Consider the following 72,089-nt stretch of genomic DNA (forward strand, 5'->3'; position numbering starts at 1 on the left):
TAAACTAATTTAATTTTACATTTGCCTTACCTTGCACTAGTAAACTGCAGATGTTCTTCTATTTGAGATAATACTCCAAACGCACTGTTTTGATAATCGAAATCTTTCAAAAAATTCTTTATTGGTGTATCTCTCAAAATAGCTTGTGTGTTTGACATGTCTTGGGATTCTTATAACCAAATTATCTACTTGATCTACTTCATTCAATTGATTTTCCATCTGATTGTACTCATCAAGACCAAATAAATCTTCCGCATCGAAATCCAAAACGCCCAGATCAAAGTCACACACTATATTCTATATATACACTATAAACTACTATACACTGGTGGAATTTACAACAAAAAATATAAAAATAAAAATCCTATCAACACAAAAACTTACTTCATACTTTTATATTATCGATTACTATACTACGATATTACGATATACTATACTATATATTAAATAAGAATATAAAAATTAAAAGTCAAATTAGACCGAAAAAATGCGAGTTAACCTAACATCGACGATCAAGAGAAGAAATTTAACCTCACTTATGTGTCAATATATGACAGAAGATGCATTTCAATGCATAGTCCAAGTTAAAATTTTTTCTTAAGTCGTCATAGTAGCTGACTTAAGCTTTATGTCAAGGTCGACCTTTCTCCCGGCAACGCGTTCAATTGCATTCCTCACCTCGTTTTCAGAGGTGAGCTCATCCATTCCCATCAGGAAAATGGTACGGGTCCGAATTCCTCCCCTTGCAACCGTCTTCACGGCCGCAGGCACGCACCACCTCCCTGACCCTTTCGGCCATCTTCATTCCTCTATTTAGGGACAAGGCTAGACCTTCTTTGGTCTGCCTCACCTTTGTCACCCTGATCTTCACATTCTCCCACAGTGGTTCTGACATCCTTTAAAAGTTCGGTGTAAGTCCGATTCGGCTCCGATTTTATTATGACCACCGCATCCTGTTTTTGGGCAGCGTGCCACACAACCCTTCACATTCCGCTTACCGTGCACTATAAAGCACACCCCACTCGCTCTGGCTACCAGCTCCAAGATCTTCCTGGACCATTCAAGCCCCAAGAATACCGGAGCTGCCAGCGAGACACACTCTCTCCTCTCTTCTTTCATACATTCGGACCGCGTTCGTGCCGCGTGCACGAACCTAGCCGCCCCACTCACCTGTAAGAGGGAACCACCTTGAAGATATACTTCTCAGTGGTATCCCTCCCAGGCACTCAAGTCGATAAAGCCATCCACCCGCACCTAACATCCTCCGTTCTCTCCTCCACTGGAAGAGACACCAGTTCTGGGTAGGCACCAAAAACCTCACCCCCGGTGTCTCCCCCGTTCGCCACAAACACGCTCAGGTCATTCGGCCTTCCAAGCGAGCTTTCTTTAGTCACCTCGGTCCTTTCAAAGACTGCCTCCGGCCAATCTTCGTTGGCGAGGTCTATGACCTCGTCAACTTCTAGGACCCTCCCCATTCTTTCTTTTAGGGCTGCCACTCTCTCTGCTTCTTTTCTGGCAGCCTCCAACTCATCCATATCTTCACTCCCGACCTGGATCCCCACACTCATCCCTTTCGGCCTTGCCTGAGGAGCGCTCGCAGCCGCCAGACCCGAGCGCACCTCCACCAACTCCTTTCGTACACTCATTAGACTTTCAGCCTGCTCGCTTGCTCTCTTGCTCACTCTACTTACACACCTCACGGTCTGGGTCGCGCAAGCTCTCGCCGCTTTCACACCCTTCTTTATGTCCGTCTGGGTATTTGGGTACAACATCGTCAGGCGGTGGATATCCTCGTTCGGAGCTCCTCCACCCGGCGATGAAGCACCTCCACCTCATTCTCTCCGGTCTCAGTTTCATGTTGGTCGGTCCTGGGCTTGGGGCTCCTTTTCTTCCTTTTTCCCCTCGTCTCCGTCCATTCCTTCCATTCCTCCGACGGCTCTTTTTCTGACTCCTCATTCTGCCCCCTTTTCCTCTTAGTTTGGTCCAGCGACTCCTCTTCGGCCGAAGACGAATCCAGGATACTATCCAGACCGACCCCGTACTTACCTTCCGTGTCTTTTTTTTTCTGGTTCTCCGCTGAGGGGAGCGTTTCATTTTTTCAAATCTTTTGAAGATCTTCTCTTAGGTATCTATCCTCGCCTTTCTTTCTGCTTTCTCTTTCCCCTCCGCATATGCACTTGATGTGCTGTCCCCAGTTAAGTTAACCTTAGAAAGGTGGACTATTATTTACTGACAGTTATGGTGGACTATCGTAATTTTTACGACATCTAACAAAAAATTGAAAAAAATATACAAATATAATTATAAACACTTTTATTACAATAAATTAGAAAAAATGTAAGTATTAGTAAGTGGTACACATATAAATAAAGTCGATGTACACTACTCGTTTGCACACATTGTACATATATTACCTCGGTGTTCGCCACATATAGCGTGATGGCATTGGTTGCAATATGTGGTAGTCATGCGCCTCTTTTTACTCGGACAATGGAAACATGCCTTGCGTTTCTTTTTTTCAGGTAACGGACGTTCAACTTCTTCGGAAATTTTGAGGACATCTTTAATATTTTGCTTAAGATTTCGACGTAAAGTTGGAATACACAATCGTTCTCTCAGCCAGGGTTCGGCGAGATGACGAGCCAATTCAACCATATATTCGTATCTGGATAAAACTGTTCTGTTTGCTTTTAATGTGTTTGTGGTGTAAATAACATACGAGTTAATACTTGCAATATGTATCATATTATAGAAGATACACAAAGGCCATCTCCTCGTTTTACGACCCGCATTCATATTCGAACACATTTGATCAAATGTATCCACTCCGCCTTTTGTTCCATTATAATCAGTTATTATAGTGGGTTTGCCATTTATTTTGGAAACATCAGCACCTTCGTGAAGTGTTGAAAGAAGTAAAACTACCTTATTTTTCTTTGGCATATATGATACCAATGTCTTTCTTTTATCAAAACAAAACATAGATGTATTGGGGACTCTGTTCTTTACATTTAACAATTCCTGTGGAATTTCTCTTTTATTTTTGCGAAGAGTTCCGATAATTGTCAGTTTGTACTGATCTTTTAATAACTCCTCTGCTAAGCTAACTGATGTAAACCAGTTGTCCATGGTAATATTTCTGTTACTACCATGAACTGATTTTGTAAGTTCCTTTACAAAATATGTACCCAACGGCAAACCATTTGTATTGGTTTTCTTGCCTAAATAAGGAATAGCATCGATCATATATTTCGAAGAGCTGTCACACATCATTACGATTTTGAGACCATACGAATTAGGTTTATCAGGTAAATACATTCGAAAAGGGCAACGTCCTCGAAATCCTACTAACTGTTCATCAATAGTCAAATAGGATGAAGGTGTATATGATTCTCTGCAGGTGGTAATAAAAATGTCCCATATTTCGCGTATATGCGCAAAAGGATCATCTTGCTGCCTTTCTTTTCGTGTTTCTTTTTCATCAAACCTAAGACAGTTTATGAGATATTTAAAACGCTGACCACTCATGCAAGCCTGATAAAATTTTCCTGATATATTACTGTCAAACATATATTTCACAGATAGATGACTGTCTTTATTTGCTGCAGACATTATCAAAATTGCCAATAAAGCTTGTAGCTCATTTTTACTCATGTCAGAAATATTAGGACGACTGGCATATTTTTTAGATTGTCTTGTAATTTCAGTATTTGAGTGTAACAGAGTACGACATAATATATCCTCTGAAAAAAAATGTAAGAAATATTCTTCAACTTTTGTGTAGTTTTTGGCATTTCCTTTGGGACCAGCTATAAAATGAATAATATTTCTAGCTGCCGTTCTTTTTGACAATGAAGGTATTTTGTTTGACCACTTATGCCCGTTTTTACCTTTTAGAGCCTTTCCCGGATTTACAATAAACTGAGAAACAGTGGAGTTCTCACCTGATGTTCCAGGTACTTCTTCTGTAGATTTTTCGCTTTCCACCACTATTGCTTTTATATCTGCATCCATTAAATTTACAGATGAACTGGATACACTGGATGGCTGGAAAATTTTGGAATTATCACTATTTTTAGAGTCATCTTCTTCATCTGAATCGTCCGATTCAAACTCCAAAGCATCTTCTTCTAACTCCCAGTCACTTCCACTATCTTCAAAAGGTTCCTGCTCACTATCTTCACCATTCATTATACGCTGTATTTCATCGTTTATTTCACTTGCCGTTAAAGGTTTTCGTGATGACATAGTGCTACAATTAAATAAAATAATATTTACTACAAATATAAAAAAGAATTAGATAATGACTTACCAAAAACGTCACCGGCGTCCAAATAAACTTGAGAGAAAAAAACTAACGTAGAAGGTGGACTTTCGTAAAATTGACGACGTGCCCTCAAAAAATCTAATACATAAATACAGTAGTGGAGAAACGCACTCACCGCCTGTTAAATCAAGACTAAAGAAACAGCTACTGAGAAGTGTATGGGCAGAGGTTACGCGACTGCACCCGAACTGCGGCGAAAACCGAGGAGCGTCGTCAAATTTACGATAGTCCACCTTTCTAGGGTTAATTACAATTTCTTTATCCATATGTGTTCCCACGAGTCGTGTTGAAATATACTTACAGGGGGGGGGGCAGTGCACCCTTACCCCACCCAGGCTAGTTACTCCGGGAGGTCGCCTGGTATCCCGGAGGAATCGTTTGCGGTGCGGTAACCCTTGCGCCTCGCATACCTTCGGCACGATGCCTTCCACCTTAGTAATGGGGATTTTTCGCTGCTAGTGAGGTTTACTCCTCCATAGTTTGTCACGGTTTTCGCCGGACGCAGTCTCGCTCTCCATACTTGGACCCATGTATCGCAAGATTTGGGCTGATACCAGGTCCTGCCTCCTGCGACACATCGGTCCCCGTATTCGTCGCTCAGAACACAGATCAGCTGCCTCCCCTAATCTGTGCTACCACATGATCCGCGGTGCCTATTCAGTGGAAGCCCACCTTATTCAGCAATCTTACCATCGAGTGTGCGAGGTGCGCCATGCTTTCCGACAATCCCGAAACTTCATGTCGCACCTCCCGTTCTCGATGGCTCACCCTATGAGCTATTGGGACGCGTCAGGTGGGTTGTGGTCCAACCCCCTGTCAGGCTGTTGCCCACAGAAGAAGGGCACTAGTCTCAACTCCTGAAAGCAACAGTCCGCGGCCGGTCATGATTAGAACTGACTTCTACTAAATCAATGTGGCTTTCTTCATCGTCCAAATTTTGCTCTTGCGTCTGTTCAAGTAACAAATCCTCTTGCTCCAATTCTTCATATATTTTTAACAGTCTGGTCTCTTCTTTAGGATCCATTACACAATAATATTTTAAAGTTATATGATTTAAAACGCAAAGTCAATAAAAAAACCCAACAAAAATTGCTCTGTAGCTTTCCAAAATCGTCACGTCGTTAGTCGCGGGTTTTACTTGGAATAGACTGACGGTTGCTCGATCACAATTCTGCGTAAAACATTCTATACACAATAGTAGTAGGAAGGATTACATGAGCGCAGTTGCCAATGTGAGTAAAATTGTGAAAAATGTTAAGAAAAAAGTAAAATGGTGAGCGTTGCGCTCACCATGCGACCAACGCAGGGTTAACACAAAAAACACGCATTTCTTACAAACAAAAAAGGATGAAAATAACAAAAGAGTTCGACGAATGTGTCTTTTGTTACGCCAAGATGAAAGAAGAAGGACGGAAAAAATAAATTTTTTGTTTTTACTGTAAATTCTGTTTATTAATTTATTTCAGCAGAAATCCAACCACAGTTGCTTTGTAGGAGGCCACACATGTAATGCCTAATGCTGTGTCACTCAAATATGAGCGACGCGGCGCTATATGATATACAAGAAAAATCGTGGTGTCGGACATATATGAGCGACGTAGCCTAATACACTATTGGTGTCGGCCATATATGTCCGAGGTGGCGATCAATGTGTTGTAAGTTCTTTCCAATCTTTTGTATTTTGAATTGCCCGTTCAATTACTAAATTGAGTGGGCAAAACTTAAGTTTTTTTTTTGTTACAAATATTTTACTTGATTTTCTGCTATATACCCAGCAGTATGCCTTTCATTCAATTCATACACTCCTAACATTATATATTTTAATTCATGGTCTTTCATATCAACATAATAAATTGTAAATCCTAAGTAGGTAGCTTAATGTTTGCTTGGTTTCTGTCCAAATATCTGATGTGATACAATATGCTTTTAACAGTTCTAATTTTCTCTTTACTGCTACAGATACAAAGTTATATTTTTGTTCAATTTCTTTTTTATTTGCTTTTTTTTACCGCATCAACCCCTAGGGTTATTAGCGGGGTGGTATATCTTTATTTCAGAAAAGTTACACTTAGTATATTATTAAATTTACATAACAGTTTTGTAAAATACAAACATTTTATGTTATGTTACAGTTTGTTATACAGTTTACAATTTTTGATAAAATTTATTGTATTACTGATGTCTTCTTTTAGAGTTTCTTTCAAATTGTGTAAATTGTGTTTTACTTTTGCTGTTGATCTTGCTGTTGAGTACACTGGACAGTCTATCATTATATGTTGCACTGAAACTGGTATTTAACAGGTATGGCAAATCGGCTGAGGGTCCTTGGAGATGATGTATCCATGTGTAAATTTTGTATGGCCTAGCCGCAGTCTGTTAATAACTACTTGGTCATGTCTTTTAGCTGGGACCGGTAGTAAAGCAGAAGTAACATCTGGTTTAATAATTTTTAATTTTGCTTCTGTTTGGTTCCATTTTACTTGCCAGGTTTTGTTAATGTAAGTTTTTATTAATGTTTTTTGGTCTGAAATTGGTATGTTTTGCATAATAGGAATTGTCATGTTATTGATAGTTTCTGTTGCTGCTTTATCAGCTGCTTCATTACCCTTTATCCCAACATGGGATGGTACCCTAAAAATGTTATGTTTTTACCACATGTTTGGGCGTTGTATAGCATGTCTTTTATTAATGCTAAATTGGCATGAGTAGGATACATTTGCTTGACACCATTTAAGGCACTTAGAGAATCTGATATAATTAAAAAGTTTGTATCAATGCTGGTACACTGGTTCAGTGCGTTGAAAGTTGCCTGCAGTTCTCCAGTATATATGCTACACTCCTTGGCTAGACGGGTGACAGAAGTGTTGTCTTCAAAAATAGCTGCAGCAGCTACACCATTACTGCTTTTAGAGGCATCAGTAAAAATTAGTTTGAAATCAGGGTATCTGGAGATGGTAGACCGGAAATGTTGTTTTATTTCAGAAGGATTGTGTGAATGTTTGGGATAGTTAAGTAAGGTAAAATCTACTTTTGGTATTTGAACTTGCCAGGGAGGAGACTGGCATCTGTTTGTAGAAGTGGCTCTCAATTGATGTATATCGAATTCAAATCGGTTTATTCGCTTATTGAAAGGTAAGTTTCTAGGGCAATAATTTGAGTACAGATTTGGAGAGTTGCTCCTTATTAGGCTTGTTATAAACGGGTTTTGAAAACACAACACTCAAAATCTCAAGCCTATATCTAAAGACCACCCTTCTAATTTATTTAGTGTATTTTGTAATATTGATGCAGCTGATTTTAGGTTTTTACTTCTCATATATATTACAAGATCATCGGCGTAAAGGTTTGCTTTTACTGGAAGCATAAAATGGTTAGATGCGCTGTTGATTGCTATTAAACATAGCAGGGGACTTAATACAGATCCTTGAGGGATAGCATTTTTCAGTGATTTCTTAGTTGACATAACACCGTTTGTTTTAACTTTTATACTTCTGTTCTCCAGGAAGTTTTTGGCGAAGGCTAAGTAAGGCTAATCTATTTTCCAACTTTTCATTGTTTTTAAGATGTGATATGTCCACGTGGTGTCAAATGCTTTTGTGATGTCAAAGAAAATTGTTGTTAATTTTTGTTTATGTATAAAAGCTTCGTGTATTTCAGATTCTAATGCTATAATATTATCTATTGTAGACCGTTTTGATCGGTACCCACTTTGGATGGATTTAAGGAGATTTTTCTTTTCCAAGTACCATTTTAATCTTTTGCTTAGAATTTTTTCCATTATTTTGCAGATGCTACAGGTAAAAGATATTGGTCGATACGAAGAAGATAAGTTTTTTCGTTTATTGTCTTTTAAAAATGGGATTATAATTGCTTCGCGCCAGAGAGACGGAAATATATGGGTCGATTAAATTTTATTGAAGATCTCTACTAAAGTAACCTTCGCGCTTATAGGTAGTTTGTCTATGAAAATTGATGGTATGTCATCAGGTCCAGGTGAGGTATTTTTGAGGTTATTAAGACTTTCATTTAATTCATCAAGTGTTATGGAAGTGTTTAGTGGATCAGCAGTATCTTCTATATTAATTTTTGATGCTTCTGTTCTTTCTTTGTGTTCTAAGAAATTTGGGTGGTACTGCTGATTGCTTGAATACAACTGATAGTGTTCTAATAAAATTTCTGAGATTTCGTGTTTGTCTGAAGTTGTTAGAACATTTGTAGTTATTGTGTCAATATGGTTAAATGTTTTTGAACCTTTTATTTTCCTTATTTTTTGCCATATATCCCTTATAGGCGTAGACGAGTCAATTGACGACACGTAATTGGTCCAGCTCTCTTTTTTTTGCTTGCTTTATTAAAAATCTAGATCTGGCCCTTAAAGATCTAAAATTGTTTAAGTTATTAGGTGTGTTATACTTCTTGTATATATTAAAAGCATGTTTAATCTAGTTGCGTCTATCAATATTTTTACCCCCACTACCTTTACATTCCCTCTCCTGTCTTTTTTGCTTGATGGTCTATCATAACATCCACCATGATGTCATGGGTGGACATGAGCCCACCCATTTTTTTATGAGTGTCACTCAAACGAATAATGACTCTGACGTCCATAGACGTGCTGTCCGTCAAAGTGTTAACGAATAAAATAATAGAGTTTTCGATGCTTAAATACTAGTAAACCACAAAATAAATTCAATATTGATTTGGTCACTTAAACACAATTTAGTTACCTTAATCATCTATAAACTTTTACTCATTTTGTTAAGCAATGGAAAACAATTCTTAAGAATATTACATACGAGCCCTGTCTCAGTGAAGTTGGCCCAACCCCTCAAAACATGATATTTGTAAATTAAACTTAAGGCAAATTAGAATCTTATTTTAATTCTAACATTTTTGCTTTCTCTAACTGCTTTTAGAACGATAACCAGACCTACGTTGCTATCTTTGAAGAGTATTTATTTCGAAATGGTCCTCTTTGTAAAATGATTTGTATTCGATAAAATACATACATACAACTTAACGTGTATGGTCGGTTTATCCGATTTAATAAAATCAAGTAGGTGCGGCAAAAGAAATGATAATATTAAATTAATTTTCGTTGTTATTAAAAATTAAAAATGTCATGTGGTAAACCTGCTTTTGACATTAGAAACGTGATCACTCATTTGCATTTAAAGGACCAAAATGCTTCCCAAATCGCTGAAAGTGTTAATAAATCAAGATATACAGTTAAAATATATGATACAATGTATGTACAGATAATCATTAGGGAAATCATCACAGGAGAAAATCATTAAATTGTACAAACCAACTGGATCTGTGGCTCAAAAACCGAGAAGTTATAGTCAACCGCATTATTCCAACACAAACTTAAGGGGTTTTAAGGGGATTATTAAGCAAAATCAGCGTGCTAGATTTAACGAATTCACACAATTATGGAATCAGGCAATGGGAAAAAACTGGTCAAAACAGCGTGTCATATTGATGCCAAAAAAATGGATTTAAAACTTACAAGGTAAGCTTAAATTATTTTTGCTTCTTTTCTGTTTTGAATCAATATTTTATAGTCAAAAGAGGAGATCTTACTAATAAAGATTCAGAAGAAAAATAGACCAAGGTGAGCCAAGTAACACTAATTATGCTCTTCGAACCAATGTAACTCCATTATTTAGTGTAATGAAACTAGATTTGAAGAATGCGTTGGTGATAGTAGGAATCGTGTAATAAAAATTAAGAAAGAAGTGTTTCAGGATATCTGTGTTAACACAAAAGTTAACTTTCTAACTTCTGTTATGAATAAGTGTTCCATGTCCGCTAGCGGAATTGAAAACTTACACTTTGTGGAGTTTATGAATACTGATAAGCATATATTAATGTACTTCAAAATAACTTAAAACCACAAGTTGAACAAATGCATTTAAATAATCTCGAGTGTATCTTTCAACAAAATGGAATCGCTTATCATTTGGCTAAAAAAATTAAGATTAAATGATAGAAAACAATATGTGACTGTCAAAATAGCCATCCAGTAGTCCAGATCTGTCACCGAGTAAAATTTTGTGGCATATTATGAAGACCATAAAAAGCTCCGACCAAATCCAGCAAGAACTATTTCAGAATTGCATACCCGTCGCCAAGAAATTTGAACCAGTTGCACATCAGATGACTGTCAAACATTAGTTTACACTATGTCAAAACGTATCGAAGCTGTAATCAGTCGAAAAGGTCAAGTAAATAAGTGGTAAATTGCTGATAATTGATTTAGTTGATTTTTTTCTCAATCGACATGTCCCGTAATTTGTAAAATATTGTTTTCTCTGACACAAGTAGTATTTTAGTATTTTTCTAGTATTTTAATATGAAATTAAATAAAAATATATTTTATCAGAAATATAATTATAATGTTTAATAACTGTTCCTTAATATGGCAAATTTCTGTAACAAAAACGATAGTTTTCGTGGTTGGGTCAACTTCCCTGAGACGGGGTTCGTATAACTAAAACACATTTTTGTATAGTAGACAAAGTTGTGTTCCGAAACCATTTAACGAACTGCGTTCATAAACGGACTATGAATACATAGACTAGTTATAGTCAAGGTATAAATACATAAACAACTATAAGTTTTTCACACATACCTTTAATCAGAATTATAATCATCAGAACTAGAGTCGGTGTCCAAATTAGGCTGAATAACAATTGGGACGGTGGTACGATCCACTATGGGGTATTCATTTTCTATGTCGATAACATAGGAAATACAGTTCTTCCAAATCTCACTATCGAACTCGTGACTTCTTGGCGTATGTTGTCTAGTTGCACTGCGTTCAATGTCGGTGACTCATTGCGTTTCCTTAAGCGCGTCTTTAGTATTCCCCAAATCATTTTTATGGGATTAAAAATGCAGTAATAAGGTGGCAAGCGTAAAATAGCATGTCTTTTTCTTACATAGTTCGTCAAGTACGTATTCTTTGCTAAAACTGTGGGACTTTACAATACTTAATAAATCTTTCTTTAAAGGGACTCTATTAGGAAGGCGTATTTTCTTATCTCTCAAAAAAGTTACAATATCATCTTTCTTAGTACTACTGTTGGGTATTTTTGTTAAGAGTCGTGAATGATAAGAAGCATTGTACATGACAATTACAGAATTGGGCGGAATATTAGGTAGAAGTTGTTCCTTAAACCATTTTTCAAATAAATGAGCGGTCATGTCTTCATGATAATCGGCAGATGATTCGTTGATGTCTTTGGCAGACAGTAACAATGCATTTTGTACAAATCCTTGTTCACTACCTGCATGCAAGATTATTATGCGCTTTCCCCTTGAACATGGTGTATTTAAACTGCAGCTCTGAGAGTTATCTACCCAACCATACTTAACGACGTCGTGTGTGTCAAACCACGTCTCGTCTAGATATATTATTAATCTATTCTTCTTCTTCTTCTCGTGCCACTCCTAGCGGAGATTGGAAATCATCATGGCCACTGCGACTTTGTTAGCAGCGCGCCTAAAAAGTTCAATCGAACTACACCCGAACCATTCACGTAGATTACGAAGCCACGATATTTTTCTTCTTCCCACACTTCTTTTGCCATTAATTTTGCCCTGCATGATATTTCTTAAAAGTTCTTAAAAATTAATCTATTGGACTGTCGATATTCTTTGATTTTATGTAAATACTCCTGCCTAAGTTTAACTATTCGCTGCGACTCCATTATTACAATTCTATTTTATTAATTTATTACAATTCTATTCTTATTTATTTTCTTATATCTAAACCCACAGTCTATCAAAATATTTCGCAATGTCGCTTAACATCGGTAGTCATAATCAGGGTATTCTCTTAGAGCATCTTGGATCATATGCAGTGTAGGTACTTTGTTTTCCTTGTAAAAATTGTACACAGTCTTTCGAATAACATTCTTATCCATATTATTTCTATTTTCCGTCTATTTTTCTGAATTTTTGATTCGTTCGTTTTCGTTTTAGGCAGTGATTTATTACGTTTCCTTCCCTCACAATACGATAAATTGTTGATAGTGATAGTTTGGTAAGTTCACGTGTTCTATTTATAATAGTTCTGTCAGAGTTTTGTTCATTTTCTTTTTTTAAACACTCATCTGTAAACACTGTTCAAAACAATACGTTGACACTGCACATGTAGGTCTTTGTTCTTAAATTCTGAACTATTTTCAACACAATTCGATTCTGGGTTAATATTTTCCGCATTTTTAAATGGTCGCCAAAAAGCCATATTTACAGTATAATAATTATTTAACACTTTTAAATGCCAGTCCTGTGCAGCTAAACTAACATTTAGCTGCACAGGACTGGCATAATTCAATCGCTGTTTCTTATCTACCTGCATCATCGCCGGCGGTAGCAACCGGTAGCGAACGTCCAAGCAATGTGTAAAATATTGGTGATTTTGGATAACATATCAACGTCCAATATTTATTTGATGGGATGTAACTTTCATGCTCTGTTTTTTTCATCTCTCTTATACCGAGTACAGGGATTGTTCAAATACGTTCGAAACATTGACGCGTGTTATTTATAACTTGATTTGATTACTGATAAAATGTGATATTGAACTCTCCTTATAAATGGCATCCAAATAAAATGTTTCAACTGACTTTATAAATACTATACTATCTGACTGTATGTTGGCGACATTAATTGAAATCTTTGCAAAGATTGAAAAATAAATTTGAGTTGCCTGCTCCGGCCATTGTCTAGTATATTAGACGACAATATAAGGATGGCATTCAGCATTTTTACTAATAATTTTAACTTGCTTGTAATCTATATTATGGAATTCCGATTTTACTTTAGAAAAAACGCTAAAAATTGATTAATGAAAACAGTAGAGGTTTTCTAAAAATTATTTATTTCTGTATATCGGAAGCAAACTGTCCTAAGTCCAATTTATCGATTTTACAGGAGAACGAATTAACGGTTTTCGGTGAATATTTGGAATTATTACAGATATAAATAAATAATGAATAACCAGTTTTTTCTAAGCAATTAATAGTACAGGTAGAGTATTATAATCCACCAATTTCAAATTTTTGCAATATTCTAATTTTACAAAAAAAATGGACTTAGGACAGTATGCTTCTAAGTTGTATTTTTTTTCCCGAAAACATTTTTATAATAAGTCACCTGTCCTTATTGACAATAAGTAAAACGAATATAGATATACTAATTTCAATTTATTAAAATTAAACAAAGTTAAAACAGAAAGTAAAATAAACATCAACTAAAAATTTTAAAGTACGTATTAGCTTAAATAAATTTTATTGATCAGCATCTCCTTCTGGATAATCGTTCCGATTTAGAGCATGTGGTAAGCTTCGATAGTATTCGTGAAACTCCGATGGTACAAAAGGCAGTAAATTCATGAGGTCATTATATTTTGCTGTTGAAATAGGCACTAGCCTTTGATTTATTTGGTCCAGATCCATCGGTAAGGTAAGTTCGGTTCTTGTGTTTCTTCTCAAATCTACTTCCTCGAAATTCGTTGCTTGAAATGATGTTTTGTAGTACAGTATTCCTAACTGGTCTTTTCTATACTGCAAGTGAACTACTTTAGACAATAGGAACGGCTGTATATTACGATTAATTTTTCGAGCAACGAAAGGTGCAGCATTTGAAGAACCCCTTGCAACGGTATACATTGGATCAAAAGATTTAAAGTCGGCCAATTCTAAGTTTATTACTTTAAATTTTGAGGAACAGTGACGGATAAGTTGCTGCCAATCCCACGGAGTTAAACTGTCATTGTAGGGTTTTTTTTTCGCTGTTTTTCTATTTGTGCATGAACGGAGTCGGCTTCCATGTGACTATGTTCTTTTAAAAGAAATTTTTGATCAATGGTTTTAAGCTGTGGATATTCATTTAGAATGAAATAAAAGCCCATTACGATGCTGCTGTTCTTATTTTGGCCAAAGCAATTATCAGACCAAAGCGTTATGTGCTCTATATTAGATCCAGGTAAGTTTAGATCTGCCCATTTTACCAAAGCTGATGCCAACTCATTCCCACCTCTCTTACCTTTTGATTCGTCCCACATCATACATCAGGCTGAATTATTTGAGGAATCAAAAATTGTATAATTTAAAGTCCAAAGCTTTCTTTTATAAAAAGTAAGCGAATTGGTCAACAACGGTATAGGTAAACATTTTTGAAGATCTGCTGTGAGTACCTTATGTTTGCAATTTTTTTTAGTTTCATTTGTGTCTGAGGATTTGATATTATACCTACGTTCTGCATCTTTCAGATGTAAATTTCTGTCTTTGTTTATACGTTCTGCATCAGTGTCGTGTACTGCTGTCTTTAACTGTGCTAAAAATAAATCACACGTATCACAAGTGTCCACTTCTGGTGGTTTAAAAGTGAGATTAAATTTTTTATTAAAAATATCCCTATACAACCATAGTTTTGCTACGTCGTCTAAATGAACGTGTTGTTCAAAGCAATATTCTTTATAGAGCGTATACATTTGCTGCACTGACAACTGAGGACCTAAATATGCTGTCTTTGATCTTTCTCGATTGTAGTGGCTTTCATATTTAGGAAATGAGGAAATATGTGATACAACGGAATCGATTACATGCTGCTGAGTTGTATTACTAGGTGTATGCTTACCTCTCTTGTAAGCCATAACTATGCCTCCTTCTTGGCGCTTTGCTAAAGCAGTCTTCACTACTGACTGCGATATGCCCAAATTATTCACAAACATGCACTTACACACTACAATTTTTACACCATCTACTGTTAAAGTATATACCAAGGTGTTTTTTCTTGCTTTTGATTCGTCTCCTAATCGCAATCTTTGGCTAGCTGTAGGCTTTGTTTCTATACAGGATAAAATGAACTGCCTTTTTACATTATAATCTTTTTCATCATTCCAATAATAATTAAAAATCTCATCTCTCTTTTCTTCAGTTATTTTCAAATAACATTTCATACGACACGAACAAGCAGCTTTTTTCTTTCTTTCAGGCTTTCTTTCTTTTCCGCTTTTACTGAGATAGGATCTACTAGCAGCATACTCCCGTTTTCGCTTATTTACAATCCACTCGGAAACATGCCTTAAACATTTCTTTCCATCTTGTTTTGTAACAGATTTTCTGGAAACTTTTATTAACTTGCTTATTTTCTACAAGAACGTCTGGTTGTTCAACGTTATCTTCTGAATCATAATAAACATCATTAATAGGATTATAATCTTTATCTGCTATAGAATCATCAGAGTCGCTCAACGAAAGGTCAATTTCTAAGAGAGTTTTTCTGTTTTTCATACGTCTTCATTTTGGATGACATAGTATTCTACATCTTGACCGATCTCAGTTACTTGCGAGGTACTAGGTTGGTTTTCTTTTGACGTATCTGAAAAAAAAATATATTAACCATAAAAATATATTTCTAAATCAATTTTATATGAAGAAAATTTTTTTTAATTCCTTATTTTATCCTAAGAACTATAATATTAGTAAACGAATTACTTACCATCCATTATGGAGTCAAGCGCTAAAGATAATAAACGATGTCCTCGGTAACTCAAATTTACAAATTATAAAAACTATTCACGAAATTATAAAAACTATTCTCGTCAATAACTACAAATTTTCAGAGTTTTTAAGATATAACCAAAAACAATAACCACGTGTTTTGTATTGGATCGCTGTCGCTATGTATTGGACCACCTGTAACAAAATAACAAATCGGAATCTTCCAGTTATGTAGCAAGCCGCGCATCATGAAGACCAGACCTGTGTTTGCAAGTTTGTTTGTTCTTCCTAAAGCACTTAAATATTGAAACCCTTCTATAATGTCATCTAATTTATTGTACTCCAATAATTGTTTTTTAAAGAAATTTCATCAAAAATTAACACACAAATTTTTTCCCACTCATCCATTGTCTCTGTTTTTTTCTTCAACTTGTCAATTAAGGAAGTGTTTAAACAAGTTCTTAATTTTATGACACGCAACCAAGTTTGAAATTTTTTTACTGAAGGTAATATAAAGTTGAGAGATCTAATTAAAAATTTGTAACAACTAGGAGACTTATAATAAATGGCCAGAGCTAAATCCTTTTCATTGTCACTCAATTGTGAACGAGTTTTGTGTGAAAACTGCATATTAACAAAAGTGTGCACGTATTTGCTTTTATTTTCTAACAGTACCTGTAACATGAATTTGGTTGCCGATTTTCTGTTTTTTGTTGTTCTTCTACAACGCTGACTGTTCCTCTGACGGCACTTCTTCTTTAAAGCATTTACTTGATTCTCCAATTTTTTTACCTTCTTCATCAATTCAGTTTCAAGTTTTGTGGGCAAATTATAACCTCAAATTTAGGTTTATTAAGTTTCGGTTGTCCCAGATGTCAACCGTTGTAGCACCGGTTCACTCAAGTGGAGACGGGAGTGAGTATATCTCAAATCTGGGATGTTAAAAATGTAAAATTTAATTGTCAGGCGCCAGTCAGATTTATCTGAGCCATAAAGTTTCTTTCCCTACCCTAAATCTGACAAAAGTAGGAAATAAAGAGACAACCTTAACTTACATTCGTTTATTCTTAAAAATGTGCGAAGAACCACACTTGGTTTCAATATGAAAAGTAAATGTCAAAAACATACGTCGGATAAAATTTAGACCGCAGTACTAATTTTAAAATTTATAATCAAGTACAAATTACAACCTTAATCCCCTTTACTATTCGAAACAACTTTTGTAACATTTCCCCCCCCCCCCCCCCCAGACTATTTAAAATTTTAAGTAATGTTATTAATTATTTAATCACATAAAAATAGTAGAAAATGAAAGTATACCTCTGTATAATAATCTGCCATTTTAGCAGATGAATAAAACTTTCTTCTTCTTCTGGTTCCTATCCGTTTCGGATGTTGGAAATCATATTGGCAATCATGACCTTGCTCGCTGTGGCTCGAAACAGCTCCGTTGAGGTTTTCTTAAACCATGTTCTTAAATTCCGCAGCCATGATATTCTCCTTCTACCGGGTCCTCGCTTACCTTTGACTTTACCTTGCAATATAGACTGCAGCAGGGAGTAACGGTGCTGATTTCTCATAACGTGTCCCAGATATTGCAATTTTATACGTTTGATCGTAAACACAATCTCTGGTTCCTTCTTCATTTTTTCTAGAACTTCGTTGTTCGTGATCCTTGCTGTTCATGATATTCTCAGCATTCTTCTATAAAGCCACATCTCAAATAAAACTTTACTTCAGGGAAATACCTCAAGTTATAGGCATTGGATCCAAGGCGAACAACAGATGGGTAAATTAAGTTACAACACTACAGCATAGCTGCTTTAAGTTTAAAAGTATGCCCAAATAGTGTACATAGGCATTTACAAAATGTTTAATAAACTTTAAAGTGAAAAATTATTACTTAGTTAATAGATTTAAATGAAAATTGCATCAAGAATTTTATTAATCAATATTTCAAAGCCGCAAAAGTTAAATGTAAGTTAAATAAAACTAAAAACTTATCAAGTCTCCTCCGCTTCCTTCTACCATCCTAACACTGGCTGTGTAACTCCAACGGAAAAGGTACATGGAAAAGTGCTTCCATAAACTTCACCAAAGTCATTTTTGAATAAAGCAAAAACAAACTGCTACAGACTTCTACATACGAACCCAAGCTGTACAGTCTCAAACCCATACCAAACCAGGAATTGGTGGTCTGGATTGTAAAATAAAACCCCAAATACTAAAGATCCAGACGCAGAAATCTCCAGATACTGAAAACTGCCCTAAAAATACCATCAAGTATTAGTACATGAAGTGAACCTTCAGATCCCTTCCCAATACTTTCCAAAAACTAGTTAGAACTGATATTCTTAGGTACAAAGAAAAAATGATTAACTAAAAAGACACAAAGTTTCTGAACTGTGAAAATGAACAAAATATTATGTTACAGTGAAGCTGAATTACTGAAAATTACAGATCTAAACCTCCCTTACCCCTTTTCTGTAATAGAAAGTTAATATACAAAAAAAAAATAGATCTAGAAATGCTTTACAACAGAAATGTAAAATAATCTCATTTACCTCAATTTGAGAGCGTTTCCAAAATTAATCGACGTTTCAATAATCTTCCAACAAGCTAAGCAGTCTGTATACTTCCTCCAAAATGCTGTGACCACAGGGTTAAAACTCCCTTAACAGGTTAAAACTCCCTTAACAGATTAAAAAGCATGATACATCACAAATACCAAATTTCCATCAAAATCTTGCGAAACTCCAAAAATACAACTATCAGAGGCTTCTTAAATAATAATAGACGAACTTCTTAATCTCCACAATCTGTGATGGTTTCAAATTACCATATATTAAATTAGAATTCGTCACTCACACCTGCTAATCATGCAGACATTTTAACGTCAAAATCAGAAGTGAGGAGTCCAAACGACAGACCCCGGAAACTGTCAAATCCTTGGGACACAATAGAACTACAAAACACATCGACCATTGAAGTGATAGCCCCGAACGGCCGGATGACGTCATAAATCAAATTACCAAATAGACTTTGAGTACAGTGTCTTTCACATGCTCTAACAATTCCTCATGCTAATCGGAGCGACAAAACTAAGTTGTCATTCGTACTCGTACGACGAGTGAAGAGCAAAACACACCACTCACCATTCAACTGCTCCAACTATTCTGTACACTTGACAGAGCGACAAAACTAAGTTGTCATCCGTACTCATAAAACGAGTAGAGAGCAAAACATAACATCCTTGATGTCACCAACCACGGCATTAGAAACACTAGTTATGGTTGAAAAATCTGTGGACACAAATTCCCAACAATTCCAAATAGTTCTCGGAGCGACAAATCTACTTGTATTTCGGACTCCATGAGTCACAGAATTCTCACAGATATATCACGGAATATCTACCTAACCATGAGACACGTAAGTTCCAACCTACCCCATAGTGACATCACAGAACACACCGCTCGTGAAACGACACAGCGGACGTCTCCTGAACTACAGTCTAATAGCCCAATACCTGAGATATACGAAAAATCAAAACAGAAGGAAGAAGAACTGATAACCAAACATATTTTATTATTTATTATGAATGATGAAACGACTTTAATTAATTACAAAAGTGATAGAAAATAGTGTTTAATCGTAATTCTACTGATGAGAATGGGTAAACTCGACATTCTTAGTCCTGTGTAATACCTTACAAGAAAAGTTCTATTGCAAACCACCATTGCAAAACAAGATAAATGAATGTTAAATACATTTCTACTAAACACTCTAAACAGGTATGAATCAAACAACTACATACAATCTGTTCTAATTACTATTAATATGTTTTAGAGAATATTATCTCCAGGAATCAAACTTCCTAATAAATTATAGCATTTATCAAGCTGAAATATTTTAGAGGATTTCTCAAGGAGGTTTTATGCTTTCCATATAAACACCCTAACAAGTTATAGTACCTGTCAGACTGAAGCGGGCTGTTTTTGGACTATCGAGAGACACACAATGTATGTACACACAATAGCCCCACGGTTACTTAAAACTAGAGTAAAAACCACATAGAGAACCCCAATTATACCCAAAATAAGAAACAAAAATAGCTAATACTAAATAACCTTTTTAGCAAAGTTTTCAACAAGTGGACGCTAACACAGCAACTTACCTAGCAACCTTTTAGTGATTTAAATGTTTTTGTCAAGATCTTATAACTTAGTGGGATACAGACAGCACTATTTATCCGGACTGATAGTGGCAGAATAATCACAAAAACTCTGGTCTGACAGTAGTCTATCAACAAATTTGTCATGATGGTGAACAAAAATAGATGGCTACAGCACAGTACCCTTAACCGAATGAGGTAGCAAAATAGACAAAACCTTTGGGCTGACAGTCAGTCTAACAACAACTTTGTCATGATGGTCGATAGAAATATAGTTACAGCCAGTACCCTGAACCGAATGAGGTAGCAAAGTGGACAAAACCTTTGGGCTGACAGTTAAAGTAAAAATGAAACAAAACTCTCAGAAAGACATTTCACTACCTATAAGGAACTATACAATATCTACACTTAAAAATTTCATATACTTTATTATGTAAAAAGAGGTTAATCTTTGTAAATTTGTATATTTTATAAAAACCCTTAAAAGAGCTACATTAAAAACACGAACGTTTTCGGAACAACAGTTCCATCATCAGGTTAAAAATACAGGTTACCATGCCTGAGCCACCAAAATATTTGGGTAAAAACCCTTTAAAATATATTATGTTACCAAAGATTGTACATGATGTTGTTAAAATTATTTGATGTTTAATATTTTAATTAAATTTTACTTTAGGTAACATACACCCATGCTTTAAGTGAGTTCCAGTGTCCGGAGAGTAAACCTCTTCAAACGGACTTCAGCTGGTAACTGAACAGTTGTTCCTTGCTTGTAGGCAAATATCATTTCAGGTTTTTTCTTTGTTTGTCCACGACAATTTCCAACTTCAATTTGAGAATTTGAGTGCTTTGTAGAGAGCATCAGGACATAACGCTTGCCTCGCCAGGATAGTACAGTGATTCCCTTATGATTTTCTTTTGAAATATACTCTCCGGGCTTCAGCATTTTGTTTGTCACTTCGCGTGGGGTTCCTTTGCGATTTTTCCTTAAGGTGCCAATTAGATGTGTTTGTCTATTCAACAACTGTTCTGCAAATGAAAGGCTAGTATACCAATTATCCGTGATCTGGGTTCTTCCGGAATCCAATAATGCATTGGCTAGTTTCATTACTATTCTAGATGGGGTGGTTCAGTTTTGATCAATTGTTGCCGAGAGGGGGCGTTTGGGCCTGTAGGACCCAGGCCTTGAAATGGTATTAGTGATTCATCAACACATACTGTTTCACCAGGTTCGAGTGCTATTTGGAAATTATGGACCACCTTATCGACCAAACACCGAATTTTGTGGAATCTGTTATTTTGAGGGTTGTCTTCTGTTCAATCACATTAATTATCTCCTCGACGTTTACTTCCTCAGTCTCTAGGAAAGACACAATCGCACTCTTACTGTTTGAAGGAGGACCAACGGGAAACCTACCATACATGGAGCGGTGGACTTGCTTATCATACTCGTAGATCCACTGAGCTCGAGAGGGAATGACTGACTTGTCGTGTAGAAGATCCGTGACGTCTACATGCATGTCGAAGGTGAGATTGCGCTCGAAGGTGATTCCAGCAAACTCAGTGGACATCCACGGATAACGTTTGTCTTCCTCCCATGTGCCTCTTTCATAGTTATCTCTCACCCTGGGGCTAGTGACGTTGGTGTGGACTAGTTTTGCCCATGCTCTCTTCTCCCGAAAATAGTTTCTGCAGAAGACCAGGGTGAACATGTTGACGAGTTTCCGAGCGGGCTCCTCCAAGTTCGTCTTCATGCACATTCCCTTAGTTGCCCACGCCTTGATACTCTTGTCCATGTCGATAATTGGGTGCCCGAAGCACTTCCACGTTCCACTAAGTTCCAGGCGAAGATGGACCTTACTTATCGTCCTGATTGGACGGCTGAGATAGCGGTATAGTTCAGAGTCGGCGTAAGGTCGAATTTCATCCTTCAAGCTCTCGAAGAACATTGGATGGTTTTCCAGGTCCCGCAGTATGCAAGCTATAGTAATTGAAGGCCAGGCCTTGAGGACTTAGGGCATGTGATCAATGCGTTGTTCAGAGAAGTGAGTCATCAGTCGAATTAGAGTCTCCACACAGTCCAGAAGACTGAATCCCTCATACTTGGCATCATTGATAGTGGCGTAGAGTAAGACATCAAACCAGGAGTTGAACATGTCTCTGATGCCAGCTAGATGGGCGTGGGTCAGAATCATCACCTCTTCCTTACTCAAGTAAACTATATGAAGGTTTCCATATGCGCACCCATGAACCCCGCCTAGTTTCCATGGTCTCTTGAAGATTGTATCGAAAATTACCTCGTCGAAGACGTCATCAAAGGCGCACTTGATGTTGTAGGTGAGTTGGAGAGGGCGAATGTCCACCTTCTTGCTCAGTATTTCCGCCCCCGTGTAATTTGCAAAGGAGGTCTCTGTAGCTTTGTTGGCTACTTGGATAAGAGAGTTGAGATCCGATGTCCTGTCAAACGAAGATAACCGCTGCGCATTCTTCATAAACCAGGAGTAAGCATACTTGGAATGACAAATGTACAAATTTTTGTTGCTTTTATTAATATGTATAAGACTATTATCTACTGTTACTGCCACCTTGTTTCCTTATGCGTTCTGTAGCCCTGCCACTAAATCCCGGACTGCCTGATCTGCATCAATTTGTGCTATAATATTGACTTGCTGACCATACTCTGCATTTTCAGGGGTCAGCTGAACTTCTGCTCTCCTATTAGCATAGTCTAGTATCATTTGATCTATAATAGCTTTATTTGCAACACTTCTCGGCCATCCTCCGTATTTTGATACGGCCTTTTTTTCACCTACCCTTATAAGCAACTCCTTTGCCACATAAGAGAGACTCTTGTACAGAGTGGATCTAGCAGGCCCAAGATCTATCCTGAACCCGTAAAAGGTGTTAGCACCCACTGCTTGAACTGCCGCATAAAACCTATTCCACTCATCAGCAAAAGACCGGGCAATTGCTGCTCAGTTAAAGTCTCTATAAGTTACCATAGCTCTCAAGATGGTGAGGTGAAAGCTGAAAGTCGAAGTCGTAGAAAACAGGTTGTTTCCAACTTTTAAACAATCCGCTTAGCATTACCACTTGTGCATAAGAATATGGCTTCAAGGATTCATTTCGATGTTCGACGGTGATTTCCATTATCCTATCAGTTTCCCAAATTTTTGATTCCACTTTTTTAACGTGCTCAATTGCCTTTTGCCAATTGTGTGCTGTTACATTTTGAAGTGCTTCATAAAAACTCTGCTTGACATCAGCAATTTTAAAAGTGGCATTGTTTCTTGCCACTTCTCCCTTGATTTGGGCCAAAATCAACTCAATTGGCTTAAACTCACAATGGTAAGGTGGCAGACGTAAAACATAATGTTCTTTGCTTGCCGCCATTTCGTCTATAACATATCTCTCAGTTGGCTTATTGATATTTACTAATGTTAGTAATTCGGCTTTAATCATATCTTCTGTAAAAGCTATGCCGTGTCTATTCAACCATCCTTGTATTTCCCCCTTTTTTGTAGCTGGTGTAGGGGATTTGTCAATACGTCTACTGTGGAATGAATCGTTGTCCATAACTATTACAGATCTTTTTGCTAATTCTGGCCGAATATTTCGGAACCAGGTTTCAAACACATCAGAATTCATATCTGCATGGTAATCCAAAAACCAACAAACTATTATTTGCTACAAATCCATCATCTGATCCAATATGTAATATAATTAGACGTTTTTCTTTACCAGAAGGAGCTTTTAACCCTGTTGTCAGACCCCCCAAGAAGGCTTGTCTGGGATTTTTAATATTTTCATCTACCCATATTTTGCTGGTAGTGTGACCTGCATTTACCCAGGTTTCGTCTAGGTAATAGATCTTCCGCCCTTCCTTTCCCAACTTTTGGATTTCGCGTAGATACCTACGCCTGCACGAGATTATTATGTTATGTAATTATACCTACGTTATGTAATTTATATTGTAACACATTTTTGCTCACTGAAAGTTAATTTTCTAAACCAATCGTTTAAAATTTGAAAAATTATCATCATTATTAATTTCGGTTAGAATTTTGTTAAGTGTTGGACGTCCATTTCTGAAAAAAATTCATGAATATTCTTCCGAACTGATGTTTTAGTAGCATCTGAAATATTGTCTAAAGTTTTTCTTGCCCTATGATATATTTTTGCATGAGAAAAAAACATGAGTGAGTTTGTATTCAGCCCACACTTTAAAAGCCGTACTCACTGCTACCTTTAAAACAAATGCACAATATGGTATAAGAATGTTACTATGTAAATAAATACAATACAATAGAAAAACTTAACATCTTACTAGCTGCACTTGAAACAAAATTCACAGATCCTGTCTAATTCGTATTTGGACCAGTTTGTCTATAAATATTGAAAATTGTTTCTTTCTCTGACTTTGATAAATGAGTTCGTCGTCGTTTTCTGGGCGGAGATCCTGGAACTAATTTTTCAACTTGCCCAATATTATCACTTTTCTGGTGGTGATCCATATGAGTCGTATAGTTTTAAAACTAGCTACATCCAATAATCACTGTTTTGAGAAATGGCGGGAAAACATAATAGAGACCAAGTTTTACATATGAATGAATTCAAATTTTCAGGGTATGTAGCAGACAGACAATTACTGTTATTTAACAAATGATTGATGTTAGAAAATATTTTAAAGGTTATTTATATAATATTTTAATTTGGATGTAGCTACTTTTGAACTTAACTGGCGGATGTAGCCTATGTTGACAATAACTTGAGGGTAGTTTAAAACAACACCACGCAGTTTATTGATTATTAGTTTAATTTTATTATTTAAAAATAAAACAAGTAAAAACTTAAATGTATTCACTTAACACAAACATAAAAAAAGACGTGAATATATTCAGTCATTCTTAAACCTTTTCTCCTTAAACCACAAGAGAAGCAACTTCACCACCATTATCGTCACAGTCTCTTTCGTCCTCCGCTTCTTCTTGGTGATCTGCCATAGGCTGACTTAAAATATTCTTGTAATAAAATAATGATTCTAGTTGCAATTCCATCCAGTTTTCTCCAAAGTGCTTGCTAAGTAATGCAGAAACATCACGTAATTTCAATGGCGGAAGTTGAACACTACTTGTCGGAATGGGCTCTGGATACGCCATGAAACTAACTTTTTATAGCAAGCAAGCAATTTGATTAAACCCAGCCTATGAGAAATGTTCACCCCTAAGAATTACGTTCGGGTGTAACAATTCATTGGAGCGAGGTGTGTTAACTCGAGTAAATACAGGAGTCACACCACCGCGCTCCAATGCTCTAGACCATCCCTTTCCCCCCTATAGCACTCTGATGCGCGATAGGGGCTCAACTATCGGCCAAATGCTCTTCATGTGGAGGTCCTGGGTAATAGAACCCCAACATGGTTTCCTAACCGATTGCAAAAACTCAGGACAGCGCATTGTCGCTATGATCCTGTTATCTCTAACTTTTTGTTTCGATTTGAATATTGTCTTATAGTTGCCTACATCTGTACGATAGTAGGATGTTTTTACGTGTTTTGTTCTTTTTGAATAAGAATCGTTTACTCGACTGGAACTGAAAATGCCACTGACCCGGTGGCCGCAAAATATCGGAGCATCTATTCTTCCAGTCAAACACTTTATCTTTTAAAGGAATAACAGTCCCAAATTGAGCAAATATGTCTGTGTACTCCTGAGGACTTATGATTATGTTCATTTTCTTTACTTCCTTTTCTATTCGTGCGAATACACGGTCGGATGGGAGAAATGAGTATCCAACTATTGAAAAAATGTATTCAACTCGTGTTACACTTATAGGAGCATTATAACAAAACCAGTAACTTATCATGCCCATCATAATGGAGTTCTTGTTTTGTCCTCTGCATCCATCGGACATAATACGAAGAACTTCTACACTGTTGAGAATTTGAAGATTAGTTAAGCAAAGATACACTGCGGAGCTGACTTCCTTTGAGCCCTTTTTATATTTGCTCTCATCATAATGGTACATGAATACATTTTCCTTTGTCTGTTTAGACTGTGAATTTCCCACAACAATGGTTAAGTTATACTTGTATAACTGCCTAGAGTAATAGGCACTTTGGTCTGGTACACGAGGAAGCAGTTGATTCTTTTTATGATCAAACGATATAGTCAGTAAGTTTTCACGTGATTCCTTTAATAGTGTGTAAAAAGCCTTAGCCTTCAATCTATGAGCTCTTTGCTCACTCATTAACGTTACCTTCAGATTAGGCTCTTTACAGGATTTTATCTGTTCCTAATAAGCAATACAGGTAGAACACTCATCAGTTCGTGGACTGCCAAAACCAATGTTAAAATTTGTTCTAAAAACATGTCTAAAGTATGAAGGTTTTACTTGCTTATCAGCCACAGCTTGTGCTTGATATATACGCCACATTTTTTTTATATTGAGATCAGATTGTAAATACTGCCTGTTTGCTGTCTTGCTCCTACAGTAGTGGTTTTCAATTACTTTAAACGTTTTTATAAAATCAATCACCGATTGTTTTTTTATCGCGTATGTGTTATGTTTACGGTTCCCTCCTCTTTTTTCCACAAGCATTTCTCCAGTAGCAAGATGATGTAAAACAACACCTTTGACTCGACTTTTTGATATACGTAAAGTATCCAAGAATGCTTTTTGGCAGACAGGAATTTTGCCTTAGTACTACGGTTATATAAAAAATATTTAACAACCAAAGAGTCACCTCCCCTAGAATCGTTGACAATTCTTCTCCGTTTTGGCTTGGCCGCTTTCGTGTACTTTAATATGAATGAATCTTGCATCAATTTGACTGAATTTCCAGTTACATGAGCATAAAATTTATTATGAAATAAATTTTGATCAGCTAGCGTTATCTCACTACAGCGTTATGCTTTTCCCTTTTTTCCATGACTGCATTTATGTCTCTTTGGTGGACCCACGGAGCCATATCTGAAAAGAACAAATCAGGTTGTCATTATTTGGTTTGATTATTTATACCAGAGATCATGACCCAATCCTATACAAAAAATGCGGTAAATTTAACTATCGAATTATATTAGCCAAAATAAATCGGATCAATAAGGAACAGAAAATTTAATCAAAATTGTAGTTGCTTAACATTTTAGTTGTTTACAGCTCGCGCTGGTAAAATCATGCGTGTAAAACCATTGTGTGTGGTCAAATCGTCGAGTAAAATTGCCACTTTTTAACCACACACAACGACCTTACTTGCACGATTTTATAAGCGCGATGAACATTGTTAACATCACAGTGTATAGAGGCCTTAATGTTCTAACAAACTTTACCACATTTTATTTGTATAGAATTTGAGGAATCAATTAATATTTAACATAAAAAAGATTTATTATGATTAGACCTACCTTTGTAGTTTTAGCTTCGCACGTTTCCATGATTCTTCTAAACGGGGTCGCTTTCTTTGCTTTACTTGGCGAACAGTTGCATGACACTCCATGGCTATTAAATTTTTACCTAATAGTTGCACCTTGTAGCACGGCTCCGAAAAATATAAGAAACGTAAAAAACTAACCAACTTTACAAAAGCACAATCTACACTAACAAAAGAAAAAAACCGATCGGATCAACACGTGTCGGCACATGCGCGACCAGCGAAAGAAGTGGGGATTGATAATCTAGCTTGGATGTAATCGCCTTTGCAACTAACCGCGATCTATCCAATTTGGATGTAGTCAGGTTTGCAAGTAACCGCAAAGTTATGTAAGCTGTTTTGGTAGGAATAATTTTCTATAAATATAGAAAGGTACTTCAATCGCGCGACACCACACTTTGTCGATTTTTGATTGAAGTGGGATGTAGCTGGTTTTGAAACTACATGACTCATATAAAATATGACAGTGATATAGATATTTATTTCACAATTGTTTTTAACCCAGATATGCCCATTATGTCTACTTGTGATTTTATTTATTTTTTTTCTTATAATGGTTTAATTTGGGGTAAACTAAAATATATTAGACGAAAATAAAATTTATTTTTTTATTAAATATACAAAATTTTGGGCGTCCTATATGTAGGACGATGGGCACTTAAGGGTATCTACATTAACTATACACTTTTTGTATGGTATACCAAAAAACATTTGACGTGGAGTCCTTTGTCGCATTTTGAACATCTGGTGGTTGTTTTTTCATGGCAATGTGCACAGCGTGTTTGTTTATTTTGAGGAATTAGCAAATGATCCATATGATCAAACCTAATGTCTAAACCTTCGGTGATTGACTTATGACCTTTCGAATGTGTTTTTTTTTTATTTTGTATTAATAGCGCAGTGGCTACTCGTCTTCGGAATTTTAACTGATCTAGGTCCCCTCCTCTTTGTCTATGCAACTGCCAAGCATTTTGCAGACCTACATCAATACAGTGTGCCACCAGCTGAAAATACCATTTCTTGCCCCTCAGTGAAATTCTATAAAGGCTCAAATTTTGGTCACATCTGTCTACTCGTCCCATGTTTGCATTGTACAAATTTACCAGATGTGGCTGCGACACCTAAAATATGTATTGTAAAATGTCATGAAACTATGCATGTTGTTGAAAATAAAAACTAAATGCTTTTGTAATAATAATCTAAAAAAACTATAACGTACCTGAATATTTGTCCGTTCTTTTCGTGAAAATCATTTCACCCTATGCAGGGGGTTTACGCCTGCTGCATTTGAGCACAGGGTGACAATGCTGTTGTCATGCCACTTCACGACAATAATGTTCTGGTTGTCTGTTTTTTTGAAATCGAAAACGCCTCGAGCTTGCTTTTTCATTTCTTTTGAGTTTGTTAGTGGCCCATTAGGTATGCGATTTTCACGTATTGTGCCGGTAGCGTTGAAAGTTTTTTTCCGATAGCAATTCTAACAAAGATAACGTGGAAAAGAAATTATCGAAAAATAGGTGCATCCGTTTATTAGGCCACCTAGTTCTTAAAACGTCGGCATACTCCAATACAACAGATGGCCCTACTCCATAATCAATATACTTTTCGCTAATATTAGTGGTAGGACCTTGGTAAGGTTCCATACAAATTTACGTAGCCTAATCTATTGCATTTCCTCACATTTACCAAATTTCAAAAATGCAGCATTGAGGTGATCAAACAATGGCCTAACTTTAGCAAATTTGTCGGATGTATTTATAGTGACGTTGTCAGTTAAGTGAAAGTGAGATAAAATATATTCAAATTTATTCCTTGACAAAGCTTCAGAAACCAGTACATTTTGACTGTCTCTTTCGTTTTCCCAGAACATTCTCCGCCTTGGAACTGGCACATATCCACTGAGTAATATCACTCCAATGAATGCCTTTATCTCACGTTTTTCTATTTTCAGGCAATGGTTTTGTTGCCCTGCATATCGATTTGATTCGACAACTATTAGGTCCAATATTTTGTCATCAAAAAATAAAGAAAACATATCTTAAGGGGTTTGCAGAGCTATTTCTTCTTCATCGTTACTAAATTCTTCACCATTATACACCAAATCTTCGGTTTCCCATTTATAAATCTTTTTTCTCTTTATTGTTTTTGTTCTCTTTGATGGCGTTTCATATTCTTCAACTGATGGGCCATCGTTGTCATCTTCTGTATTAGAGAAAATGTTTTGCCTTGTATTATATTTATGAAAATTTATTTCAGCAGGCGCTCTAAGCTGTTTAGCAGGTAGAATATTTATGGTAAGTGTGTCTTCGTCACCAGAATCTTCATCAGTTTGAAAATCCGTGGCATTTTCTGGCGGAGAAATAGTCAATGACTCAACATTCTTTATCATTATCTTCCTCGTCCTCCAGCATAGCCAGTGCATCATTTAGAGAAAAACCCCTGGAAGTGTAAATATACATGACATATGCTAAATTGTTGATATATTTTGTATAAAAGCATGTAATTTACGCAAAAATAAAGTTTTGTATGTAGTACTGTTATGTGTCCAACGTCCTACATGTAGGACGCTGTGGAAAAGAGGTTCAAAAATATATCATAACATATTTGTACATTACTGTTAATACTATATTGCTAAATATACTTCTTTTTACGTTAAAATGCACATCCCAAAATATTATATAGTTTTAAAAATAAAAATTTTGCTTACCTTTCGAAAGAAACACCATACTCTGCCATTTTCAAATTTACACAATTTTGTATGTTAACTACACAAATATTATGGTGTAACTAATAGTTGTTTTATATTTTATTACAGCGGGTAGTTCCTAGAGATCGATTACCTGTAGTCAGCATTTAGTTACGGGGCAAGAATGAGACAGGATCGGACTTGCTTCAGGCGTTCTATATGTAGGACGTTGGGCATATCTGGGTTAATCTTTGACTATCTTGTTTCGTTTTAATATATTCTTTCTTATAAAATAATTTCAACTTGTTCCGTTTCGAAACAAACATATTTCCGATCCACTTCGATCGTTTTAAATAGAATCTTTTACACTGCGCAAACTGTACTTTCCACTTTTTGAAATCATACACGATGAAATCTTCGCCTACTTTTACAATAGTTACCTGCTGTGAAGTGATATCGATGTACTGGTTCGGGCTTAGTATTGTGTCCATTTTACGAAATTCCTTTTCACTGATTCCGAACACTCTATCTGCTGGAAGATAGGAATGGCCAGTTACTGGAAACACCAGTTCTACTGTTTTAATAGAAGGATGTTCCAACAACCATTTGCAACACATTGTGATTATGGTGGAATTTTTATTCTGACCTCCGCAGCCGTCTGAGATCAGTCTAATGGTAGTTATATTGGTGAGATCCATCTTGTTTAGGTGGTTATACACTGCAGATGCTATTGTATTAGAATTTTTTGAGAAAGTGTTCTCTGTCCAGACATTTGCGAAAACGTTGTTTTTATTAAGTGGTGTCTTTGAAGTTCCTTCCACAATGGTGAAATTAAAAAGATATAATTGTCTGCTATAATAACACGATTAATCTGGTACTTTAGTAAGATTCATGTTTTTTTGGCAATCATAAGAAATTATTTTCAAACCCTGTTCTTCTGTCTTGAGCAGCGAATAGAAAGCTTTTGCCCTCAAGCTACGAACTCTTTTTTCTACTCTGAACTGTTCGTTTTTTCCTTTCATCTTTGTCTGTTTTTATTTTTTCTAGTAGCTTCAGACATGTTGAGCACATATCTGTATTCGGACTGCCAAATCCTAAATTGTATTTGGTGTTGAAAATATGTCTGAAGTAAGATTCTTTTGCCGGTGCTGAACATTCATTTTTGTACAGTTTGTACAGTTTTCGGATATTTAGATCACTTGGCAAATATTTCCGGATTGAACTTTGACTTCGACAATAATGGGGTTCTGAACACGGAAGTTTGTGAATAGATGCACGTACTGATGCCTTTTTATCCTTGAATAGGTTGGCTTTACGGTCTCCTCTTCTTTTTTCTCCTGGAAACTCTCCACTGACGAAAGACTTTTGAACCAAATTTGAGACATGTCCTTTTTTCAAGCAAAGCGCTGCTAAAAACATCTTCTGACAAACACTAATAGATTGTTTATCGACTTTTATATGGTATTTTATGGTGCACTGTTTGGTTGCTTTTAGGGGAGTCTGATCTCCAGTCGTAGGATCCAATCTCAAGGTCCTTAGTCGTTTTCTCTTAATCGGTACTGCTTGACAGCATTTCAATATGATTGTATCTTGATCCGATTTGATAGGATTCTTATAAAATGCCGTATGAAATTGTAATATTTTACCCGTCACTTTATTGCACTCAAAAACATTAGTTTTATGTTCACAACGTGGTAGTGTTGGCAAACTCTTGCGGAATTCCTAAAACAAAAAGTATAAACGATACAAAATTGTTTTTAACCCCATGGTAGCATAAGTCGCAAACTAAAAGAGCTCATCCAAACATCCAACGATATTAGTCATATATTATTCTAGTGATGGGGTTCTCAAATACCATCAAGATATCTCGAGCACTTAAACCAAACAAAGTATTAGAATACTGGCTGAGGAAGCCGTCGCTATAATATTAAGGTATTCGGTCTCGGTGTCCTGGTACTCTGATGTCAGCAGCTATTTTTAAATGCGTTTGCCGATTATTACCAATATAAGCGGATATATAGAAATAGCTTCAGAACAATAATAAGCGGATAAGTTAGTTTTATAAACAAAAATTTTTTTGGAGGTCAAAGAATAAAATAAACTAATGTAATGAATATTTTTTGGGATTTTGGGATACAAAAAAACGGCAATACAACTGATACTAATTTTTTAATAGGATTCCTCATTCAACAAAGGAAATGTGCTCATTCTCAAGATTATCAAATTCAGAAAATATCACATTTCTGTAAACACATTTCAGTGAGTGTGAGAGCCATTAACGAATGTAAACATTAAACAAATCAGGAATTCTTGATGAATTTAAAACAGTATTTATTTTTTAATCAACTTTAAAAGCGAATAGGGTTCTTGGTTCTCGGTACTTCAGGAACAAATCAGGAATCAAATGAAAACGAAATGAAATCGAAACTATCTTACCGATTTTAAATCAGGAATCATTGATGAATATAAAACAATATTTATTTTTAATCAGCATTAAAAGCGAATAGGGTTCTCGATATTACTCGAAAAATTCTCGATTCTAAAGCCACGTTTTCATTTCACGAGGCTGCCGCGCACGGACTAGCTCACGTCCAATAATTATGACAGTTTTACAAACGCTTTATGGCTTTGCCGCGCGTAACAGTGTGGTATCCACTTTCCGCGGTAACGACAACGAACATGACGCGCGTGGCAGCCTCGTGAAATGGATACGTGGCTTTAGAAATTATATCCATCACTAGATTATACAGTCGAACCCGCTTATTAGAAGTAGAATACTGGTTATTTAGGAATATCCCGGTTTAAGGAATAGAAATTTGAGGTCCCGAAACGTTTCTACTAGCCACCAATGGTCGGTTATTAGAAAATCCCGGTTATAGGAATACTTTTGCTTGGCACGATGTACATACGTCGATTTAATGGATTTACGCGGCCAAAATTACTTTACAGCATAGTTCTACTCAAATTGGTACAAATTAACGAAAATATTGTTTTTTAAATATTGGCATCTATTTTTCATGGAAAAAATCAAAATCAAAAAGAAATATATTAGTTTTTATTTTACCTAGCATATCAGTGTCTGACATATCGGACTCAGTATTCGGGTCACCTGGTAAAAGCATTTTAATTGTTTCAAGGCAAAATGGCCCTGGTTTGACCCTTTTCTGTACACGTTTCTTGCTGATATTTAAATGGTTAATAATGGGTCAGAAGTTAAAAGAAGTCTGTTGAATATATCTAGGTTGCATTCCTCCCTCGAGAACTTTCGTGCATAGTTTTCGCGATATAATCGAAAATGCTTATTTTTAGCTTCTACTGCCTCTTCTGAGAGCTGTCCTATAGGTAATAAGGCATTTTCGATTATTTCTGCACCGTGAATTAATATTTTATACATGGTCGGTGTCATTGGGTGCCATCCATACAGATCGACATACAGTTTCTTTGTTGCTTTGGAATTATTATCAAATTGTTGGACGTCGATTTTATGACCGCTTGAAATTGTTTCTAATATAATCTTCAATCTATATATCAATTCAAAATTAACTTTTGTGATATCGGCAGCTAGTTGAGGATTTTCAAAAAATCTTCGGCTAGTATTGCCGTCATTAGTGTTCCCGAAATTGGCTTTTGGCATGTCGATTAATAATCCAGTTTCTTTTTTAAATCTTTCCTGAATATATTTTTTTTTGTGAGCACTTCTATCTTCTTTTCTTCGTCAGTTCTCTTTTCTCCATACTTTTTTATTGGTAATTTGTATGCCAAATGTAAAACGCTTTCAAGCATTCGGATTCTAGCATGTAATACCGAGAAACCAAATTCAATAGCCTTAGAACTCGTACTTATTTTTTTATTCAGATTGTTAACACGTTCGTGACGAAGTGTACCGTATAGGGTACATGCGGGCCATCGCCAACAGACGGCATGTACCGTATATGGTACGTGGCATAGTAGATATATTGTATCATACAAACTCAAAGGCTGTGTGAAGGAAATAGATAGTGGTCTACGGCTGTACCTAAAGGTTGTGTATAAACGACCCTACGTTCGTTTCGTGATTGTTACAAATTTGGGGGATGCAACGCAAACTACAATTTTTTTTGAAATTTAATCTGTGCAATCAATGTATGTCGTAAACAACAAATAAAAATATTATTATTATTCTTTAAGCTAGCTTCAAAATTCAACATAAAATCAGCTAAAACATAACTAAAATAATTTTCAAAAGTAAATACACTGTCAGCGAATTATGCGTGTTTTTGGTTAAAGCAATCCAAACACATTGGCGGTGCATCTGGACCGCTGTCACAGTAAGTAATTATTCGTTTAGTTTTAAGTCTGGCTTCTTTAGTCCACTGTTCTCGTTGAATCTTATCATAGCAGACAGTGCATCTTTTGTGATTTTTTGTAAAGTTTTCCTCGACTCTCTTCAGTTTATAATTTATTTTTTTCTTGCCCTTTCTTTGATCATCTACATCCTGATGATCCTCTGCTTCTGTTTCATTGTCTTCGCAGTCTAGAAGTTTATCTATTATTTCTTCCCTGAATTTTAGCATGTCTATCTTTTTTTGTTTATTTCTGTTGTAAATTACCCATGAGTTTACCACATAGGTTCCAAGAATAACTTCGAACATAGCCTTCTTATACCACTTGATGGACTTCCGAAGACAAGTATAATAGGAAGACATCTGGTCCGAAATATCAACACCCTTTTTGGCCTTGTTATAATCTATTACCGATTTTGGCTTCAGTTTGTTTTCGCCCATCCTGTCCTTTGACCCAGTGGAGACTAATTCGTCCATGTGCTGAGGTACACTGCTTATCATGAGGACCGATCTTTTATCTTGACATTTAAAAACTCGTACTCCGTTGCTATTTTCTTGCCCAAATATTTCGCCTTTTTTGATTTTTTTTTAGACAAACATCTTTTGGATTTCCTTTACGATTTGCTCGTAATGTACCACAGGTATAGGCATTTTGTCGTAGAAGGTACTCCGATAAAGTAACGCTATTATAAAAGTTATCGGCATATAAAATTCGGCCTTCGTTTAGCAGACCTTCCATGAGTCTTACTGTTACATCAAGTGTGACCATGCCTACTATTATTCATCTCATTTTTGCCACAATACATATTCAGGTTGCAAGTGTAACCGTCAGTTGTGCATAACTTATAAATTTTGATCCCGTATTTGTGTGCTTTGGCAGGCAAATATTGCCGGAAGACAAGTCTGCCTCTCCAGGGCACCATGGACTCATCAATTACAACCTCTATCTGGTTTTAGAGTTTTCTGGAAATTATTGATAATCATGTCCAATACATTTCTGATTTTTTGTAGTCTATCACTATTTTGGGAACCACCAACATTATCGGAAAAATGAATGAACTTCATAAGCAGATCGAACCGATCACGTTTTATGCTGCTACAGATTAGGTCGTTTTTGTACTTTTTATTCTGTGACCAATACAGTCGCATCTGTGAAAGATGGTTTATACCCATTATCATCAAAATTCCGAACAACTTTCGAAGTTCATCCCGATCTGTTTCTCTCCACTGACGTACAAAAGACCTGCGAGAGAGTTCATGGTTTTGTATATATTGCGACGCATATCTATTTGTCTCGTTCACTATTGCATCAAGAATATTATCATCTATAAATTGGCGGTATATTTTGTAGGGAGAAGACAGATCAGTCCCGTTTGTTTCCGTTCCACACTGACCGGAAAATTCAATATGGTGAGAAATATTTCCGCATGTTCCCCAAGTAGTTATAGGTGTATGCACAGGTTGAACAGGTATATTTTCATCATCAGCTGTGTCACTGTCGTGATTTGATTGAATATCATCAACGCTATCCGCATCACTGTTATCGTCAAAGTCACTTGGAACATATGAATCTCCGGAATCTTCAAAAGGATCGCTGTTCTCATCTGACCAGTCAAAGGTATGCTGTTGTTGACTTGGCGTTTGTAACCTTGAAGGGCCAGCTGTGGGTTCTTGTTTTCTCTTATTGTTTCTGCTACAAGAATTTCTGCAACATCTGACACTTCTACAGTACTAGCTGTCGTTGAAGCAGATTCAATCACTTTTGTAGTGGTGAAACGACTTTTGCAGCTTGTTTAGCGGCGAGCAAAATTCTATTAGTCCTGGTAAACATTCTTTCAAAAACAGAGTCTAGTTTATGACACTAACTTTACTATTCACTTATACTATACTATAATACTATAAATCACTTTTTCACAAAAATATCTGAAACAAAAAACTAGAGTTAATACAAACGTATACATAACAATAATAATACAATACAATAATAATAATAAATCACTACATTTAAATAACGTGTACCGTCAGCGGTACATGTCGGCTACGAATAAAAAAACTCTTTCAATGCCGTCATGTACCGCCTACGGTACACACCCAAATTAAAAAAAATAACCACCTTGGATGTAAAAATACATAATAAATACAGAAAATCATAACATAGATCATTCAAAAGCTTATTTTACAATAAATAGTTTCCGGCCCTGAAATAGATTTACCGAAACCACGTACGTGGCGAACGTGTTAAAGTCTTTAGATGTCGCTCCACATATATAACACCGACTTGTAGATTTTGTATTACTTGCAGCATTACAAACCTTGCCATCAATCATGGTCATCTTAAAAACATGATCAAACATGAATGTGTTACCGTTCAAAACAACTTCAGTACGTGTTAAGTTTTTGGCAGATTCTTCAACGTAACTGATCTCCTCGTTCGTTACATCAACTGTTTCTTTCACAAAGCTAAATCGTATAGGTCTACAAGAGCTAGGCTAGGACGGTAGTGGGTTTTGCCATTTTACTTTTTTTTTACCTTCTTTGCCACATACTATTCGAAGTGGAACAAAAGAAGATAGGAATATATGCGCATCCGAAGCAGCATCATCGTCAAATTTCTGTTTGTATCGGGCTTGTTGAGATCCGTCACAACCCCATTTACAAATAATTTTTAAAGACTTCCTTTCATTGTCATTTAGAGAACAAAGGATTTCTTCTAACCCCACTGATAAGCGGTAAACGGTGTTATCTATTAAACTTTGTAAACTGCTTTCTGTGCAAGTACTTGATACCTTTATGCAATCCGTTGGCGGGTAACATTGTTTTTTTCCTTTAACAGTAAGTCATAGGATGGATAAAAAGATTTATTTGTATTTCTAATCATTTCATACTGTCGCTTGGTTAAATCAGCTTCAACAAACATTGCTAGGGCTTGCAACGGTGTAAGAGCAGTAATGTTTTCTTTATCTATTTTCCTGAACGCATCTCTATATTTATCTGCACGACTTGGAGAGTTTGTAATATCTTTTAATATTTTTGAAGCATTTTTTTTCCTTGAGCCTGTAATGTTGATTGGACTGCATGAACGATAACTTCTCCATCAAGCGAAGTACGTATTTCTTCTGTTTTTCTTCTTTTCGTTCTTTCACTGGAGTCATTAAATGATTTAGATGACCGACCTGGTCGCATTTTTTCGTTTTCTACCAGTATAAATGTTCCATCTAACCAATCTCTATTTTTTTGTAAAAATGTAGCCTCTTTTTAAAAATATATACTTAGTTAACCTACTTCCTAACAAAAGGTTTCTTAATTGATTTATGATTAAGCCTGCTTTTAAGAACAACCGCCCTGAAGGTACCGATGTCCCAACTATAACCAAATACTTCATGACTTGTTTGTAAAGCAGTGGAAATAAAGTTTTCATTTCTTCCCATTGCTCTAAAGGATTTGAATTTAAATTAGCCACTAGATGTGCCAGATAAACAGACAATTCATCTTGTAGATGATCATTTTCTAATCTCCTACGTTTTGTACTAGCTGAAGAGTGTGCCAATTTTTTATTGTAGTTCCAAAAATAAAAACTAATGTCTTGAGAGTTACTTTCAGAATCTGACCCACTCGATATTTCTCGGTATTCTTTTTTCAGTTGCTCTTTTATATATGAAACTGCTTTGCTTGTTGCCAGTGGCTCTTGAAAATGTATATTTTTAAATCTTGGATCTAGTAATGTTGCTACAGCAATTGCATGAACATATTCTATTTTGCCAAACCTCTTTTGGAGTTCAGTTTTAATTTTTGACTTTAAGTTATCTACTATTGGCAAATTTAAATTAATCATATCAAGCTGATTTGAAACACATGCCAATATTGGAATGATCTTCGATATTGTAATATACCCTTCTCCAGAGGCTTCTCTCGTAATATACTCTAAAGGTCCGAGAAGACAAATAACTTCTTTAACTTGTAATATTTCTACAGCTGTTAACATCGCTGGTGCATGGGATTTACTTAACAATATTTCACTAACTAAAGAAGAAAGTTCCACAAACCTTTCGAGCATATAAAATACAGAGTTCCACCTAGTGTTAACGTCTAAAATTAATTTTTTTAAGTTGCCACTAACAGTTCTCTTATTTAGTTGGCGTTTCCTCAATTCATCACTAACAATTAGACTGTTTTTCCCTATTTAACAATTGATCGTACTTTATTTAACAAGGACTTTGTCTCCTCATTATCTAAGGAATACTCGATAACTAAATTTACTAGATGAGCAAAGCAGGGAACATGTTTGATCTTTCCAAAGCTATCATTAATTGCCTTCAACATATTGGTACCACCATCTGTAACCACAGCTTTTTTTTTGCACATTTGCAAGAACCTCATACTTATTATCCATGAGTTTTTTAAGTGTTTCCTTGCTAGGTACTTTATATAAGGGAGCAAGTTCTTTTAATAGTCTCTTAAAGCCAACACCTGCTACTATGTTTATTGGCCTATTATCAAGGCAAATAAAAAACAACAAGGCTTGTTATTTTCGAAGAACGAGCTCCACCATATAAAACAAATAATATGCTCATAAATGATCTTTTGATTTTTAGTATTTGTTTTACTTACCACCGCATGAATGAGTTTTTTCAGATGCAGCTTGAATTGGACCTCTACATACTTCTTTAATGTTACTAGAATGTCCTAGAAATGCACTTGTAGAAGGCTCAGAAATTTGGTCATTGGTTTCAGGAGTTACCGATGTTGGTTCTATAGTCAGAACTACATAGAAAAAAAAATATTAGTTTTATTATTTTAGCAATAAGTACTGTAATTCTTACCTGTGAGATGCCTTTACTTTTTCTGATTTATTTGTAATATTTGAATGTTTGGATTGCAGATGTTTTGCCTAATTAGAGGTATTTCCAGACGTCTTAAAAATTTGGAAACATATTTTACATTTTGCTGATGTAGGTCCAAGATTTTCAAAATATGTCCACACATTACTTTTTGATGGTGGCATCTTTTAAATGTAACAACTTATATTGCAGGTATAAAAAATTTAGACTTCGCCACAAACTAAAAAAATACTGGGTGATCCAATATTTATGAATAAAAACACTGAGTTATACAATATTTATGAAAATTTATGATATATTTTATATTCACAGAAAACGTCATCACGTGGTGTTTATAAGTTTATATTTATAAAACAATAAAACCTCGACGACCACGCCTCGACTACTCGAACTCCAACTGTCGAACGTCGAACTCGACTCTTGCCGTCTTCGTCTTACCTTGACTCTTGAATCTTTACTGAAGAAGATATGAAATACAAAATATGGTATCGAATCGTTCGATGCCAAACCATTCGATACAATACTGGAAAGTATCGTTTGTCCCGGTATCGATACCAAAACTACTAAGTTATCGAGTAAAAGTATCGATACTTCGATAGCATTCCTACATATCAGTCATTTCAGGGGACAAATCTTGTTGCAGTCCACTAGGACCCGTAAACTGGAAGTTCTTGTGTCTTGCCACATACTCGAGCCAATCAGTGCAAATATCTTCATTTTGGTCATTCTCTTCAATCTGAGCCTTTTCCATCACCAAATCCTGAAGAGCATCTTCTATATATGGGTGTTCTTCGTTATCATCTTCATCAGATGACTCAAATCGATCCATTGACGCAGCGGGGTCGTGGCTAAAATCCTGATCTTTGATGGAATCGTCGGAGTCAAAGTCAGACTGTTCGTCACTCTCGTTATCCCTATCGATGTGATTCGATGCTTCCTCTACTCTAATTCAGCCTCTGTCAAGCCTCAACGACGTTTAGACATTTTTTATTATTCGTTTCATTTAATTTTCAATCCCAAAATCTGCAATAAAACAGATAACCTTAAAAAACATGCGTCAATCATATTTGTGAGTCGTGGCCAGCAACTTACATACCATGAATTTTGTTCTACAGGGCCACGTCGCTCATTATGAGAGAGACACAAAAATACTACAAAACATGACTAAAAACTACAAAAATAAAACAAAAAAGTGTCAGAAACATCTTCATTTTAGTTAATACATGAGACTATTTTCCCGATTACAGCGTGGCACGCAATGTGTCACAATTTAATCATGACATTTATTATAAATTTAAATGTCAATTTTTATTTGTGAAATCCTTTAAATTGTGTAACTGTTTTTTAAATGTATTTGTACGCCATTTTTGTAATGTTGAAATTGTTTTACAGTGTACTCCTGATGAAGCTATCAATTAAATAGCGAAATATTGAGTTTATTAGAAAAAAAACAAAGATTATTAGAGACCACTTTACCTGATAATCCTACACGTATTTATAAATTATTTTTTGGTCGAAATAATCACTTGTAATATATATATATATATATATATATATATATATATATATATATATATATATATATATACAGTGTAGGTAAAAGTTTATGGTCGGTATGTATTTTACGTGAGATGGAGTGAGAAACATCTATTAAAAAAGAGAGAGGTATATTAGGTCAGCCCATTATATCGTCGAAATAGCATTAGTGGAACTAAGAAAAGAGGAGAAGTTCAACATTGCCAAACTTATTGGTTTTATTTGGCCTGTTGTCTTTTTAGCATTTTAACAACATTCTAAGATAATCAAATTTGGGCGAATTAATTTAACCCTATAACGCCGAATTTTTAATGTATTCAAAAAATTTTTTTTTGTTTCTTATTACTTATTTTGCTATTATTAATTTACAGATTAAAAAAAAACAGTTTTTTTTTTAAATATTAGGTGTTTTTTTGAAACGTTACGAAATCGTCACAAAAGTCCTTTGTTTAGAAATAACTCATGATTTAAATTTTGAAAAGTTTTGATTTTTTGCTTAATTTTACATAAGGTAAGATGGGGCAAGTGCGAACGAAAAAATTCATAGTTAATATTCATTTAACTACAAAAATTGCCTCTTTCAAATTAAGATTTTTTTAAACTTCTGTCGTATAATTGTGATTATTAACCGACCAATTAAAACTATTTAGATAACAAAAATACATTACCTACCAAATTTTGCCTATACATTTTTTTTCGCAAGTACATGTTACGCACTTGCTCCACTGATCCGGGGTAAAAGCAGAATGTGCCATTATTTTTGCTAATAATAATAAGTGTTCCATACGGGGCTAGTGCAGAAATCCTACATATATGTAATTTTTATTCTTTATGCTTAACTTTAATAAAATATTAAGAAAAAAATGCTACGAAATATTTTTTAGGAGAGAGTCAAAACAATTTCAGATATTTTGACTGAAAAATATTTATTTAAAATAAAAACATAAACTAAACGTACCAGAATGAATAAATCCTGTTAACAGTAACAAAAAATAATAATAATTGGAAAAAATACTTATGCTATGCTTCAAACACTTCAGGTGCAGTCTCAAAAATATACTTTTCGTAATCAGCAGTTATTGATATTTTTGGAATAGGTAGTTTTGTTTCTATGTCCGACAGTAGAATAGTGCAGACATCGTTGGGTTTTAAAATAAAATGGCACTTATTTTTGAGCCTTTTCAAGCCTGTTACTTCGGCTTCATCACCATTGATCAGTTGTTTCACCAAACAAACATATTTGAACATTTTCTTTTTTCCAGGAAAATTTACTAATACAAAATCCCCAATTTGTATTTTGGTAAATGTAAGTTTGTCAGTAGGGCTTTTTTCATCAAACTCTTCCAAATCACTTTTGCTTAGCTTATCAAATTCAACAATTCTGTTTTCGCTTGAATCACTGTACCAAGAACTATTATCATTTTCGGAACTGCTTTTAGCAATTTTTTTTTTGTAAATCTTTTTAATTTTTTTTTCTGGTTTATATTTTTTTGTTGTATTTGAACTTAAAATTTTTTCAACATCGGCTCTTGTTATCACCTCTGCACCCAAGCACACGTGTTTTCTTTTCTTCGAATTAGAATTGTTTTCACATTTGGTTGACCTCAATAACAACTCTTCGAATGAAACATCCAGAATCTTCTCAGTTTCTTGAAATGTTTGTATATCTGTCGAGCTGGAAGTTGACTGTGCTTCGACTGTGATTGGATTTTCATTATTTTTTGCTGATGTACTAGGCAAAGTTAAGTCAGGACCATCAAACCTAGCCACGTTACGGGTTTTTTGCCAACGTTGGAGAGCCACTGGGTCAAATAAATCTTGCTGAATAATATTCCTATTCAGCGGAACTATTCCTGCTTTAATGAAACCACTCACTAATATTTCGGGCCTGGTTTCCTGCCATATTTCTCCTATCATCTTGGAAAACATACTTTTTGTTACAGCGGCCCCCACATTTCTTCTCTGCCATTCAACAAGTTTAGCATCCCAACGGGTCTTCAGTGATTTAAATACACACAAATCTAAGGGCTGGAGTACATGACTGGTGTGAGGAGGGAGCTTAAGTATCGTAATATGGTTTTCAACAGCTATATTTATGACATCTGCTCCAAGATGACTCGCGTGTCCGTCGTAAATTACTAATACCGGTCGTTCTGAACCAATAAACTTTAAAACTGTTTTCAAAATAGTTTCTAAATACAGTTGTCTCCATCCACCCTTTAGGAGTGGCAGCGTAGGTAGTATCTAAAAACTCCGTGCCACGCGGAGCAGTCCACTGGTCCCAAACATGTTTACCTTTGAAGACAATAAGCGGAGGTGCTTTTTTGCCACTTGCGCTGCAGCACATAAGAACAGTTGTATTTTGTTTGCCAGGCCCACTAATAGTTCTTGTGGATGGAGCTCCCCTTTGTCCGACAATTTTTGTTTTTGACTGATCTGTGCAAAAACTGCTTTCATCCAAGTTCCAAATTTGCGACGGGCGTTCTTGTAAACCAAGTTCTTCTATAACGTTTTCAAGTAAATCAAAATAGTTGTAGATCAGACGGGTATTAAAGATACCAAATAATAGACGGCAGCCCATATTTCAAAAGTGATAGGTTTTTATGATAATGTTCTGCACTTGCCCCGATAATGCACTTGCCCCATCTTACCTTACATAGTAATGCACAATATCGATATAAAAGACATAATAAATTTGAAAAACATCAATTTATTACAAATTAAATACAAAAATAGAAGTTATTATGTAGTGTGGAAATGTATAAAACAGTTCTTTTCCTTTGTAATGCACAGGTGTACTTTACATTTGGTGCACATATATACTGGAGCACTTCTACAATTGATATTTTTACACCTACCCCTATCTGTGACCATGGGCAAGTGATCAAGCCCATCTAGACGTATGTCTGCTACCGAAATACTTTTAGTAGCTGGACCTAGCTTCTTCTTTTTTGAAAATTCTGCATCTGTGCTGGTTTTTGATGGACGACCCCCTTTTGATTGTTGGGTTCTTTTCCCTTCCAATAGCAGTGCCTCTGCAATGCTCATTTTGAATTCTTGGAGATTAACTATGTTTCTTTTAGGTACCTGTAAGGATTCGCAGTCTCTTCTGTAAATGAGCCAAGAGTCTACCACAGTAACATCTAAAAAGTGAAAAAACAATTTGTGATAGAACTTTTTAGATCTAATATGAATTCTGTAAAGAGCAATTAATGCATCCATTAGGTCCACTCCACCCATAAATTGGTTATAGGTTTTGACAATAGCTGGACAGGTAATTGAAGGGCTGAGTGGATGAAGGAGGTATGTAACAAAAAGTAAGTTTTGAGATATTTGACCCCAAAGTTTTCATTGTAGAACTTTTTTGTAGTTATTGGTTTTCAAATGCTTAAATAATCATACTGTTCTCATGAGTGGTGAAATTAATATGGAAGTTGAGAAAATGTTTAAATATCTGCTATCCAGACAAAAAAAAAGATGTTGTGTACATACCTCGTTCTTCCACAAATATTTTGTATATTTCATCTTTGTCTAAAGGATAAAACAGGTTATATGCATACAATTGAAAATACTGTTGTGTAGATATTCAAAATAATATTTATTTTTAATACGTATACATATTTTAATAACACCAAGGATATCGAAAATTGTCACCCCTTAAGTTTATTCATTATTTTCACACAAAATAAGCTCATAGAACCACCTGTGTTGTTCTGGAACGAAGGGAAGTTGTTGTGTTAAGTTATCAATTTTCTCTTTTGATAGTGCACCGGTTTTCCTGAAAAGTCTTGGAATGTCAAAATCTTCGGAAAGTGTGGAGGGCTTTTTCAAATTTTTAAAAATATTGACTTTTTTAAAAGGATAATCGAAACTCTCCTTGAAGAGGTAGGACCCATAGGTATCTACACGGATCCATTTAATGCCATCACGGAAATATACTTTTTCATTTAGAACATCTTTTTTCTATTCATCAGTTGCATTTTATTTAGAAGGTTCTCGGTGTCTTTGAAATGATGTTGCATATCAATAACCATATTATTCTTTTTATTGGCAGATGCAATAATTTCACGGTATTGTTGGCCAAAATCCCGGTCTGAATCCAAGTAGGAATGACTTACTTCAGGAAACTTATGGTCGATTATTTGGAATATTCCTTTTTGTATAAGATACTCATAAACACACACAATTAGGAAATTTTTGTTCTGCCCTGCACACGAATCTGTCCAAATAATTAAATGATTTTTTTGTTTAAGTGCCAGCTCAACTTCAATGGTTCTTAAAAGACAACTAGCGATCTCACTACTACCCCTGCATGCTTGGTCTTCAGTCCATGTACAAAGAATGGTTTTATCAACTTCTTTAGTTATAATATGTATGCCTAAATTATAGAACCACATTTGGCGGAGGTAAAATGCTTTAGAAGTACTGAGTCTAGGCAACGGCATCGTTTGTTGGAGGTCGAATGTCATATATGCAACACCATCTGAATTTTTGGCTAGTTCCCTGTCGATATTCTGAGCCTCAAACGCTGCTTTATAATTTTCAATATGTTCCTCATTTGCAGCACCAGAATCGCAAGTGCTGCAAGTGTCACTTTTCGGGTGTCCAAACGATAAGTTGAATTCATTGTTAAAAATATTGCGGTACGTGCATTCTTTAACTTTAAATCGATTTTGGACTTTGTCTGCATTACATGTATCAATATAAAGTTTATGCATAATAGGAAGCGATAAAAGCGGAGACAGATATTTCTTATGGATATTGCAGTTTCTTGAATAATGAGATAATTCTGAAGGGAAACTTGAAATATGCTGGATTATATAAGCTACAACATCATCTTGAATGTTATTGGGTCTATTTGAGTGTTTTCCTCTTTTGTCTGGTAGAGGAGCAGCTAAACCCATCTTAATTTGCTTTTGGATTAAGTCAACCTTCTTCATGCTAATGTTGTATAACGAAACAAAAGCTCGTTTACATGTAATAGTTTGTTTTGCCCCGTATGTTACGTTATATTGGAATGAGGCGGTCTTGTGTTTTAAAGCTCCAGTTCTTTGTCGGTGTGTGGGGATTATTTTGATACTATTATACAGAAAAGAGTTTTTAGCATGTATATCCAGTTTGTACCACGATGACAAAATTTTTTCCCTGTCTTCAATTGTAAATACCTGGGAACACTGTCGGCGACACTTTTCGGGGCATAAATTAGTACCTTTGACAATATTCTTAGCAGGTTTCAACTCACCTTTATAATTTTTGTAGGCCTCTCCTCTTTGCCTGCAGAGTGTAGCATTTCGTTTCTTACATTCATCAACATTTCGTTGCCTTTTTCTACTTACTTTTATTTTTGGTTGGAAATGTTTCTTTTTGCGATGGACTGTAGGCAATATATGCTCTTTTTCATTTTGTCCAACAATATTTTCATTAGATTTTGCCTGACTTACTAGTATGTTATTATCCTCCATTAGTATATCATTCTCTTCTTCCATCGGTTCATTATTACTCTGTGCATCTACCATCTCATTATCAATCTCGTTGTCTGATGATGAGTTGATGTAATCTTCCGGATCTGGCACGTATTCATTACTAGAGTTGTCCCCGAATAAGGTATCGCAACTTGAATCGTAGTTATTGTCTTCTCCATCATCTGAAAAACAAAAGATATAGTCAATTTACTGAAGTAGTTATAAGGCCCTTAATCTACCCTTAGCACATTATAAGTCGTGTCTTGCTATGACAAATTACATAATAATCATAACAAAACAGTTGACCAAGTCATGACATAAAACTTTTGCCAAATTTGTTAATTTCCATATTCATAATAATAACAGTTGGAAATATTTTGTTAGATTTTTTAATTTTAATTAATGTCAGTTTTTACATAAGGAAAACTGTAGTATTACTTGTAATTTCGAATATCTGTTTGATTAAAAAAACAAAAGATATTAAACTATACATTTGAAGTCAGAGCAGAACTGTTTACCTCCAAGTTAACACTTGGACACATTGTGAAAGTATATGGCACTTTCCCTATAACAATAAAAAATAGGTACCATTGAATATAACAAAATATTCCTACGTGAATTTCATATTTTATAAAAAAGATACTTACATTCTTCTTGGCGAACTTCATTCTTGCCTGTAGAATAGTCACTACTTGTTGATGAAATTGGCATTTGTAGGTTAGAATTCTCATTTTTCATGGTTTGTATTATATTTTTGTCAATACTCTCGCTGACAGTTAAAATATTATCATTTGAAGCTAACTGTAACATTATCTTTCCCCTTGAAGTCATTTCAATTATCAATGTGAGCAATATTACTTAACACAACTTAAATTCGCAAAACACGTGTTAATCACAACAATCGTTTTTGTCAAATGGTGAACAGCTCATTCACAGCTAGCTGTTACGTGCATGAAGGCGGTATGTTACAGAACTTGATCAGGACACTAGTGGAAGAAGGAGGTATGTGCTATTTATGTTTCATACCTCCTTCATCCACTACAAATATAAGTAGTTGTTGATACATACCTCCTTCTGGACATTAGTATTTCTCTTAATATGGCTCTTAGAGTGCTACTGTTAGTTCCACAAAACATATTAACACATACCTCCTTCATCTACGAGAATAACTAGATTTTTGTAAAAATGTTACATACCTCCTTCATCCACTCAGCCCTTCAATTGTAATATTCTGTTTAGTCTTTTTGTCATATCGCTCGCATGTTTCAGTAGGTTCTGCAGACGAAAATGTTGATAGCAAATTGACTACCCGATTATCAGCCGATTTTACTGCTCTGACTTCAATATTATCTACTAGAGTCGAGACTTCTTGGAAGGATCCTTTACCTTTTTTTAGTAAATCTTTATCCTTGTTTAAAGGAACTCCCGATAAGCGATTTATCCTTACTGTTCCAAGGCAATAAATTTTCTTTTTTGCCAAATGCACCATCAGAGCTAGAGAGATAAACCAATTATCGAAATATAGGAGATGATTTGCACCTACAGGAATATGAGTGGCTAATTGCAGTACCACATTGGAACTAGCTCCTAAATCTGGTTCTCCAGTTACTGGTTGGATTTTTTCAGAATATATAAAAAAAATCATACATAATTCCTTTCTCATCACAAAGAGCAAATAATTTGTAGCCCCATTTGTGTGGCTTGCTGGGTATATATTGTTTAATGCTAGATCTGCCTTTGAATGGTACTATCTGTTCATCAATACATAACATTTGAGGCATTGGAATTTCTCTAAATTTCGCCTGTAAATGATTTATCAATGGCCTTATTTTGAATAGTTTGTCATATGTGGTATTATCTTCTGGTATTGTCGAATTATCGTTAAAATGGATTTTGGATTTTATTTCTTCCCACCGATCCCTGGTCATTACTTCCGATACAATTGGACAGTTTAACTTAGTTTTCCAATACAATCTTGAGTTGGATAGTTTTACCATGGACATTGCCAATAAGGACCCTAAAAATTGTTCCAATTCAGGAATTGACAATGACAGACTTTTATTGGGATTTTCTTGAATGGCATACAAGTTTGACTGCTCAACTATGTGAGTCAGAATATCTTCCGAAAAAAAATTTCTAAAATATTCCACAGGTCGCTTTACAACTCCAGACGGCTCTAGTTGACCTAACCATATAGGAAGTGGTTTAGCAGAATCTTCAGTTGACACATGTCGCCAAAGTGGATAGGTTTTACGACTCTTTGATTTTAATGTTTCTGGTGCAGCTACTGTTTCTCCACTGGCTTCACTTTCTTCAGTACTATCGTCAGATTCATCTGTAATAAAAAAAGAGTATAAATGAGTCATTTCAAACTATAATACAAAGAGGCAAAGCAGTCAATACAAATGACTAGAAAATTATAAAAAGAACTATAAAAATAATTACCCAAATCCTCGAAATTAATATCGGAACCATCTACAATATCTGTGCTACTCTCATCCATTAAGGGAAGACGTTTTTTGCCATAAAACGCTGCACAATCCATAATTATTTTGATCAATCTAAAAAAAATCCAAAAGACGAGAGTGACGATTTCGTAACGCTTAAAATTTTCAATAAAAATACAGAAAAATAATTAATTTTAGCACATATTACCTTTGCCAAACGATAATCGTCCTTCTAGGAATATGTAAAAAAAAATCCAACGTTCATATGCTGCTTGATTCCAATTTATAACAATAAACACTCCACAGTACACTATAACCTATCTTTTCATTAGTGCACTGTCAAACAGAAACATCTCACGTGAATGTGCCGCGCGAACGTAATCAAAACGGGTTTGCTATATTTTCACTGAAATGTAACGATACCGATCCCGTCGGCGTAGCCGTCCTACATGGGTTATTTTGTGCATAAGACCAGTGTTTATCAAACGTTACGAAAACGTCACGCTCGGCGTTATAGGGTTAAATGGCAGCTTACTGTTTTCTATTTTAAATTTGCCACAATTTTTCTTTACAAGTTTAATTTAACATTTTGATTTCCACTTCGGAAATCGTTTTATGTAAATAAAATTTATTAATGTCTCGTATTTTAAGTAAGATTTCCGAATTGTAAATCTAAACATCAAAATAAGCTTATTTTAAAGTCACATTGTGCCTTATTCGCAATAAAAATAATAAATTGAAATATCAAACCACAATAAAAAACCTTCTTACAAAATTATTTGGCAACGTCGAGCTCTAAAATAAAGACGTTGAACTACAAACTGTGTTCGTAGTTCTCTAACGAGAAAAACAGTAGAGGTGAGTCGTTGACGTTTTTATCGCTAATGAAACTGAACTGCTTTTCGTAAACAAGTAACAAGTTGAAAAACTAATTGAAATAGTTGAAAAATATGTTGAAATACTTTCAACAGCTTTTCAAATTTGTTGTAGTTGATTTATAACAACTAAGTTTTTCTTTGCAAAATTTGCATACAGCCTTCTCATTGTTAATGTCGTTCTCAAAGTGATGCCATAAAATAGTAACATCTTTACGCGCAGACATGTTAAACACACGATTAGTTAATAAAGTAAATATTTAGTACTCACAGAATAAATTCACATTTACTTTAGACAAAACACCTACTCCAAATAAAAATTTAGTTTGCTGAATTATATAAAACGTGAAACGGGGACTTACATGTGTTAATATTTCAAATTAAAAATAATCGATCATTGCAAAATTCAGAAAGTCGAGCATAAAAGCTGCATCTTCTACAAATGTGCATTTGTTGAAAATACAATTATTACGCTTGTATTAGGTAAATGATTTTAACTAAGAAAAAGAGTTCTTAATTGAATATTTACAATAAATAAATCCTTTAACGAATTATCAATAAAGATTTCAGCTTCAGAACTAGTTGGCTTCCCAGTGAGAAAACCTAGATTCGTTAACGACAAATAAACGGTTAAATAAAACAGTTCGGTGATTCAACGCTCATCTCTACAGAACAGGACTAGTGATAATATGTCATGCGTAATCACGGTAGTAAGTTGTTCTTTCATAAAGCATTAAGTGTGAAAATAAGAATTAGTTCTATAAAAATGAAAGAAAAAAAGATAAAATTAGTATAAAATTTGTTCTATAAAAATGAAATCAAATAAAAAATAATTCCAACACTACTGTTTAAATTAAAAATAACTCCAAACAATTAGAAATTCTAAACCAAATTATTAGGTAATTAAATGTTCAAACAGACCACCAAGTTGTAACAAACAGTAACCAAATCTATTATACAAAGCATTTCTCATGCCGTTGAGTTCATCTGCCGATATGTTTTGGCTAAGTTGGATTATCTTTTCCTTTAGTTCCTCCAAGTTGGTGGCTCGCTCGAACTCACGCCTGTACAATTTTGTTTTTAGGATCCCCCAAAAATAAAAATCTAGAGGAGCTAACTCAGGTGACCGAGGGGGCCATTTTATTGTACCGTCTGTACTAATGACACGTTCAGCAAAAATTAACGATAAATAGTCTTTAACGACTTTTGCATTATGTGCAGGACAGCCGTCTTGTTGAAACCAAATTTCGTTGAAGTTAATTCGAAGACGTTGAAGTGCAGGAATAATTTGATTTTGCAGTAATTGGAGATATTTGACTGCGTTTAAATTGCCTTCAATGAAAAAAGGACCAATAATATGGTCTCCCAAAATACCAGTCCAAAGATTCAACTTTTGTGGATACTGCGTACGCACAGACACACTCAAATGCTTATTCTCCAGAGACCAATAACGTACAACGGACGGATTATGTTTCTTGTGAATTGTGAAGGACTTATCCGTAAACAAAATATTTTTTAAAAAATTATGATTTGCATTGCATTTCTCCATCATAATTTCACAAAATTGCATCCGTTTAAATTTATCATCAGGAAATATTTCTTGAGTTGTCTGCATTTTATAACAATGTTAGTTGTTTCTTTTCAAAATATTCCTCACTGTTTTTGCATTCAAATCAACTTCATCGGCAATTTGTTTACTTGAACACGGCGTCGCTTCAGCCAATGCACAAACTTGAATTTCTCTAATTTCTCGTTCTTGAGAAATTTTGTTTTCGCGAGGTTGATCTGATGGGCAACATTTTATACACCTGCCATTAGTACAGCCAAACTTTTCAAATCGATGAATAATGGCTAATACAGTTTTTTCTATAGGTATTGCCCAATTTTCAAAAGCCATAATAAATAAATTGATAGTTTCTTGTACTGAATTGCCCCCAAAGTACCATTTTATTATTTGTACCCGTTCTTCTGTTGCATAAACAGTCGGCATAATTATTTCTTATCTTCACACTTACAAAGTTACCTCCAAAACGAAATACATAGATGTCGACAGGTGGATTCTCTCGTCTCGACGAATGGCGATGTTGCCAAAATTATCTTATATTATTCAAAATTGGGTTACAATTTCGTCAAATAAAAATGCGAATCTGTAAATTTTTCATGGATTTTAGAAATTTTGGACCAGTATTTGTGTCCATTAATGTTTCATTTTTAATATCATCATTAAGTTTTGAATGGCAATATAACCGCACCACTGATCGCTAATATTTTAAATCAATTGAATATTTTAATTCAAATATGTAATAAGGCAACCCTATCGCGTATAAGCTAAGCTGGATCGGAAATTCGCAAGACATTCATTAATGGGCGTGTCTAAAAAATGGGGAGGGGAGACCAAGGGGAAATATATTTGTTTTCTTTGTCTACTCGCTGAAAATATGATTTTATATCTGTGTTAGATATCCTGTTAAATTCTACCATACCAACCGTAAACTTTTACCTACACTATATATATAGATATATATATATATATATATATATATATATATATATATATATATATATATATATATATATATATATATATATATATATATATATTGTTATGATGTGTTTTTTGTTTGAATGATGAGCAATGAGTATTTTTAATAATATAGGGTTTTTATCGCGGTTCTCAAAGAATTAGTTTGTAAGTACTTTTTAAAATTATCTTTATTATAACTATTATGAAACACACATATATATCTAACCTAGCCAATGTAAATTTAAATAAACTGTCTTTAAATTGATACTCTTATAAAACTAATTAAATTCTATAGACAATGTAAAATTTAAACAAACTATCTTCAAAATTGAAATTGTTATGACATTAACTAAATTATATTAACAAAATTTTGTACCTTTCTTTCACTGAATGCCTAAATGAACTGTTTTCCACTATATAGATTCTAATCACCACTGAATGTCTTCGTACTTCGGTTATCCTTGTTTTTGTGAAATTACTTTTTCCAATTATCAGCTTCTACCAATTTAAGATATAGTTTTCTTCACCAGCATTTATACACCACCAGCAAACACCATTTATATTTATTCTTCTTTTCAATATACCAATATCCAATTATTATAAGTTGATTTATACTAATCTCCAATCATAATATAATTTTAATTCCTTCCAATGTCCATCCAATATTCTTCTAATATACTTTTATAATCTTCAATAATTATTTGTGTATAATTATAGATGTGCATTAAATATATGCATAATTTTTAATCTTCTTTTAACTCACTATATTAAACAATTGGACTATCTCCAACTAACTTTCATATTTCTTATTAAACTGCTTGACTGACTTACTAAAATTGTGAACAATTGACTTCACTAACTAATCTACTAACTTTCATAATAAACTGCTTGACTTCTGACTAAAAACTTCCATCTTGAATCCAAATCACGGGTATTTATATCCTTTTGGATATTCCAGAACCATCTGGTAAGAGATCATGTTCCATTCGTTCTATTAACTTCTATATAGATGTTCTCGAAAAAAATATCTGTTCGATCCACCGCCATAATCATTATTCCAGAATGTTCGACCGTAAACAATGGTCACACTCTGCACTCTGGAGAATTCGTTAATGTTCCATTGATAATTTTGTTGACATTTAGGCTTTTCAGATCAGAATAAACATTCAAATTAGTAACTAACACTCTAATTTAATAAAATACACAATTCAAACAATATATTATTATAACCCCACTTTATATTCCCTTATGATTAATTTCTATCTGTCAATTACTTACTGTATAGTTGGTTGTCTAGGCACATGGCTCACTTAAATCTATTTACAACATTAAAATACAACTTTTTACAATTATTATATGCTAATTTCTTAAAATGCCCTCACATAAATAATTTTTATTAAATTCTCTAGTATATAACTTATTTAAAACAACCAAATATCTAATATTATGTAGTATATAACTTATAAATTATTTTCTATAAACCCTAATTGTCACAATACCCCAAAAATAATATTTAAAATAAATAATTTACTTATTATTTTTTTAAATATTAATTTTCTCATACCTTATTAAATTTAATAAATCAATTTTTTTTTTATTTAAAATGTGTTAAATACATCCCTGTTCGCTATCTATGTCAAAACAGAGAACAACGGATCACAGTTCGGCTATTCTATGGTCAAACTGTCATGTCAAATGGAGAATGGATTTTATCAGAGAATAAAATATAACCTTAATTAAAAATATAATCTATATTGTGTTCTGTTTATTTATAGACAAAATCTAGGAATTGTTTGCATTCAAAATAACTTTCATCAATATAAATTGGTAAGTTTTTTCACTTTATTATATTAGAAAGACATTTTTATAGCAATTATAGTATCAATTTTGTGTCTAACCCCAAATTATGATTTTTAGGGTACAAATTAATTTCCATATATACAAAATTCAACAAGTATGATGTCAAATTGATTCAAAATAATGAAATCTACCATCTACCATTTAACAAATCAAGTCTATTGAATAAAATGGATATATCAGTAAGTTATTAGTGTTATTATATTTGTGTTAAAGGTATAGAAATCATTATTCAATCTCTTCATGATATTGAAAAATGTCGTTGATATGAAACATGCCTCTTAGTCTGTTCTCTGCATCTATTAACACATAACTATTTAGTCCATTCTGATTTTCAATTATGTATGGACCTTCAAACATTGGTTGAAATTTCTTACAGCGATTTTCTTTAACATTACTTTTTCTAAGTGAACGAATTAACACTAGGTCTCCTTTTTGAAATGTGATTGGTTTTTTTATATTTCGATTTTGTCTTCTGATATATTTTTCAGCTTTCCTCCTAATTCGGTTATTCACTTTCTGCATTACTTGTTCTAACATATCCTGATTATATTCACTAATCCACTTTCTGTTTCCTATATGGCCAAACATTAAATATTCTGGTACTTCCTCTGTATTCAAATTATGTGTATTATTTAAAAAATATTCTACTTGTGATATATGTTGCTGCCAAGTTTCTTGTTGATTTTGGCATAGTATCCTTAAATATTTTATAACTTCTTTAATATATCTTTCTGCAGGATTTGCCTGAGGATGTCTGATACTTGTAAAATGAATGTTGATTCCCTTTTTCTCACAAAATGTCCGAAATTTTTGGTTGTTAAAATATGTAGCATTATCTATTATGCAATTTCTAAATGGTCCTATTTCTTCGAAAAATTGATTAATATATAATTTTAATGTTTTAACATTTGTTCTAGAGCAGGGATATAGTTTAATAAATTTTGTATATAAATCAACTATCACTAGTATATGCTTTTTTCCTGTTGGACTGAGAACTAAATTTGAAATAAAATCCATGGAAACTGTATTTAGTTTTTCATATACAACATTAGATTTATATGTGTTCTGGTTTTTGAAATTCTTTTCTTTGTTTAGTTGACATATTGGGCATTGGGTAGTAATTTCCTTTGCTATACTTATGTCATTCTTTGCAAAATAATTGTCCCTAAATAGCATCCATAGCTTTCTTGAACCAATATGCATATAATTGTTATGTAAATTTTTCAATATTTTCTTTGCTAAAGTTCTAGTTATTACATATACTTCTATGCCATTTATTATTTTATAATATACCCCATCTTTCCTAAGGACTTTTTGTTTTTCACTCAAATTGATCTGATCTCTTATAATTTCTTCTTTAGAATATAATCCTGTACTTTCTACTAATTGATTTAATCCAATTTTTATTGTTCGCTGTCCTTTTTGTGGTGTATTTTCTAACCTTGATAAAGCATCTGCCACTATATTGGATTTTCCAGAAATGTATTTGATTTCAAAGCAGTATTCACTAAGTATTAGACTCCACCGATGTATTCTACTGTTTCCATATTTGTTATTTAATATAGACGTTAAAGCTTGGTGATCTGTTTCTATTGTAAATTCATTACCCAACAAATAAAATCTTAATTTTGTGACACAGTGTATTATACTTGCTAGTTCTAATTCTGAAACTGAGTAACCCGTTTCATGTGGCTTTGTAATTCTTGAAATGAATTGTATTGGGTATTCGACCCCATCATGTATTTGTAATAATACCCCTGATAATCTCTCTATTGATGCATCTGTTCTTAATATGAATGGCTGTGTGTAGTCAGGATAGTATATTTTCAACTTTGACAGAAAAATGTTTTTAATCTCTTGGAATGCTAGTTCTCTTCTCTGATCCCATCTCCATTTTACACCTTTTCTCAGTAGTTCAAGTAATGGAATTTATTTTATACTTAGATCTGGTATCATCCTTTTATAATAATTAATTATTCCAATGAATCCTCTTACAGTTCTTAAATTGTGTGGTGTTTTATATTCCTGAATGACTTGTGTCCGTTCTGGATCCATTTCGATTCCCTTAGTGTTAAGTTTATAACCTAGATATATGACTTCTTTTTGAAAAAATGTACATTTTTCTTGATTTATTTTTAGTCCAACTTTGTCTAATCTATTTATTATAATTTTTAGGTGTTTCTCATGATCTTCAGCCGTTTTAGAAAAAATTAATATATCATCAATGTAGTGAATTACAAAATGTTCATATTGATCCAAAATATCATGAAGACATCTACATAGAGCACTGCAAGATGATTGAAGTCCAAATGGTACTACTTTGAATTGATATACTACTCCATCTATCTGAAATCCTGTATACTGTCTACTTTTTCTTTCTAGAGGTATTAACCAGAAACTATGCTGTAAATCGATTTTAGTGAAAAATGACATTCCTGTAATTCTTCCTAATATTCCATCTATACTCATTGGTGCTTCAAATTGCTTTTCAGTAATCTTGTTAATATTCCTTGCATCCAAACATAACCTGATTTCACCTGATCTTTTTCGTACTACTACTATGGGGTTAATAAAACGTGTGTCTGCCTTCTCAATGATCCCATCTTCTAACATATTATTAATTGTTTTGTTTACTTCTTCTCTGTATTTATATGGTATTGGGTATGATTTTGTTTTAAAATCTTTTTCCTCCTTAACTCTTATACTATGGATATAATTCTGTGCAATTCTATTTTCTTTATTGACAAGTCCCTTGTGTTGCTGCAATATGGAAATGACTATTGATTTATATTCTTCAGGGCAATTTAAAACTTTCATCATATCTTCTTCTTTACAAATAACATTATTCTTCATTATGTACTCATTATTCCTTGCTTCCAATTTTACGCACTCCGCCTCGTAGGCATCCATCTGCTTAAAATTTCCATTCCTTAAATATTCACTACAATAATTATTCTTTACATTCTTTTGGGACATATCCCTATCATCAAAATACATTTCTTCTTCATAAACATCACTATTTTCTTTTAATAATATCCTATCAACTCTTATTCCGTCTTCCACCTCATCTTTCTGCATAAATTTAATTATTTGCCCTTCCAAAGTTACCATTTTTTTTTCAAAATCTATCTTTACTTTCTTCTTTTCCAATTCATCATTTCCCATTAATATATCAACACATAAATCCTTGACAATAAATCCTTGCATATTAATTTCTTTATTAAGAATATTAATTTTAAAATTGGCTAGTTTATCAATTTCACCCAACTTCTTATTATTTGCACCAACAATTTTAATTTTTGGAATCTTTATTATATCTGATAATTTTAATGTATTAAAAATAAAATTCTCCGAGACTAAAGTACTTTCTGAACCAGTATCTATCATAATCTTAATCATTTTATTTTTGGCCAAAGCATTTATATAAATTAAATTAATAGATTCAATAATTTTCTCTTCATCTAAAGAAATAAATTCAGAAGGTTTTTCATAATAGCAATGGCCTAACTTGTAATTCAGAAAGTTTACTGCACAAAATTTTGATTATTAGAATTGTCAGATTGTATCTGACCACTTGGATCTGATGTCCTATGTCTTTCCCTACTATGACTTCTACTCACATTTTCTTGCCTTGTACTATTTCGTTCCCTGTCTTCGCAGCTTCTATTCCTTCGAACACAATTTACCTGTCTGTTATAGTTAGGTCGCTCTGTATTTCTTCTATTGTTAAAATCTTGTCTATTATTATTAGTACTGTTATTAAAATGTTGTTTATTATAATTACTGTTATTATTATTAAAATTTTGTAAATTATTACCATATCTATAATTATTGTTATATGATTGTCTATATTGTTGATTATCATTTTTATTATATTGAAAGTTATCATTGTTTTTTCTGTTGTTATTATTACTTGTCATATTGCCTCTTTGTATTCTTTGAATAAAATTAATAAAATTATCTATTGTTTGAATATTTTGTACAGTTACGGTTTGCACAACATCAGCATCAAAATGTCTAGATACATTTAAGACTGTTTCATCCTCTCTAAGTGGTGGTTCTAAATATTTTGCAACTGTTATCAATTTCAATGCATAATCTACCATATTTGATTTTAAATTTTGATTATACTTTCCAAAATATAGAATTTCTCTAAACTTGGCTTGCTCTAATTCACCCCAATAATAATTTAAAAATTTATTTTCAAATGTTTGAAAATTATCTAAATCATTCTCAATACTAGCAAACCAAGTTGCTGCATTGTCATTTAATGTCACTCTAATATAATCTTTAATATCATTAATATTATTCACAAATCTTAATTTATGTTTTAAACTATTTATGTATACTCTAGGATGCAAATTTTTTATATTACCAGAGAATTTAATCCCAGTCTCATTTGTTAAATTTAAGTAAGGTCTTCCTATGTCTCTCATTTGTGAAATATCATCTATTCTCTGTTCCACATTTCTTATTTGATTATTATTTATTTGGATATTTTGTTGTATATCATCTAATTTTTCTTCTGTGTTTCTCCTGTCTTCGTTAATTTTTACTTCTAAGTTACATTTCTGTAACTCTATTTTCTGTTCTATATCTATCTTATTATCTTGAATAATCCTCTTTACTTCTGTCCTCTCATTTTCTATCCTTTTCTTGTAGTCATTCCGTATAATTTTTATTTCATTTGCTACTTTTTTCTCTGCAGCTTCAAGTTTTTTATCCATTTGTTTTACAATTTTATTATTATTATCTTCTATTTTCTTTTCTAATTTTCTATGATTCTCTTCCAATTTCTGTTCCATTTTTTTCATGTCTTCTTTGACTTGTTTTGAATTCTGTTCCATTTTTTGTTCTATTTTTTTTATGTCTTCTTTGACTTCTTTTGAATTCTCTTCCATTTTTTGTTCTATTTTTTTCATGTCTTCTTTGACTTCTTTTGAATTCTCTTCCATTTTTTTCGTATTCTCTTCTATTGTCTTGTTCATCTGCATCATTAATGACATCAAAGCTGCCATATTGACATTTTCCTCTCTTTCTGGATTCATTTCTGCAGTATCTTGTGGAACTTGAACTAAACTCTCCTCTTGTATAGGTTGTGTTTCTACTTCCACATCTTCTTCATTCTTTTTGCTTCTTGTACCTTTCTTTCCTTGAGACATTTTGAGACTTTACTTGTTCAAATATAATTAAAAATAAAATCTATAATTTTTTCTTTCTACTGATAATTAATTTAATTATATGAGAGCACTTATCTTCCCAAACTAATTCTTTTAAATAGAGAGCCACCGCGTTGGGTGCCAAATTGTTATGATGTGTTTTTTGTTTGAATGATGAGCAATGAGTATTTTTAATAATATAGGGTTTTTATCGCGGTTCTCAAAGAATTAGTTTGTAAGTACTTTTTAAAATTATCTTTATTATAACTATTATGAAACACACATATATATCTAACCTAGCCAATGTAAATTTAAATAAACTATCTTTAAATTGATACTCTTATAAAACTAATTAAATTCTATAGACAATGTAAAATTTAAACAAACTATCTTCAAAATTGAAATTGTTATGACATTAACTAAATTATATTAACAAAATTTTGTACCTTTCTTTCACTGAATGCCTAAATGAACTGTTTTCCACTATATAGATTCTAATCACCACTGAATGTCTTCGTACTTCGGTTATCCTTGTTTTTGTGAAATTACTTTTTCCAATTATCAGCTTCTACCAATTTAAGATATAGTTTTCTTCACCAGCATTTATACACCACCAGCAAACACCATTTATATTTATTCTTCTTTTCAATATACCAATATCCAATTATTATAAGTTGATTTATACTAATCTCCAATCATAATATAATTTTAATTCCTTCCAATGTCCATCCAATATTCTTCTAATATACTTTTATAATCTTCAATAATTATTTGTGTATAATTATAGATGTGCATTAAATATATGCATAATTTTTAATCTTCTTTTAACTCACTATATTAAACAATTGGACTATCCCCAACTAACTTTCATATTTCTTATTAAACTGCTTGACTGACTTACTAAAACTGTGAACAATTGACTTCACTAACTAATCTACTAACTTTCATAATAAACTGCTTGACTTCTGACTAAAAACTTCCATCTTGAATCCAAATCACGGGTATTTATATCCTTTTGGATATTCCAGAACCATCTGGTAAGAGATCATGTTCCATTCGTTCTATTAACTTCTATATAGATGTTCTCGAAAAAAATATCTGTTCGATCCACCGCCATAATCATTATTCCAGAATGTTCGACCGTAAACAATGGTCACACTCTGCACTCTGGAGAATTCGTTAATGTTCCATTGATAATTTTGTTGACATTTAGGCTTTTCAGATCAGAATAAACATTCAAATTAGTAACTAACACTCTAATTTAATAAAATACACAATTCAAACAATATATTATTATAACCCCACTTTATATTCCCTTATGATTAATTTCTATCTGTCAATTACTTACTGTATAGTTGGTTGCCTAGGCACATGGCTCACTTAAATCTATTTACAACATTAAAATACAACTTTTTACAATTATTATATGCTAATTTCTTAAAATGCCCTCACATAAATAATTTTTATTAAATTCTCTAGTATATAACTTATTTAAAACAACCAAATATCTAATATTATGTAGTATATAACTTATAAATTATTTTCTATAAACCCTAATTGTCACTATATATATATATATATATATATATATATATATATATATATATATATATATATATATTATATATATTATATATATATATATATATATATTATATATATTATATATATATATATATATATATTATATATATATTATATATATATATATATATATATATATATATATATATATATATATATATATATATATATATATATATATATATATATATATATATATATATATCAAAGGTAAATAAAATGGAAGATTTTATTTGGATGACTAGCACCGTACCTAGAGTCTTAAATACGAGGGTGAGCTCGAACTGGCCGACTCCAGAAAATCCACCTTCTTTTATACAAAACAATCCTGTGTTCTGATTGATTATGACGTATGAAAGTGGACTTCCCGTAAAATCGACCAATAGGAAATTTTGAATTGCTCAAAAGTTGGAATAACCCTTATTCCAACCAATGAATAATTTTTCCTGTGTTTGGAGATGTTTTCGGTACGCTGATTGATCAATTAATGCGAGCGCACGGGAACAGTAGAGGCAACGTTACAATGTTGTTCTGCTAGAAGTTGGTCTATTATGTGTTTTAAAAACTGGCTTGTGAATTTTTATAATTGTATATAATTCCGCTTTAGTTGATTTCCCCAGATAAAAAATAGATCTTTTAGCAAACCACTTCAGCATAACATCTTTTTTTCATAAAAACTTTCGAATGGGTTCTAAGAGTGCGTTATGATAAGATGCATTGTCTAGCACCAATACACATTTGTTTGGGAGCATTAGGAATAAAATTTTTTTTAACCACTTGACAAAATTTGTATTATTCATTTCATGGTGATAGTCTCCGGTTTTCATGTCCGATTTAAAAATATTAAGTGCCTGTGAATAGAATAAGATGGGTCAATGTGGTCGTCAACATCTCTAGAACGTAGGCACATTTAGAAGAAGTGCCTGAGGTACGAATCCTGTTTCACCTGTACCAGCATGTACAATAATAAGCCGTTTACCTTTAGCTACGGGTGCTTTTAGACATTTGTTATTGCCATCGTCCCATGCTTTTTGTACGGTATATGAACTATGAATATATTTGTTTCATCACAATATATAATTGGTCATCCCTTATCTTTGTAATTTTTTAACTTTCCTAAAAAATCAGTTATTTTTGCTTTAATATCATATGTCTCCAACAAAAATTTCCTGTTATCTTTAGTGTTTCTCCATCAAAATTTTCTAAAAGAGTCTATTTTGCCAGTAAATTTTACCCCTTATTCATTTTTTATTGTTTTAACAATTGTCTTTATAGTAGGCCTTCTTTTGTCTATAGCAGTATACGAATAAATAATTCTTTAAATTATTTCCTACTCAAACTCATCAACGGATCCTTTGGTTCGAGGCGAATTAAAGCGCTCACCGGGGGATTTTTTTATTAGCTTCACCAATAGAACGTTTTACTATATTGAGACTAACATCACATGCTTGGGCCACTCTTTTTCATGCAAATTGCTTAGTGGGATGTTTAAGGCTTCCTGTTCTTTTTCTTTGTTCATAAACTGGTACACATTGTTATGATTTGTCGACCTTGACTATGAATATTTTTTTTGAAACTAGACATTTTTCTAGAACAAAAAAGAAAGAAGAATTAATAAACAAAATGACTTAAGGTGATATGCACAATCTTAAATAAATCTTACACACACCAGAATATGGTTTGACCCTTGAAACCTGAAAGAGCTTAAACCAACATTCAAATGAAGCCATCGGTCAAAATTAAATGAACAATAGTACTCTTTTACAGTTTTTCTTGTGTTTTTTGTTTAGTTAGTAAGTTTTAATGTGAAGTTATCGTAGAGTTTTTATAACATCTAAAAAAACCTACAAATTGTTGTTTGAACTGATGCTTTTAAAAATAAAAGTGAAACGTATTCAATAGTAATTTTATTAAATTTTTGACGTGACAACGTCTTAAATTAGGTTGCGGCTCGGAGTCATTCATGAAAAAGTGTAACGCCCGCTCACGTCTGTTACGATGAGTCACCGAACGAGAGAGAGGCCCGCCGGACCGGCGAATGCCTTGCGTCTCTCTCCCACTCAAACATGATCGGTCCGCTGCGCGCGCAGCACTAGAGAATTAGGCGCGTTGAATCGGTGCGTGCTTGTGTCTCTGTCTTTCTCGAGCGTTCTTGGCGTTCAAGACACATTACAGCAGAAACACTTCCTTTCATTTCATATTTCTCCTATCATCGTCCTATCCTCAACAAAATCACTCAAATAGAAATTAGTTAAGTTTAAGTTTACATGTACAATGTTTTAGTAAACAAAATATATTTCTATAGTTAAAATTTGTGCAATTCTTATTTTCATTCAATTCCTTGTTCCTATTGTGCAATTTAATAATATTCATATCAATAAATATTCTACCGAGAAAAAGACGTTGTCACGTAAAATCTTCGCCCGTAAAACCGACTTTACAGGCAACCGATTTTTTTTTAAATTAAGGTCATTACCAGCCCGGTTTGATATATCAAATCGCCAATTTGATTGAAACAAATTTATTAATGTTTTCAGATTTGATTCACAATTAGCTGTTTCAATGGTTGGTTCATTTTTTGATATCATGTGTAACGCAATATCACAACATTGATTTAAAGACGTGCCTATATTTATAATGCATACGTGGGCGAAACAAATAAATCTTTATCTGTATCATATTTTGCTACTAATTTAGTATCTTCTACTAAATCGTCATAAAATTTTTGTTTTAGAGCTTCAAATAGATTTCTTGTACAAGCCTTAATTTTCTTGAATTCTATTAGAATTCTAGATAATTCTCTCATTTTTCGACTTGTAACATTAATATGATGTTTTTCGCGATGAATCTTAAGATTTCTAGCACAAAATGCACATTTTTTGCTTCTAAAGAGATTTTATCTGGCCGCATTCTTGGGAAGACCTCATTGTTTAAACGCTGGTCAATTTTTTTAACATACTTTAACAAGAAATTTTGGCCTTCTGCTTGAGAATGTTTAGATGATTGACCAGCTAAACATGTTTTTCTATGTCTATATAAAAATTTAGATCTGTAAAACCCTAGACAGTTCGAACAGGGTAGAAATGACTGAGAAGGTTCAAGTCCTTGCTTAACCGGCTTTACACATTCTTGTGAATTTTTAATGAAATTTCCTTTAGAAGTGAAAATAATTCTCTTTTTTCTTTGGATTTCTTTTGTTTTGACAGTATACGTTGCACTTGTAGTTCACAAGAATGGTTTCTTTTTAAGTGTCTTACAAAATTGATGACGTCCGTTTCACAGTAATAGCACATATCTTTTTTCCTTTCATATTTTTTAGATTTAACTATGATTGTTTCATTGTAAACTTCAGTACTTATATTCTCGCCTGGGCTATTTGGAGTTAGCTCCTAAAATTAAAATTTTACAGTTAAATTTTTCTAAAATATAATATATTAAGAATCCACTTTTAATATATATATATATATATATATATATATATATATATATATATATATATATATATATATATATATATATATATATATATATATAATTTACTACATTACTATTCTATAAGCTTAATTTCATTTATAAACACTTTAGTCAATAATCCCGTTTTCTTATGTCGTAAGTATAATAAATTAAAAAACTTAAAAAGAAAGAAAGACATAAAATTGCAGTAAAAATTCAATATAATTCAATATATTTTATAATACGTTTTCTTAAAAACAATAATTTTATTCAGGAAAAGAGAAAAACAAAAAGAATGGGAACATTTAATGTGAGAAGCTTATATGAAGCGGGAAAGGTCGCAAATTTGATTCAGGAAATGGAGAGACTTAACATAGATATACTGGGATGCAGTGAGGTTAGATGGCCAAATTCAGGTTCCTGTGTGATGAGTAACTATACAATATACTACTCTGGAGAGGAAGGCACACAAAGTAAGAATAGCGTGGCAATAACTACATTTAAGGAAATTGCAAAATCAGTTTCTGGATCTCTACCTATATCAAATAGAATAATGCTAATAAGAATAGATAGCAAACCCGTCAACATGAATATCATACAGATATATGCCCCAACTAGTCAAAGCACAGAAGAATAAATACAATAATTTTATTAAGACCTAAACAAAACTCTATTGCAGACAAAGAAGCATGAATCCAACATAATATTAGGAGACTTTAACGCCAAGATTTGGAAAAGGAAGAGAAGGTGACACGATGGGTGAGTTTAGCCTCGGAATAAGAAATGAGAGGGGATATATGTAGACTGCTTCAGTTCTGTAAAGATAATCAGTACAGAGAAATGAGAACACCCAGATGTAAACAACAAATCTGAAACTTCTCGTGGAACCACTTTCTGACAACATCCTTAATCTCCGTCTTTTACAATTTATAAGGCAAGGAGACGACGAATAAATAAGACGAAAGGGACTCAATAGTATGCAGTTACATTCAGTCTATTTATCTAGGAAAAATTCAAATGAAAGTGGATTCCGTGTACTCAAAAATATGAGTAAAAATGAAAAATTAACAGCTTGTTTCAACTCGGTTCAGAGGTGATGCACCATCCTCATACGTCCGTGTCCCTCCAGACGTCTATAGCGGGGCTACAGAGGTGTTCATGTAGCCCCACCTAAGAAGTCTGGAGAGACAGAAACGTACGTATTGGAAATGGTGCATCACCTCTGAACCGAGTAGAAACAAGCCGTTTTTTAATTTATAAAATCAGTACAGTATAATAATCAGCTTTTTCAAGTTACCACCCTGACGCCTGTACACGTGGAAATCTCCAGCAGATGAAATAGGAAGACGCATGGCAAGACATCAAATCGGTTACATATTGTTAACAAAAGATAAAGAAACGCAGTAAAAACACGCAAGACATATCCCGGAGCTGACATCCCTACCGAACACAATCTTCTAGCAATAATAAGACCAAAATTCAAAAGAACAAGAAGAAATAAGAAAATAATAGTTGTTAATAACCCAGATAAGCTTAAAGAAGAATCCACTAGCGATAAAATAAGGGATTAAAAACATGGACACTGGAGGAAAAGACCAGTACAGTCGATACAAAGTTCCGAGGAAGACTGGCACTATATTAAGAAAACAATGACAAGAGTAACAGAAGACTACCTTAAACAAGAGACGAAAAAAGAACAAACCATGGATGACAGGAGAAATTTTAAACATGATGGACGAAAGAAGAAAATACACAGGTAAAAATAAAAAAATATACAGGTAAATACACAAGAATATCAGAATAAAGATCCAACAAGCCAAAGAATATAATTTATAATTTTGCCTTTATTTCATCTTCACTAGTATCCGATTCTGGAAAATATTCTGGATCTATATATATATATATATATATATATATATATATATATATATATATATATATATATATATATATATATATATATATATATATATATATATATATATATATATATATATATATATATATATATATATATATCGCTATCGTATATAGGAGAGTCCGGAGATCAGTTCAAATCCTGTAATTATTACCAATTTGTAATTACAGATACATTTTTTTAAATATATTAGAAAATAATTTGGACTAACCACTTTGTCTTAAGTTATACAAAAAAATTTTAATTGTGATTAATTTTTTTTAATTTGATATTTGCAACACAAAAGTTACTTATGTACCTTTATTTTTCCAATATTGTCATCAGTCATTTTATTTTCCTCAGGGAATGGAGATAATGGCCTATTGCAGAACCATCGTTCTTTCTTTTTCGATTGAAAAAACTGGACATCTCGCTAAAAGTATATTTAAAACTTAATTTTTAATGTTATCGTCAAGTTTAATAGCGAAATTATAACTATGTTCTCCGAAGTATTACAAATAATTTAAGGGGCTAGGTGTAAAATCTTTGTCCAATGCTATTTAATTGCATTGAAAAATTTAAATGAAGATTACATTATTACCGAGGGCCGAAAGTCCCTTAGAAAACAAAAAGCTTCTTTTTGAAATATTTGAAATTAAAAATAACTTTTTCTCTTTTTTTTTTCACCCCTATAGCTTATTAAAATAAACATTATAGACGATATAGTTATAGTTTTCAGGGACTGTCAACCCTCGGTAAGAATGTAATATTGCATTCAGCGTTTAAATTTTTTAAAAACACTTATTAGTTTTCTCAGGATTCGAAATTTTAACCGGAAATTATATATAAACCAAAAGTATACATTTGTTCTCATTTTGCTAAGGCACGTCGAATAATATGTCGCTTATACTATTTCGGTGACTTAATAATGGTACTTCCGGTTGCAACTCTAAAACTGAAAGTGTGATGTCAAATTTCTCATCTTTAATACCATCCTTGGGTTATAAGCTTGACAAGCATTAGACATCTCATTTGTCATTCTATCTGTATTAATAACGGAAGAGTTATATTCGCGGATGAAAGGACAGACAGTCCATGAAACTGGAAGTATATATTTGTTCTCGTCTGGCTAAGGCGCGTCGAATAATATAGTGCTTGTACTATTCCGATAACTTTAAAATAGTACTTCTGGTTGCATTTCTAAAACCGGAAGTCCTAGTTAAAATTTCTCACCTTTATTACCATTCTTTGATTATAAGCTTTCATTCGACATCTCATTTGTCATGCTACCTGGTATAATGACGAAGGAGTTATATTTGTGGACGGACGGACAGACGGTCATGAAAGCGAAAGTATATATTTGTTCTCGTCTTGCTAAGGCGAGCCGAACAATATATCACTTGTACTATTCCGGTGACTTTAACAGAGTACTTCTGGTTCTATTTCTAAAACTGAAGTCCTATGTCAAATTTCCCACCTTTAGTACTATCCATCGATTACAAGCTTTAATTCGACAACTCATTTTTCCTTCTACATGGTATAATAAGGGAGGCGATGTATTTACGGGCAGACGGACGTGGATAATTTAACGTTTTCACGTTTTTTCAAAATTAGGTGGAAACAAAATATAAATAAACGTTGTTATTAAGAATAAAGTTAGTAATAATTTTAAAATTTAGATTAGTAAAATTTTTTAAATTTAGCATTGAAATTTTAATAGATATGTTGTAGTTCCACAAAATTATATTTTCAAAATTAATTTTGATTGTATTGTTTTCGTATATTTATTTGAAAATTTAGAATAGTTTTAATACATATTATGAGTTTTAAATATAAAATTTCTACTTACATCGTCTGAAAAAAAGGGATAAGATGTTCTCCGCTTGGCTAACATTCTTAAATTATCTCACCTCACAAGCACAGTCACAGATCGAATAATCTTCGAAAATTTGTTTATTAGTATCTATTTATAGATGCATAGTATTGCAGAGTGTTGCCGTCAGTGATTTCAAAGAGGAATCAAAATAATGCATTAATTGAATTAAAAATATACATTCCGTATTTTTGTTTTGGCCATTCAGCCATTTGGTATGGTTGAGATTTCTGTCTATAAGGTTAAAACAATTACAATATAATCCTAAAGAGTTCTTTTTATAAACGATGTCTTTATCTTCAACAATAACCGAAAAAAAAAATAGAAAAACTATTTTGCTTCCGATATGCGGATGCAAAATAGTCATGGACGTAAAATGTTATGTGCTTAGTAATACGAAGGACGCAATATAATGCTATGGATATATATATATATATATATATATATATATATATATATATATATATATATATATATATATATATATGAGGGGCTGAGAGGAAAAGTGGTACAAGTGACATTTAGATAGTTTTGAGAAAATGAGAGTTAAAGTTTAAGTAGTGGCACAAAAAGACCAAACAAAATTTTAAAATCTAATCAAGATATTATTATTAGTAAGTTCTTAATGTTTTCATGTGCAGTTTTTACAATCATATACATTTAGTTTTTTTGAAACATCTTTTACAAAATGTACATGTACCATTTTTGTTGTTTAGAGTAAAAATGGTACAAGTAAATATTACCATGAGTAAATAAATAAATAATATCTTTTATAAAAGAAATACACGTAATTTTTTGAACATTTATTTAAGAAGCTACATTAGATACGAAAACAAAATGTATATTGCACAAAAATACAGGAACAAAAAATGCATAAAAATAATAACGAAATGATATTATATAGACGTGCTACCAACTGAGCTAAATATCTTCCTCATCATCATAGTCGCTCAAAAGTATTTTATCATTGTCGTCTACCTCATCGTCATCTTCATTGTCCTTCTCTTTTCTTTCTTCAGGTTGCATTGGCTTCTTTTTCTGACCTTGTTTTCCCTTCTTCGCAGTGTGATTGAGCTGATTGTAAAATTGATGGTAAATTGGTGGCACAAAGCATAGTAGGTCTTGTAAATTCTTCCATTTTTCATACTTCAGACTCATGGGTGAACTATTCAGTTGGCTAAGACTAATATTCTGAGGTGGTCTTCCACGCCTCTTCTTCATACAGTTAACAGTTATAAATTCAGTCTCTTCATTGAGAGTGTACTTGAATTTCATAGTAAATGGGTCTTTCTTCTCAAACCGAATCCATTTTATTTCTCTCCATTTTATCTGATTATTCTCATCATCCTTTTTAATCTTTTCCTGCACGTACTCGTTGAAGTTTTCGAGTGAAATGAAGTGCTCCATCTTCATTTCTTCACATTTAAACTTCTTAGAACTGTTTCTCACAGCATTCATCCACTCACTGGGTACAAATGTACACTTGTACTTTTCAATGACTCCGAAATCTTCATCGCATTCCATGAAGGTATGTCCCGGTTCAAGGAATTTGTGGTCTATTATTTCTAGCTGAGTTTCTTTAACCACATACATAAAAAATTTCACAATATTTTTATTCTTATTTTGTCCCGAACAAGAATCACTAAATGCAATAAGATGTCGTGTATTTTGATTAAGACCAGCAATAAATTTCCAAAGAAAAATGAAGAAACTTCCATAGAGCCTCTGGATGCTACCGATTCATCCCACATATACATTGAAGCACATTTCTTGCCCAAATTATGGACTCCAAAATTATATGTCCATAATACTCGCATATAAAACACTTTGTTGGTTGTAAGTGCTGGTGTAGGTAAAGTTTTTTGTAGATCGAAACAAACGGATACCACTTCTTCATTCCTTGAAGTTTCAGCCACTATTTTTGCCTCTTTTTTGGCTTGTATTCCCGATTCGGCTTTTCGGTGATGAAGCTCTCTCTCGCACATTATTTTCTTTTTATCTGACTCACTTGTGCACGATTTTATTGATGTTTCGAACTTATCGCACTTATTACAAGTATCGGACAAGGGATGATGAAAACTTAGATTAAATTCGGTATTAAACACTCTCCTGTAGAACCATTCCTTGACAGGAGCTTCGTTATTTTCTTGACAATGCTCTAGGTAACACTTATACATTTTTCTTATGGTCAAAAATGAAGGAAGGTACCGTCTACGGGGATTGTAATGTCTGGTATATTTTGGAAACATATCAATATGTTGTTTTACCTTATCAATTACATCCTGTGATAGTTTATTAGGACATGGAGCTCTTCCTCTTTTATCAACAGCGGTGATTCCAACGTCAGATATCCCATTTAAAATTCTCGAATAACGTCCATTTCTGATATCCAAAGTTTTTAAGAAAAACATTTTGCAAACTCTCATATTTTTTAGTTTGATAGTAACGCTCTTTCCTTTATTAGTAACAGCTTCTGTACGTCGTCGTTTGGGCAAAGCGATCTCTGTACAAGACGTAATGAATGCATTCTGCAGATTCCAATTTCCTAGACCCCAGAATTGGTTAAATATTTCCTGTCTTTCTTCATCGGTGAATTTTTGACACTGAAATCTGCAAGTATGTATATAATTTTGCAAACTTCTTGCTTTTACTAACTTGTTTTTATAGCCTACGTATTCCTCACCTGCATTTCTTTTTCGTTTTCTTACTTGCCTCTTATCTAAATCGCTATATCTCAAACGTTTTTTGCCCTTTTTCTTTAATGACTTGTTTAAATGAACATCTGCAATGTTTTGTAGATCATGATTACTATCGCTACTACTTTCTTCTATTGGACTATAGTTTCTGTCCTCTTCTGAATCGTCATATTCCGAATAACTGTCAGATTCTGAAACAAAAAAGAAACATTTTAAGGTTATGCTATAAGTTTCTTTCAACTACTACTTTTTGAAGACATAGATAAATAAAATAACCCTATAAAATAACAATTGAAAAAATATAAAACGCATTGAAGACTTACCTTGCATTATTTTAAGGCTATTTCACAAATTGTATTAATATTCCTGCACACTTTTAAAACGTGGCTGTCACAAACAACTACATAAGGTTTAGAACAAAAGTGGGACATGTAACCTTGGACCACTTATACAGAAAACCATTACCAGAAATTGGTGAGAGCTTTTACTTCTCACATACAGATGTCCGTACTGTAGTGTGTTTTGTACTTGTACCATTTTTATATTAATAAATCTCAACATCCTCTAGCCACTCATGCACATATCTCACTTTTATACAAAATGTCACTTGTACCACTTTTCCCCTCAGCCCCGCATATATATATATATATATATATATATATATATATATATATATATATATATATATATATATATATATATATATATATATATATATATATATATCGAAAAAAAAAAACTCGGTTAACACTGAGATTGGTTATACTGATAGAAAAATGTGTACCTACGTAAATAATGATTAATGTGTTTATTTTAATAACTAATATAAAAAAAACTAATATATAAAAGTAGTATAAAAGATAAAAAAATTTATATTATAAATGTCACTGTTTAAAAAAGTTTTTGATCGATTTTTGTTTCAACTTCATTCCTCTTTTTGAGGCGGCAGCGTTGCGTCAACGTTGAAAATGGAGAACGTCTAATGTCGATTCTTCTTGTTGCTCGATGTATGCGACAGTTGCTTCAAGGGACTTCAATCCATCGGAATGAGAATTTTTTGAGTTATCTCGTCTGTATCTTCTTTTTCTTCTTCATGGACGACGTTTAGAACTAGATTGGCAATTGCATCATCTGTCAGTTCTATTTTTTCATCTAGATTCATTCAATCGATGATGTCTTGCTTGCCGATTGTTTGTTCTACTGGTAATTGATTGGCTAGGTCTGCTATAGAATCAACTTCAAAGTCATCAGTTTCATTTTGAGCATCTTGTGTTTTGTTATCTATCTTAAATAATTTTTTTCACGACTTCTGAATAGTGGACACTAGTGGAATAGTGGCACTCCCAAGCAGATGCAATCCAATAGCAAATTTCATTAACCGTGATCTTCTTTAATGCCTCAATTACAGTCAGCCCTTCATCCAGCGTAGTA

General features: G+C 33.6%; 3 protein-coding genes across 3 annotated transcripts; all 3 read right to left on the reverse strand.

Moving 5' to 3' along the window:
- Positions 1 to 23,005: 23,005 nt before the first annotated feature.
- On the reverse strand, positions 23,006 to 23,665 carry LOC140451032 (uncharacterized). The gene has a single exon (XM_072544746.1). It carries the CDS (start codon positions 23,663 to 23,665, stop codon positions 23,006 to 23,008), a length of 660 nt encoding a protein of 219 aa, XP_072400847.1.
- Positions 23,666 to 34,376: 10,711 nt separating this feature from the next.
- Positions 34,377 to 34,955, reverse strand: LOC140451033 (uncharacterized). The gene has a single exon (XM_072544747.1). It carries the CDS (start codon positions 34,953 to 34,955, stop codon positions 34,377 to 34,379), a length of 579 nt encoding a protein of 192 aa, XP_072400848.1.
- Positions 34,956 to 69,563: 34,608 nt separating this feature from the next.
- LOC140451034 (uncharacterized) lies at positions 69,564 to 71,274 on the reverse strand. The gene is made up of 2 exons (XM_072544749.1): positions 70,982 to 71,274; positions 69,564 to 70,849 (listed from the first exon to the last, which is right to left on the reverse strand). Exons 1-2 carry the CDS (start codon positions 70,986 to 70,988, stop codon positions 69,564 to 69,566), a joined length of 1,293 nt encoding a protein of 430 aa, XP_072400850.1. The 5' UTR covers positions 70,989 to 71,274.
- Positions 71,275 to 72,089: the final 815 nt, after the last annotated feature.

The sequence above is a fragment of the Diabrotica undecimpunctata genome, chromosome 9 (genome assembly GCF_040954645.1).
Source record: "Diabrotica undecimpunctata isolate CICGRU chromosome 9, icDiaUnde3, whole genome shotgun sequence".
Lineage (NCBI taxonomy): Eukaryota > Metazoa > Arthropoda > Insecta > Coleoptera > Chrysomelidae > Diabrotica > Diabrotica undecimpunctata.

Coding starts and splice junctions, on each gene's coding strand:
- LOC140451032 (XM_072544746.1), bottom strand. CDS start 23,665: ATGAATTCTGATGTGTTTGAAACCTGGTTCCGAAATATTCGGCCAGAA.
- LOC140451033 (XM_072544747.1), bottom strand. CDS start 34,955: ATGATAAGCAGTGTACCTCAGCACATGGACGAATTAGTCTCCACTGGG.